This window comes from Ochotona princeps, chromosome 10 (assembly GCF_030435755.1).
Source record: "Ochotona princeps isolate mOchPri1 chromosome 10, mOchPri1.hap1, whole genome shotgun sequence".
Lineage (NCBI taxonomy): Eukaryota > Metazoa > Chordata > Mammalia > Lagomorpha > Ochotonidae > Ochotona > Ochotona princeps.
The window spans coordinates 21,721,221-21,792,193 of record NC_080841.1 but is presented as its reverse complement, the minus strand read 5'-3'; the positions used below and the strand labels follow the sequence as shown (position 1 = coordinate 21,792,193).

Genomic DNA, 70,973 nt, shown 5'->3' with positions numbered 1-70,973 from the left:
ACGGTAGGATCATCGTGCGGGGTTCAGTGTGTGCCATTATTGATTTGAATTGCAAAGTTGAACATGGGAAAGCACAAAGAATAAAATCTAATTTCTTGTGCTCTGAACCATTAAAGGTTTTCCATGTATTTTTGTCAAAAACAGAATTCTCATTTCAAAAGAATCTATTACCACTACTACTACAAACACACAACACACACAAAACCCTGCACCAAACCTAAAGGTTTTTCTGAGACATCCCAGGACCATTGCCAAACCTCAGCGCGATGAGTTCACAGCAGATGAATCACAGACACTCAGTTCTGATCATGCCTTGGAGTCCCGAGAGGGCCACGGGCTGGGGACCAGCAGCTGCTGCCAGCCCCACCCCGCCACTCAACAGGTTAGGGGCTCCCCACACCCGTAGTCCCTCAGCCTCAGGCCTTTCTCATCCTACCACATCCTCACCCAAAAGTGGGTGTTTCCAGGGAGTCCTGCTACAGCTACAGAGAGCAGCCAGGCCCCCCTAAACCCCAGATGTGGTGCCCAACTAGCCCTGGCTCGCACCCCACTCCTTCCCAGTTGCAGGCAGATAGGACTTCTAGGAAAGGGTCAGGCGTGGCGGGGGTGGACTAGCTCTCTGAGGGTGCTGTCTTCCAGGAACCCAGCTTGTTTCCTGAGCCGTGTCACACACTGGAGGGTTCCCGGTGGCCAGAGGGGAACTCTGGAATGACTCAAGTGAGCACCTAAACCAGAAAAGTCAGGGTCATGGTCCAAAACCACATTGTCCTCTCCCCAACTCCCACACCAGGAAGCCTTCCTAGATGAACCAGAGGCACTTTCCACTCCAAGCCACCTTCTTCCTCTCCAGTCTGAGGCCCACATTTGCATGTGTGTTTAGTGCTGGCAGGAGAGCCGAGTGGTGGTGCCAGCTTTAGCAGGGCCCGCTGATGGGGTGGAAGGAACAGCTTCTTTAGGGATCTGATAGATACCCCAGATACTAAAGCACCCCCACCAGAGGCAGGGTGCCTGTCAGGCAGTAACCAATGGTGACACACTTGTTCACCGTGAGTAAGGCCTTCTGTCTGGTCCCAGCGAATGAAAGATGGAAAGTGATGCTAAGGAAAAGCTCTGCTAGAAGGAAAAGTCAAGAAAGACACTCATAAAATCCCAGAAGAATCTCGGACACAGACACCTGTAATCCGGCCGGTTAGAGCCTCACAGAGCTGAGAGTTCCATCCCTGGGTTAAGGTGAAGATCACAGCCAAGTTCTTCCCCTCTGCCTAGCCCAGAGCCTACCATCTCTCCCATCCCAATGCAAACAAAATTAGCTGTGGCATGGTGCCCTCATTCTCCTGCCAGTAGAAGGGCATCCTTGATCAGGGGAGAACCACTCCAAGCTGGGCACCAGCTGCGTTTGGCAGAAAGATGGGAGAGAGGACCACTCAGCAATGAGCCCACAGGTACCTGCCGGGAGCCACCACTTGAGAGCGGAGGAGAGAAAGCTGAGCTGCAGCCTGAGGCATGGTTTGTGGTGGACGCTATGGTCCACTGCAGTTACCACGTGCAGAGCAAGCACCCGCACTGGGCTTTTCTGAGTGTGAAGACAAAGTACCCATAGAAAGGAATGTCCAGCCTTCCAAGCATGCTTGCCGGCAGCCCAGTATTTTACACTTCAAAGACCTGCCCAGACCCTGTAACTTCATAGGTGGTCCCAGCCTTCCCCCACCACAGCCTGAAAACAGCAGGTAGTAAAACCTTGGGAGGGATTTCACCAATTTCTCACCGTGAGTCCATGAAAAGAGAGTGCTGGCAGAAGGAGAAATAGCAGGAAGAAGTGGACCCCAGACTCTTTTTTTTTTAAAGATTTATTTTTCTTGGAAAGGCAGATTTACCAAGTGAAAGAGAGAGAGAGAGAAAGTCCACTGATTCACTCCACTTGGGGATTCACTCCCCAAGTGGCCGCACAGCTGGAGCTGAGCTGATCCGAAACCAGGAGCTTCTTCTGAGTCTCCCACACAAATGCAGGGTCCCAAGGCCCTGCCTGGGCCGTCCTCCACTACTTTCCCAGGCCACAAGCAGGAAGCTGGATGGGAAGTGGGAAATGAACTAGAGTCCACATGGGATGCCAGTGGATGCAAGGTGAGTTTAGCTGCTAGGCTACTGCACCAGGCCAGCCCCATACTCTTCCAACCCTCCTGGTCTGGATGTAGGCTGGGCAGCCTCCCTCTGCCGCTCTGGGGAGGTGGCCATTCGGTCTGCTGGATCAACTACTTCATAATACCTTGCTGCCTTGCTTGTCTGTCTTGCTTCTGAAATTCTTTTCTCAAGAGGGAAGGCAAGAACCTTCATTTCAGCTGTCTCTGCTAACTGGCTCTCCCATAGGAGAAGTCAGCAGAAAATACAAGCTTGCCTGACCCTGAGGCCAGGCGACACAGAGAACTCATCATGGGAACATAGGGGAGCACCTGCTATGTGTCAACGCGTGATTCTAAATAACCTGCATGTTTCTGATTTTTTCTAACGACTCCTGAGGTGAGTATCTGGCTTATTTCCACTGTACACATGGGGAAAATTAGGCTCAAGGTCGTTTAAGAACTTATTCAGTGTCTCACACTTTTTAGTGGTAGATTCACCATCTGAACTTGAAATTCCACCTTGCCAACACACCCCTTACATACGCACACACACTGTGCACGGTTTTCTGAAGTGATGGCAGAGGACTTTGGGAAAGAGAGGTGAAGGGACGTTCACAGGATTGGCTCTGGTCCCTACTTTTAAACTTATTTTAGCTACCAAGAGGCTGAGTTTTCAGGCCAAAGCATGCCTCAGAGCAAAAAGTTCAATGCTGGGGTTGAGTTGTGCAATATTTAAAATCCGCAGATTGAAGCATGCTTATCCTCCCCTGCTGGAGAGGAGCCAAAGGCAAAAAGGAACGGAGGGCAGGGCTCCGCCCTGAGCGTCGGGTCCCAGTTCCTGCTGTGTCCGGTGTCGGTGGTCCTGGGTTTTGGAGCAGGTGTGGGCAGGGCCGGGGAGAGGCCTGTGTTGCAGCGCCATCTCGCGGCCGCTGGAGGTCTCTCCTGAGCTGCTCTCTGAAAGAGCGTCCCTGCCTGGTGCTAGCCTGCCCACCTCCCCGCCTGCCAAGGTGGGGATAGGGGTCTCAGCGGGAGTAGTCCGGTTGGCTTTCTCCTGGGTATCGGGACAAGAATATAGGTGAAGATGGTTACTGGGTCCCAGACCAAGACCAGAGCTGTGGCTCCAAGATCGGCGCTCCCCTAGCTCCCTGGGCGGCATAATGGACAGTAGGAGGGCGGGATTCGAGCCCCGTGGCTTCAGAATTTCTGTCCGTGAGCCTCTCCAGACCTCCTTCGCTAAAGAGCAAAACGAACTCCGGCGGAGGTGTAGCAAAGCCTCTGGGACAACACCTGCAGATACTGGGCACGGGACCTCCCACTGACCGTGTCATGCCCAGCAGGTGTCGATGCGGCTGGCATTTATGCGAAGGTGCCCTGGGCATCCTGCAAACCAGCAGTGACAGCTTACTAGTACTACTTCAAGCGTGGGACAGGCCTAGTGCTGAATATTTTCTTTCTTTTTAAGAGGTTTATTTATTTATTTACTTATTTACTTATTTATTTATCTGAAAGAATTACTGAGAGAGGGGGAGAGATAGAGCGAGCAAGATCTTCCAACCACTGCTTTACTCCCCAAATGGCGTCAATGGTCAGTGCTGGGCCAGGAGGATGCCAGGAACCAAGTTTATTCCAGGTCTCTTATGTGTGTGGCAGGGATATAAGCACTTAGGCCATCTTCTCGTGCTTTCCCAGGTGTGTTAGCAGGGAGATGGATCGGAAATGGAGCAGGCAGGACATGAACCAGCCATATCCATATTGGATGAGGTGTCCCAGGCTTAACTCACTGTGTCACAATGCCGGCTCCTTACCCTGTTCTCATAAATGACAGTCCAGCCCTTCTGTCAAGCCAGCTCTTTCATTCATCAACTTTCTTCATCAGCGGCTCCCATGGAAAGCCTTCTTGGAACAAAACCGCCCCACTCGTGGGAGGCAGCATGTTGAGAGGGCAGCAGGGTGGATTACACAAACCTGAGGTTCTCTTACCAGTGAAACCCTGGGGCAAGCCCCCGACTTGTACAAACCTCACATTCCTCATCTGTAGACCAGGAATGTTAAGTCCTGCCTCCTTTGGCACTTATGGAATTAAGTGGGATTGTTCGGGTAAAACACTTGGCTGTTGAAGTGTGAATCAGCACGGCTGCAGGATTTATTAAATAGTTACTGGGCCCCACCCTGAGTTTCTGAATCTCACGTCTGGGGAAGGTTCAAGAATTTGTATTTCTGTTTTGCATCCCAAGAGGCTGACGCAATCTGTCTAGGGGCCAAGCAGTGAGGACTGATTTAGAACCGATTAGACCTTCAATTAAGGTTCATTGTCATTCCCCAGCCACCTAGGCACAAATCAGAAGGAAAATGAGGAGGTTAATAAGACTGTTAACCCAAGGCCAAACAAGCTTGCAAGCCCAGCTCTAGTTATTCATAAGAATAGTTCCATTGAGCAAAGAGTCACTCGAATGTCTCCTATGCATTTCATTGGGTAGGTCCTACTCACAAGTGCCACCTCATCTGACTACTGATTTATTTGTTTTCTTTGAAAGGCAGAGAAATAGAGACAAAAAGGCAAACAGGGTCTCCCATCTGCTGGGTCAATTCCCCAAATGCTTGCAACAGCCAGGTCTGAGCCAGGCCAAAGCTGGCAGCAGGCATCTCAGTCCGGGTCTCCAAGTGGGTGGCAGGGACCCACGTGCTTGAGCCATCTTCTGCTGCCTCGCAGGCTGTGCAGTATGAAGATGCTGCATCAGAAGTGCAGCCAGCTCTCAACTGCAGGCACTACGATAGAGGATACAGGCATCCCAAACAGCCTTGGCAGCACCGTCTCACCTGATGCCCAGCAACAAGCTTGTGAGGTATGGAACACCTCCACTGAAAACAAGGAGGTAAGTGGTTTGTGCAAGGGTTTGGAACTGAGGGAGATAGAGTACTGGGTTCCTTCCAATGCAGAATCTGCCCGCACCTCCTGTGGGTGGCAAGTGGACCTGGGGCACGAACTCTGGGTGGATTGTGGGACACTGGGGCTTCTGACTCTCATCCTCCCACCCTCAGAGCTGCATGCCTATTACGGCTGGCGGAATGGATACAGTTGTTAGAGCCAATTAAAAAAAAAAAGACCTGATTGGTGCCAAAGCCAGGTCTCTGTTACCAAAACACCGCTTGGCGTCAAAGAAATCTTGTTCTTCTTGCCATTCATTTCTCATCAGGAAAGGTAGACACAGGAGGACCCACTCATGACTGCCATTTAGTGCTGGGCCCTTGGCATTTCTGGCCTAGAGAAAGGCAGACAGTGAGAGGGGAGAGACTGGAGGTATTGTCACCTGCCATCGCAACCTGCTGTCACCCAACTTAAGTTGGAGAAGTGTGGAAAGAGCTTTCCTCTGGGCTCCCCGCTCTTCTCATGGGTTTCAGGGAAGGCCTGTTGAAAAGTTTTGGAGGTAGACTGGGTTGAGCATGGATCCTATAGGGATGTGGGAGAGGGAAAGAGCTGGCATTGTGCCTGGGGACCAAGACCATTGATCGAGTTGATTAGAGGGGAAGAGGGTGAAGCTGACTTTGGTTACATCTTTTCTATTTTTTTTTTTTCTGAGATGAAAGAGAGGCCAGCTGCACAGGGTCAGGGGACTGGCGAACAATAGGGAGGAAGGAGACCGGAAATTCTCCCCGGTTCGTTCCCCTAGGGCCTTCCTTCCTTGTTCTTACGCCTTCCTCTCCGGCCACCCTCTCTCATGTCCCCCAAGTACCTCCCTAACCCACTACATCTGAGGCTCAGTGATCCCCAAACCTGTCCCCTCCTCCCCTGCCCTACCTCTGCATGCACTGCACAGATTTTGCTTCAAAGCTCAGCTCCGTGACTCAAAGCCTGAAAAAGGGTACCGATTAAGGGAAAATATGTCGAAACTTGCACCAGAAGGTGGAAGTAGAAAGTGGCCTCCTGCACACGCAGTGAAGGGCTCCCCAGCGATGGCACAGCTATGCTATTGTATGTGTGTGTGTATGGGGGAGGAGCTGCCAACACCAGCTCTATACTCTGCCCTCGGTCCTGCCAAACAGGGCCACTACTTTTAGGGGCCTGATGGTGGAAACAACAGCTCAGTGATTTGTCTGAGGAATCTCGGTAAACACTACGTCCTCTCTCCTCACCCTTCTCATTCCTCTTCGGGAGGTCTCAGCCAGTCTCAAAACCTCCTTTGTCTTCTCGGTGGCCAGGCCCAGCTTCTGGCCTCTTGCCCCAGTGCCAGAGCATAATGGTGATGCGGAGCTTTGAGGTCGGGGCCTGGGTTCTCACTAAATGGGGGAACCCGGACAAGGACTTCGCTTTATGGAGCCTCAGTCTCTCATCTACAGAAATGGGGATAATAATCCTATTGGCCACTGGGAACATGGTGAGAATCAAATGGAATGATACAGGGAAGGGCTCCAGGTACCCAGCAGACAGTAAGCTCTCAATGTGAGTCAGCCTATAATAATCAAAATCATGACACCTTCACTTGATCACCAACAAGCACCCTACACTCATTATTCCTTTCACTGTATACCAGCTTCCTGATCTTGCTTTTTTGTTTTCTTTAAAGGCGTTAGTTAGCATGCTTCTTATAAATCTTTCTAAAATTTTTCTTATTTTTATTTGAAGCACAGAGACAGGGAAAGACCTTCCAGCAAATGCCTGCAACTGGGGAACAGCTGGGCCAGGCTGAAGCCAGGAGCCCAGAACTTGGTCGAGTTCTCCCATGTGCGTGACAGCGAGCCAAGTACTTAAGCAGAGTATGCCTTTGCAGGAAGGTGAATCTGAAGTAGAGGGAGAACTTAAACCTAGACACCTAACTCCATTAAGGTAGCATTTTAACTGCTGTGCCGAACACCTAGCTCCAGACCTGCACGAACCCAGTCAATCTAGAGATTGAGTCCCCTAGGTTCTACTTGGCTCCCTTCTCACGACTTTTCCGTCATGCCTCTATGTCTGTGCTCAGGGCCTGATCGGGCTCCCTGAAGTCAGTCCCTGCCTCTGACCCTGTCTACATGGCTGCCAGATTTGCCTTTCAGACTGTGTCTCCTTAGGACCCCCAGTGGCCACTACAGAAGTAACCACATGCTGTTCTGCTGTCACAGGTCCTTCCAGACACAGCCCTGACCATCCCGACCACCCTCCTCTGGCCTTCCCAGAAGGGACACAGCTGTCTCCACCACTCTGTTTCTCTCTACCCTGCTTCAGCAGCTGTGCAAACTCACAGGGCCTAATCTCAGTAAAAGGGGGAATTTTCTGCTGCCCTTGTCGACCAATGTGGTCCCTTCTCCACGCTCATTCCTCTCAGTGCAATCTCCTTTGAGTATTCACTCTTCGGAAGCATTTCCGGCCTTTTCACAAGTTCTGTGTGGCCTGGCCACAGCTGCAGGAAAAGCTATAAAGTGGCCTGAAACAAAATCAAGGGCATGAAACCAACCAGAATCTGCCAAAAGCATTCATTGGGAGAGGGAGATGATGCTGTCCCTAGACTTCGGGGGCAGGGGCACCCAGAGGCTCAGGGAGAATCAGAAAGGAACCCTGGACCAAGGCATGTGTGCATGTGTGTGTGCGTGTATGTGCACACACATTTACAGGTACCATGGTAGCCACTTCTACCTCTAGACCTGCATGAGCCCAGCCAAGACCCACTCTGTGCCTGGCAGGATCCAGGCTCTGTCCTGGCTTCTCACAGGTGTCTGCTCCAGGCATTGCATTACCTCAGGTTGTTGGCAAAACTGTCCTTGGATGAGACTCGGGGGCTCTTGGCTCTGCTTCTCCTTATGTCTCAATCTCCTACTCCAAAGAGACACCAAGACCCGCTGGTGGTGTCCCGGCTCCAAGGGCATAAGATTAGTCACTGTGGAAAACACTAAATTTCATCCAAGACTACGCCTGGTTGGTGTATGCAGGAAGGACATTTATTGCAAGGAAGGTATGGGGTGAGTCTGGAGGAAACAGATAGGAAAGCGAGGAAAACACAATGGTGCCTTGTAGCCCGGACAGCCTGGTATGGATTCCTCATCAATGTGGAAGAACTCTAGGGTCTCGTTCAAGATGGTGGCAGACATGGCTCCTAGCGTTCAGGCCTAGGACCTGGCTAGCTGGGTGCAAGAAAGAGGATTTAGCCTTCTGACGTCCAAAGGGGCTACCTAATGAGCTTTTACAATGGGAAATTCCTTCCTCCACAGGAAAGAGGATTTGGTCGATAGCCAAAACAAAGCCAGCCAGCCAGCTAATCTCCAGGAATCTCAACAGCCTTTCTGGTGCTGTGCTTTGGGAGAGCAGTCCTCAGGAGGCCAGTGGTTAGACTTATTTATGTCCACCATGATTAATGACCTGAAATGAAAAGCAAACTAATGACTACGCTTCAAGTCTTATTAACTGTTGGGTAAGTTTAATTGGATTACAACACGGACATCGGTTTATGTCAGCCAAGTTAGCAGTGTGGTTAGCTGTTTACAGCTCTAAGAACTTATAACAGCTGTAAACAAATAAACAAACAAAAACATTAGTAGGGCCAGTGCCTCCAGGGAGCTGGACTGGACAGGGATGTGGCCTGTAGCTGCTTCTCCCACAGTTCTTCCCTTGGATCAAAGAAGTTCCTAGGCACTGGTTCCACCTCCTTGGATCTGGGCACAGCTTGAGCTGGCGATGCAGAGAGAAGCAGGTGGTCATAGGTTTTGCAAGATCTACTGTAATGAGACCAACCCTGTGGTCGCCCACACCAGCTCTGACAAAAATAAGCGACCAAACAACATCAGTTCCACCAGCCCCGACCAGGTTCTGGTGTCCATAGCCCAGGGTCGGGTGACGTGGTGGTCAGCAGCTGGTGAAGCAGCTCCAGTGCAGGCATGGATGCGGGAGAGCCCTTGGGAGGCAGAAGTGCGCAAGTGCACAAGGAATCCCACATGCGCACAAAGCCTAGGCGCATGCGCACACATAAAGCCCGCCTCACGGCGGCGCCCGGAGAGGAAGTGAGGTAAAAGGCAGTCTGGTGTAGAGCCACCGCAGCTGTGGAGCCCAGCGGTCTCCCTGGAGGGTGAGGATGGCCTTCAATCCTTGTGCCTAGGGCCATGCGAGGCCTGCCAGCTTGTGGCGACTTGGAGAACATCCTGAGGGGCAGAGGGACGTCCACTCCACCCTGGGGAAGGAACCCAGCAGGCAGGTCTTTCACTCCGAGCTTGATGTCCAAGCCCAGTCACTGCGTGGTTTTCTTTGTCTTGTTTAAAACAATAGTCTTTCTCCACAGTTTGTTCAGTCCCACTTATTTTCTGAAGCTTTCCCCCGAGGGAATCCCTGGAGCTGCGGCCAGGACCGCCAGGCAGGGCTTCAGCCCACCCTCCCCAGTTTCCCTGGAGAATCTCTTGTCTTGGCTTTTCAGCTGACCCTGCTGTTGCGCCCACACACCTGTGCGCAGATTTCCCACTCACAACTTCCTTTCCCTCCGCCTCAGGCTAGGCCAGGGCCTTCTACAGGTATGTGTGAACCCAGTTCCACAAACCTAGCAGCCCCGCTCTCCCAAACACTCCTTTCTTGAGTCTGAAGCTGTGGCTGGACTTCTCAACCACCCCAGGTCACTCTCCACCCACCAGCATGAAGGCCTGGCTCTCCTTGCCCGCAGTCAAGCTTCTCCCTTGCTCACTTCTGCTTCCTAGCTCAAGGGCTGCCCTTGACGTTGCTTTATGTGGTTTCCCTGCCCTACAGCTGTGGTATGTGTGGCAAACAGAAGGGAGTGGGAAAACAAGGCTGCCTGTACCTTCCTTGCAGATTTCCTCCCCGGTTTATTCATTCATTCATCAAACATATCTTGTTTACTTAGGATTTGTCAGGTACTGTGAAAGTACTGGGTATAAACAGAATGGACAAAACACAGTCCCTCCCTCCCTTTCTAACCCTGAGAAGTTCAGATCCTAACTGGACAGTATTTAGAGAGATTGACAGCAGGTGATTTTAAAAAAAGATTTATTTATATTGGAAAGTCGTATTTACAGAGAGAAGGGGAGACAGGCACATCCTGTTCACAGGTACACTCCCCAACGTGGCCACAACAGCCGGAGCTGAGTCAGTCCAAAGCCAGGAGCTTCTTCCCCACATAGGTACAGGGTCCCAAGGCTTTGGGCTGTTCTCCACCTTTTTCCCAGGCTACATGCAGGGAGCTGGATAGGAAGTGGAGCAGCCAGGACATGAACCAGATCCATATGGGATCCCCATGGTTGCAAGATTAGAATTTAACCCCTAGGCTTATTGCACTGGGCCCCCCACAGCAGGTGATTAAAATATAATGCAGTAAGTGCAGTGATAAAACATTATGGGAGCCACGCTGGGGTGAATTGAAGCTGGGGTGGAATCGGAGGCAAGAGTTAGCTGAATTTTAAAAATTTATTTATTTGAAAGGCAAAGAGACAGGCGTAGAGACACATAGACATCTTCCATCCACGGGTTCTCTCCCCCAAGTGCTCATGACATCTGGGGCTGGGTTAAGTTGAAATAAAGAGGCTGGAATTCAGTCTGGATGTCGCAGGTGGGTGGCAGGGGTCCGAGCACTTGAGCTGTCAGGTGCCGCCACCCAGGACGTGGGTCATCAGGATGCTGGCTCAGAAGCAGAGGTGGGATTCCATCCTAGGCCCTTCCCTATGGGACATGGATATGTCAGCTGGCAACCTGACCCACTAAACCAGAGGGATGATTTAGTCAACAGCCAGGCGGAGGGGAAGGGATAGGGAAGGAAGATCCAGAAACAGTAATATCACATGGGGAGGACTGCATGAGTAAGTCCGGAGGCTCAAAGTCACCATGATGTTTGCTGGGAACAAGAAGTAGTTTTAAGTTGCTGAAACTGAAGTTTGAGACGAGGGGGTGGGGTGAGGGATAGGACTGGAACTGAGGCAATGTCATGGGCTGTCATCCATGCAGTATTCAGTGCTAGACAGAACCCTGCTGTATGTAATACTGTGTGTGAGTGTGTGTGGCGCCTTAGGAGCTGGCTGAGAGATAAGGGTCAGACAGGTAAGGGTTACAATGTGATAAGGGCAGAAGAACTTGAACTTTATCCTCATGATGGCTGAGGCCTCACCATGCCATGTCCTTTCTGGCGCCTACATTCTGATCTTTTCCTTTTCATTCTCCTTCAGATCATCCTGTCAGAAATGGGAAATGCCTAAAATGCCATCAAGGCAATCGCCTTAACAAGCAAAACAAACAAAGCTCCAGAAAAGGAACTGGTTTGCCAGAGGTCACAACCGGTCAACAGCACGGTCAGCCAGTGGCATTGCTGCTTCAGACCAGCTCCCTGTTGGCGAAGGGTGAGTGCATGCATGCCTTCCGTGTTGCTGTAACAGAATGCCACAGACTGGGTAACTTAGCAGTGAGCAGAAATTTATTTCTTACAGAAGGCAGAAGAGGGACAGAGAGAGAGAAAGAGAAAGGGAAGGAGAAGCAGACAAAAGGAAATTCAGTTCATCCTAAGGAAGACCACCCCACTGCAGAGAGAACACAGGATTTATCCGTGAGGGGAGAGCCTGCAGGGCTTCAATCTCTCTTAAAGATTCACTTCAAACATTCATGTAACTTCTTTAAAATAAATGAAAGAGAGAGAGCGAACCCCCAATTCCCAAGTCTTGATCTAGGACACATCTAAACCACAGCAGTGGGCAGTATCCCCAATATCCACACTGGCTGCTAACTTCCATTGGCGTTTCTTTCAGGCATTTAGGTGTGGAGTGTGGTTGAGGTTAATTTGTCTAATCCCCTTCCTGAACCTTCTAATTAATGTTTTGCAGGGTGGTGGGGAGCAGGGGTGGTCCTTGTGGTTGGACACTAAAGCTGTAGATTTAGTGGGGTGCTGTAGCAAATGTACTTGCTTAACCCTTCTGAGAACACTTCAGTCCCTTGGCTTTGCTGGATGTGAGCATCGGAGCCCACAGAGCCATCAGGTACAAACTCACCAGAGGTTTGTAAGGAGGCCCTTGGGAGATAGACTGAAGCAGAAAGCCAAATAGCTCTTGGCTTTAACTTTTTCCATCACTGCTTTGGGGAGGGATTCCAGCTAAACCTGTACAGCTTGATGAGTGGTCTTGTGGTGACCACAGAGGCTGGAGAGTAAAAGGAAAAGAGACTTGAGTCATTGCTACCTGTTTAGTGCTTGCAGGGTTGCAGGGTGGTGGGTAAGCATGCTTGGAATTGCTGGCTGAGATCAGGTCACAGTGACCCACAGCCATCGTGGAGTACTGGAAGGAGCCCAGGATGTCAGAAGGGCTCTGCATAGATGCAGCCACGGGACTGGGTTGCACATGTGTGAATTCTTCCTTACATCAGCAGCAGCTCTTACCTTTGCCTCTGCTCAGCAGGTGTCTTGGCTTCCTCTGCACTCCCTGTCAAGCTTTTCTGTGTCTTACCCGGTGGTATAAGAGTAGCACTAGCAGAAGCTTTTCAATATGCCTGTGCAGTCTGGCTTGGTCCCCTAGTTTCACCTCTGATGGGCAGAGCATATCCTGAATGGTCACTAGGCCCACAACAGAGTCTGCAGCAGAGGTGAAGATGATCCATAAAGAAATGGGATGACTGGCTGATATTTTGGGATTGTTTGACAAGCTGTGTGTTCAGAGCACATCCCAGCATACCATCTTGCTACAGGGTGACATGCCCTTTCCTCAATTTGAAAAAAGGATTCTCAAAATTCTGAAAATAAATGTTTTTCATAAATCATCAGGTGGCAGAATCTGAAGTGTCTATTCCATTGAGATCAACATTTATACATTTGCCACAGAAATATAGTGTTTTGGGGCTGGCATTGTGGGTTAGTGGGTTAAACCACGGTTTGTGACATCCATATCCCGGTGCCTGCAAGGCAAGCACTTTAGCTGCTAGGCTACTGTGCCGGGCCCCTATTCTGATATTTTGAAGTACCTTTCTTTATGCAGGGGTACCATTAGGAAATGCAAAATGTGCATATTTGCGATACATTAGATTCCAGGGTGATGGACAAGTTGGGTTATCATACATCCTAGTTTGTGTCAGCAACTGCTGACTTCTGCTTTAGTCCTAATGAAATGACTGCTGCTACTCTTCCTCCTGTTTCACTTTCAGAATTGCCTAGCTTGGATGCTAAATTATGTAATCCATCCTGGATGAGGGATTGTGAATCTGTACAAAGTCAGCTGTCAGTAAATGGCAGGGGGCTGGTACCGTTCCCAAGCAGAGCTTTTGTGGTACGTAGTTAGGCACAAAGGCACAGGTGACAGCATTGTCAAGTGGCCACTTGGTTTCTGGTAACTAAACATGCCTTCTTCCCCATCCAGTTCCTTTCTTCATGCATTGGCCTCTGAGAAAGCCTGGCCACCAGTTGCATTCCTGCTACCTCCAAGTGACCGCAGGCCTGCAAGCAGTGAGCCTTAAGCCAAGGCTGCTTCATCGCAGCAGGAAAATGACTAGCACAATCGGAATCTTTCTCTTTCCGATGAATTTAAAAATAGTTCTGAGATGACTCTTGAGTGCTGATCCCATGTGCTTAGATCCTGGAGCTATAATTGGCAGATAAGAGGAACACAAGAAATGCTAGCTCCTACCAAGTCTTACATTTTGGTAAGGTAGCAATTGAATAATAAGACTGTTGTGGATTACTTACAGACAGTCGATATTTAAAGTAGAAGGGACAACTATACTTGAGGTTAACAGGAGAGATCTTCCTAGTTCCTGAAAATTATTCTTGCTGTATTTGCTATATCAGTAGAAAAACTGTGGGGCTGGCATTGTGCTATGGCAGGTAAAACTCTATTTGCCATGACTGTATCCTATTTGGGCAGCTGTTCTTGTCTCAGATGCTCCACTTGTGATCCAGCTCGCTGCTAATGGCCAGGGAAAATCAGCAGCAGATGGCCCAGTGTTTGGGCCCTTGGCACCAATGTGGGAGACCTGGAAAAAGCGCCAAGCTCCTGTCTTCAACCAGCTCTGGCATCTGTGGCATCCTGGGACCATCTGAGGACTGAACCAGTGCATCAGTCTCTCTCTGTAGCTCCCCTTCTCTCTCTCTTATTCCAACTTTCAAATAAATAATTAGTTTTCAAAACATAGAAAACTATAGGACATAGGTATTTGGCTTAGTAATCAAGATGCCCACATCCCAAAACAAAGGGCCTGAGACAGAGAACACAAATTTTTCCACCTGCTGGCTCATTTTCCAAATGGCCACAACAGCTGAGGCTATAACTCAGTCTAGGTGTCCTGTGAGCCTCTCAGGAGGACCAGGTACTTGGACAACCTTCTGCTGCCTTCCCAGGCACATTAGTAGGAAGCTGGACCAGAAGAAGAGCAGCTGGGGGTTACTTAAACTGGCATTTACAAAGGTGACGTTGTGGGCCCGCCACATTAGCCTAGTGGCTAAAGTCCTCACCTTGCATGCGCCAGGATCCCATACAGGTGCAGGTTTTAATCCCAGTGGCCCCGTTTTCCATCCAACTCCCTGCTTGTGGCCTGGGAAAGCAGTTGAGCATGGCCCAAAGCCTTGGGACCCTGCACCTGCGTGGGAGACTTAGAGAGGCTTCTGGTTCCTGGCTTCGGATTGGCTCAGCTCTGGCCATTGTGGCCACTTGGGGAGTAAATCAACAGATGGAAGATCTTCCTCTGTGTCTCTCCTCCTCTCTGTATATCTGAATTTCCAATTAAATTAAAATAAATACCTTTTTTTTAAAAAAAGGGTAACATTGCCACTTTTGCCACAACACTGGATCCTTAACTTTTAAAATTGTTTTCAAAAGAAAGTTATGAATGCTTTACTTTTTCCTTCCCTATGATTGTTAGTAGGCCTTTGTGTTCCTTTTTAAAAATCGGATTATGCAGATTCTATCTTGCCTGCAGTGTTGGTAGGTTTTGGTTTCTCTTTGTGGAAGAAAGATTGGTTAAGCAGGTTTCTTTCTTTCTTTCTTTCTTTCTTTCTTTCTTTCTTTCTTTCTTTCTTCTTTCTTCTTTCTTCTTTCTTCTTTCTTCTTTCTTCTTTCTTCTTTCTTTTAAGTCAGTTTCTTTTATCATGATCAGAGTGTGACCCTTGTTATGCCGACTCCTGATTCGGCACTCATTGGCTTGGGGCAGGGATGATAGGCTGCAGTAATGAGATACTGATCATTGACAATGGTTTTGAGAGGCTCTCGTGCCATGTGGTCTCCCGACTCCCACCGGGTGAAGCATCAGGTGCAGGTACTCTTGGAGGTGATGGCAAAGACCCTTCTTGGCACGAGTGTTAAGCGGCTTTCTCCTGATACTCTACTGTGGTAGTCTGTATGTCTTATGCCAGCAACAAATATTTGTCAGTTGCTTGCTTGATTTTATGTTTTCATTTACCCCATTGTTCTAAAATCTTCAGCAATGTAGTTCTTGGCTGTAAAAAAGGCATGGGTGGGGGAAGGAGAGCTGTTAAATTAGATGCTATTTCACTGGTTTCAGAGCCTGCCTCCTCCACGGTGTTAGGATAAAGTGTAAGTGGCTTAAACCAGTGAAGATTGATTTCATCCAAGTCCTAGTCAAATCCAGGTGACAGAGGGTGGGATGAGGAGCGCTGTGTTCCATGTGGTCATTCAGGGACTGCACCTCCTTCCTTCTTCTTCGCCAGGCTTCTTGGTGCTCTAGGTCATCCAGAGAGTGATGTGCAAAGATGGAGTAGAAGACCACTTGCAAGGTTTTTATGGGCCAGACTTGGGTGCAGTAAACATCACTTCTGTCTTTATTTCATTGGCTGGAACTCAGTCCTGTAGCTTATCTAGACTGCAGGAGGGCTAGGAAATGAAGTTTAGTATATACCTAGAAAGAAAAGGAGAAATGGCTACTAACATTAGAAGATTCTACCACATCTGTTCATTAGCTGTGTGAGCTTGGGCAAATGATTTTAACTCCCTTAACCTTAATATCCTAGTGGTTTTGCTTGAGACACAAAGGATGTAGTACACATAACATTCTTGATACAGTATGATCTTTACATTTTTAATACAGGTGCTTCTCATAAGTCCCAGTTAACCCACTGTAAGTTGAAAATATTGCAAACTGAAATGCATTTCATTAAACCTAAGCTGCTCAATCGCTTCTCGGCCTTTTGGCTAAGATCAAGCGTAGTAAACTTAACCTACTCGACCCCATAGCTCGGCAGCACAGCACACTGTATAGATTGTATTCTCCTCGTGGTCAGACTGGGAGCAGCCATGCACTGCCATAGTCCAGCATTGAGACAGAAGAAAATACCGCATATTGCTAGCATAGAAGAAGAGCAAGCTCACAATTCAAAATGCAGTTTCTGTTGAATGCATTGTCACTTTCAAATCATCAGAAAGTGGAAAAAGCATTGAATTGAAGTAGAACCATTGTTGTTCAAGGATCATGTTTATACAAATGAACATTTTTTCCTTCCTTTGTGAAGCATCAAATACTGACCTGTGGGAAGTTGGCTCTCAGCAAGATTTCCATCTGCTTAGGGGATGTGGATCAGCCCACACCACTCCTGTCCACAAGGGGTAGAAGGTTTTGTTTGGGGATCTCCTCTCCAGGAAGCAATGAGGAGGTCTCTGAATCCAGGAGGAGTTTGTTCCAGGTATTTTCATGGTGTATCTTTTTTTTTTTTTTAAGATTTATTTGCTCTTATTACAAAGTCAGATATACAGAGAGGTAGATCTTCTGTCCGATGATTCATTCCCCAAGTGTCCACAACGGCCGGTGCTGCACCTATCCGAAGCCAGGAGCCGGGAACCAGGAGCTCTTCTGGGTCTCCCACACGGGCGCAGGATCCCAAAGCTTTGGGCTGTCCTCGACTGCCTTCCCAGGCCACAAGCAGGGCGCTGGATGGGAAGTGGCGCTGCCGAGATTAGAACTGGTACCCATATGAGATCCTGGCATGTTCAAGGTGAGGACTTTAGCCACTAGACCATCATGCCGGACCCTTCATGGTGTATCTTAATGGTTTGCTGAACACACCTTAATTGCCAAAAAAGCCATTCTCTAATTCCCTGGAGGAAGGTGCCAGAATAAAATGACTCCATAGCTGCACCAAGTATCTATATCAATGTCTAATGAAGTCAGGAGACTGCTGGATGAGTTTTGAAAGAATGTTTTTTTAAAGAGAATATCTAGTTTATTCATTTTTTAAAAAAGATTTATTCATTTTATTACAGCCAGATATACACAGAGGAGGAGAGACAGAGAGGAAGATCTTCCGTCCGATGTTTCACTCCCCAAGTGAGCCGCAACGGGCCGATGCGCACCGATCCCAAGCCGGGAACCTGGAACCTCTTCTGGGTTTCCCACGCGGGTGCAGTATCCCAATGCATTGGGCCGTCCTCAACTGCTTTCCCAGGCCACAAGCAGGGAGCTGGATGGGAAGTGGAGCTGCTGGGATTAGAACCGGCGCCCATATGGGATCCCGGGGCTTTCAAGGTGAGGACTTTAGCCGCTAGGCCACGCCGCCGGGCCCGCGTTTATTCATTTTTTTAAAATATCCTTTTTATTTACTTGAAAAGTGAAATGACAAAAAAAAAAAAAAGAAAAAAAAGAAAAGTGAAATGACACAGAGGTAGGACAGAGAGAAAGAGACCTCCCATCCATTGGTTTACTCCCCAAATGGTCACTAGGATTGGGGCTGGATCAGACCCAAGCCAGGAGCCAAGAGCTCCATCCAGGTCTCCCACATGGGTGCAGGGTCCAAGTATGTGAGCCACCTTCCACTGCTTTCCCAGGTACATTAGTAGGGATCCTGATCAGAAATAGGGTAGCCAGGACTCAAACCATTGCTCTGATATGGGATTCAACATCATAGGCAATGGCTTAATCCACTGTGCCACACCACTAGCCCTAGAATCTTTACTTCTCTTGACATTTTTAAGATAAGATCAATTTGTTCCTTTTACCATCACTTAGCACATCTTTAGGCTCAGAAAAATGGACTGTGGCTTGTGGGGGCCAGCTTCCTTTGCTGCCATTCTGTGGAACGGCCCTTTTCCCTTCTTCAGGAAAGGAGTCATACAGGCCTTGGTGCCTGATTTAGTCTGCTCCAGCCCTGTCCTCTGAGGCCTTCTGTAAAGGAGCATCCTGCGGTCACCCAGTCCTGCTGCCAGCCTACTTCCAGGTCATCCTGTCCTTTTGACAAGACGTACCCGGTGAGGGCCCAGCATAAGGTCAGTGGGAGAGATGCAAGGGGAGAGGAGAAAGGTAGCACGTTGTTGTTGAGAGGCAAATGTTCAAGTAACTAGCCCTTGGTTACGAAGAGGCGGTAACACTCGTTGCTCTGCTCTCCAGTGTGCAACATCAGGGATTTCAACAGGGCAGGGAGTTGAACCAGAGCTGAGAGAAGGAGAAGGGTAGGGGAGCCTTGGTGGTCAGATGCCTTTTCTTCCTCTGTCTTCCAGTGGGTCGTTTATCCTTTTGACAACTTCGAGCTGCATCCCTGCCCAACCCCCAGCCAGCTGAAGCCCACTCTATTTTTGAATTTCCCTCGGGAAGTAGATTCCAAATTTTCCCTAAGTCTTCCCATCAGGGGTGCCTCTGATTTCCAGTAAATCTGGGGACATTTAATTTTCTTCAAATCTACTCATTTGCATTCAGTTTGCGTAAGTTAGTATGGCTCCAAGTCTTGAACTTCAAAGCCAAAGCGAATCAGGGAAGGAATGCAAATGGGCTCAAGCTTTTGTGTCCCTCGGAAATGGCAGAGGAAGGCAGCCTCAGCCTCACAGAACATCACAGCCCTGGGTCAAGACTAGCCTGTAGATCCTCACCGTGAGTCTCCAGTGACAAGTTGACCCGGGAGTCTTTCTTCTCTGTGTCCTGAAGCTTCATCCTCAGTGTGTTGGGAATTAGAATCATGTGGTGACTAAAGGCATTGTGCTTAGTAGGATGGAGTTGGGACAGTGAGGGATCCTCACATCTGTAATGAAGCCAAAAAGAAGCAGGGACAGAACTGGGGTAGAGACAGTGCGAGGAAGACAGCCAGCAAGGGACAGGGCTGGGAAAGCTCTGGCAAGCATGAGGTGGAGACAGCTCCTGGGTAGGGGAGCCCTGAGAAGGAAAAGGAGAGAGAATGAAGGAGCAGGAGCTAAGCAGAGGTAAGCTGGCAGCAAGCACAGCGTGGCTGGTGGAGAGTGGATTGGTGAGCCAGGCAGTTAATGATCCAAGGTAAAGAGGGTGTGGCCAGCCAGTTCCTCAGGGCCCTCTCTGTCCTGTCTGATCAGGCAGGTTATGGCACTGAGGTTTTTTTGCTAGGGGCTGAAAAGTCATCCTTGGGATCTGTGCTGAGACTGGCTGACATGTCACGAGAAGCCTGAAGAATCAGGTTTCACATGTTAAGGTGATTCCAGGTACAACAGGTGACACAAGATGGGACTCAAGAAAGGGGTTACCCCCCACTTAGGGGATGGAATGTGCCACCCTTCTCCCTGCAGCTCCTTCTCCCTGTGATCACTCCTGTGCCTATGCAGAAAACAATGCTTATGGCAGAAATGGTGTAGTCTCCACAACAGGGGAGAGGATGTTACCTTGTATGGTACATGTGGCCCTGAACCATGGAGTTGAATGAGTCTGTATGTCACCTGGCCACTTGCCATGGTGTAGATCAGCTACTAAGACCATGTACTCTGTGGAGTCAGCCCACAGTGAGGGCTCTTGAGATTGAATCTTGGCTCAGTCACTGGGGGCCTTGGTTGAGTTCTTCTAACTCTTCTTTGCCTTGGTTTCCTCATCTATAAAATGAGAATAATGCCTGTTTCATAGAGTTGTGGAGAAAGAATGAGATCTGCTGATCCTCACAGAGTTACTGATATAGTGTCTGGCGGAGGGTAGCCACTGGGTAGGTGCTATGGTCTTACACAATGCAGCCCTCAATAGATTGTGGAGCTTGAAGAGCCACTGGAATGGATGGGTCTTGGCTCCATACCCAGTGTGGCAGTTGCTCTTACAGGTTCAGCTCCAGCTGCCGCAGCCACTGAGGACACACGTTCCTGGCTACTCACAGGTCAGGAAATTACAGTGTTGGCTGAGGAGGACTCTCCCTTTCTAAAGTTAACATTTCCTACCTCCCCCACCTACTCCTCAGCCCCCTTCAGGACAGGAGTATAAGGAAAAGAAATGGTCCCCTTCTTTGTTTGTCTGGAAGGATCACATGGGCTTCAGGAAGGAACCGCAGCAGGAAGAAAGGCATAAAAACCTGCACAGCTTGTTTCTTATCATTCTGTCCAGGAAAGGGGCTGTTAACCTTGAATCTGGGGTGGGGGGAGGGTGGGACTGACAGTCACTGGCAGTGTCTCTCCATAACCTGTGCCATCCATCAGTTAGAGCTAATGGAGGGCTTCCAGAAGGAGGCCAAGAAGTTGGGGACCAGTGGAGGGGTGGAATGTGTGGATGTACAACTAGCAGGTTATTCTAAGGAGCATTTCTGGAGCCCCTGTATGTGCCAAGCTCTGTGCTAGACCTGTTGACTCAACATCTCCCTAAAGGAAGTTGTCGGCTATGTCAGTAATTATTCCAGGGGCTGGTGTTTGGCACAGTGGTTAAAGCTCTGCTTGAGACACCTGCATCCTATATGAGCGTGCCTGGGTTCCAATCCAGTTCCAATCTACTTCCAGTTGCAGAGTCCTGCTAAGGTGTGTCCTGGGAAGCAGCAGGTAGTGACTCAAGTACTTGGTTCTCTGTCATCCACACGGGAAGTCCAGACTGAGTCCAGGGCCTGGCTTCAGTCTGGTCAGGCTGTGGCTATTATAGGCATTTGGAGAGTGAACCACCAAGTGGAAGACTCTGTGTGTGTGTGCGTGTGCACGTGTGTATGTGTCTGTGCACGCATGCGTGCATATGCTGTTCGAACACAGTGAAAATAAGCAAATAAGAATTAAAAAATAATTGCTATTTCAGGGGTGGGCATTTGGTCTAGTAGTTAAGATATCCACATCCCACATCAAAATGTCTAGGTTCAATTACTGGCTCTACTTCTGGAATCCAGGTTTCTATAAACGAGGGCCTAAGAGATAGCAGTAATGGCCCACAGTGTTTGAGTGCCTGCCACTCATGTGAAAAACCAGGATTGAGCCCCTGGCTCCCAGATGTGGCCTCAAACCTACCCTGATCATCACAGGCATTTGGGGAGTGAGTTCACAAATCAGAACTCTCTGTCCCTCGTTGCCTCTCAAATAAACAGAAAATAATTATTTCAGTTTCTTCTTTACATAATCCTCAATGCTGCATTCTCAGCTTATCACTGATTTGCAGGACTGCTATCTGCTGGCTGGAAACCATGAGCTGGTCGATTTTCTAAAGTGCTAAGAGGCCTGTGAGCATGTCGTTCTTCATATGATTAACATTCAGACCTGGGAGCAGTGCGCCAACCCATTTGCTGTGGTCCTTACCCTGCCCAGCCCCTGCTACACTGGGGTATCTGGTGTCAGACCATCTGAGGAGCCCCCTCTGTGGGCCTTCACTTCCTCCAGCTTGCAGTTGTTATCAAAGGAAACAGATTTTAATATAGTAGAAATGATGTGCCTTAGATCTGACCACCCAGTGGCACCTTTTTTGGCCTGTGTCTTCCAGATTTATCCTCAGCCTGACTTCCCTTACTGATAGTAAAATTTGCCATCCCTGGAGGCCCAGAACATTTCAAAACCTGTCTATAAGCAAGCTGGTACATGTTAGAGTTCAGCAAATGCTGACTTTAGGATCAGAAAGGAGCAGTTACTGTTCCTGGGGATTGCTGCGGGGTCTGGCTGCACCAATCCGGGCTTGTTTCATCTTCACCCATTTCCTGGGATATCTGTACCCATGGCTCTGATAGAGCAGGGCCGAGGGCTGGGACAGTTCTCTTTGGGCACAGAAATCTGTCAGTGTGATTTCACTCCTTAACCAAAGGACGTCCGAATGGTGAAACAATGAATATGAAAACAAAAACCTAGTGGCTTTAGTTCTGGGCAGGCAGAAATGGAAGTGAAGCTGCTGACATTCGTTGAGCTCCACTGTAGGCTACATTCTGTGCTGTGTTCGCCAGAACCATGCCCTGGGAAAGTCCCTTCTTGAGGCCTCAACTTCCTCCTATGTAAAGTGCATTTGGGAGTAGTCAAGGCTCTCCCAGACCTAGAGCAAGGATCCAACACTCTGCTAGACCAAGTTACGATCTAGATGTCCCATTATTCCAGAACTTAAGGATTTGAAGATACGTGGAGAGAGACAGCAATGAAGGAGCTAGGTCTTGTCTAGTGAGAATAAGAAATAATATGTAAAAGAAGAAGAGAAGGATGCAAGGAGAGGGAAAGTATGAAAGAAAGAGGTCCACGACAATTGCCTCGATATTCCTCAGGTGCATCCCAGCCAGGCTTGATTAGGGATGGGGGAAGGAGGGGTGACACGCTGTATTTTCCAGAGAGACACATTAATATTGCCATCACACATGATCTCTTATGATGTGCTCTTACCATGTTATCACCAAGAGGAGTATAGCTCAGTTCCTCTCATTTTAAGTCTAAGTTGGCATTAATATTTGAATAACCAGTAAAACATGGTAGAAGTTGTTCCGAGTGACCTCTGAGGCTCCATTGGAAACAGTTTCCACACTATTGCCCTGGAACACTTGTTAGAAGAGGTGCTCATTGGATGACGTGAGAGCACGGCGTTGGAGAAGCTGTGTGATAGGGAGGCATTTCTGTGGCTAGTATCATCTGAGCCCACCTTCTAGCCATTTCCCTCAAGGCGCCAGTTGTAAGTGAAGCTGTCTTGAACCCTGCAGACCAGCCCATGCTCCAGCTAAGAACTATTTATGGACCTCACTTTGTTCCTCAGGAATCACAGTACTCACCCCACTGAGCCCTTCCCAAATTGCTGATGTAGGACTTAGGAGATGTAAGAAAACACTCGTTTAAGTCATGAAGTTTGAGTATTAGCGAAGAACGGCACTGAAACAGGATGGTAAAAGAAGCTAACAAAAAAATTTCTTTCATCACATAGCTTTAAAGCCCTTTCACATGTGTTTAAAAGACCGCAAAATTTCAAGAATATGTGAAATTTCAAAACTAATTTGGAAGCTTGCTGTAAATTGTTCTCTTTTAGGACATTGCAACAAAGCTAGCATATTCTATATCATAATTTTAGAGTATATATGAAAATTTTAGAGTATATATGAAAAAGGGAGAAAAGTCACAGAATTCCACAGAATAACTTAAATGAAAGAAATAAATGTCAAAATGAAATGAAGACAAATTTAACTTTACAAACTGCTATGAAAAGCCTACCGTTTTTACCCATATTTTTGTGATGTCTGCTTGAACCAGTGTAAGCTGCAAAATAGCAGGTTCTGGAGCTCTGACACATCAGTGACATTGTTAGTGTCAACTGAAGCTGGAAGGAGCTGCCCAGCTGCTCCTTGTCCTTGCCCTAACAGTTCACGTGCACTGAATGCATATCTAGAAAGATGCCACCCTGGGTGTGTAGTTGCCCTAGCAGTTAAGACATCTGCATCCTACAGTGGAGCGCCCGGGATCAAGTCCCATCTCTGCGTCTGATTCTGGCTTCTTGCAAATGTACAGCCTGGGAGGCAGCAGGTGACAGCTTGAGTAATTGAAATCCTGCCACCTATGTAGGAGACTCAGATTAAGTTCCTGGCTTCTGGCTTTAGCATGGCTCAGCCTTGGCTGTTGTAGGCATTTGGGGAATAAACCCGTACATGGGAGTTCTCTTATCTCTCTGCCTCTAAGTAAATAAATAGACACAAGAAAACTAGAAATACTAGGAAAATTTTTCACAAATATAAAAGATGCCTCCCAGCAATGCTAGCTGTAGACAGCCAATGCCAGCTGGCCTTATTCCTCCTCTTGACTCCCCAGTTAAGGAGGGTGGGGGCAATACCACACACACCTGTGGAGAGATTCCCAGCAGAGGCCTGAACAACACATCTCCGGTTTCTTGAACTGCCAGAGGGAGATAGGCTGGGGTTCCTTTGCTTGTCATTTCCCGATGAGGTGGGTACCTCTTAGCCTGGATCACAGGTTTTAAGGGAGAGATGCGGCAGCCTGGTTGTCGCCTCTACAAGGTGGCCTTTTCTTGCCTTCTAGCCTTATTTTTCCACCACATCTCATCCTCCCCAATGCTCACATCCCCTCAATCCCCCAAGCTCAACACACATGTGTCTGTTGTCTGTGGACACAACTGTATTTCCCTGGCCCTTTTCCTTATCTTGCTGTTGCCTCTGCCAAGAGTGCTCAGCCTGCCTCTGCTCAGACTTTCCTTCCACTAAGCCTCCTCCCATACCATGCCTGGAGCTACGACCATCATATCTCCTACTGCTGTTCCTGCTGCTACTGGTGTGTGTGTGCACACCCATGTCCACCTACATGATCCCTGATTTTCTCACTTGGTCATTGTAGATAAGAAACAGTCGTTTCTCGGTCAGCTCCCCAACTGCAGAGCGATCCTGATCCTACCTAAATCCACCTCTATCCTTGTTCTTGGTCTTGCATTGTTCTCTTGGACTAGTGTTCCCTGTAGGGACCTATCTTGTGGCCCTTCCACAGTCTGTGGCCCCACTGCCAAGGGACCAGTGCTAGGAAGGCAGCACATTCTCTTAACCTGCTCACACCTCTGGCTGCCACTTGATACAGAGGCGGCTGCCCTCTGAGACACTGGGCTGGCTACCTGTGAATCAGCATTAGGCTCATTATGGTGTGATGGAGAAAGGGCCACTGTTTTTCTACCTCAGGGAGGAGCTCTCCCAAGTCAAGGGCCACCTGCAGTTACACATGTGGCCACAAGGGGCTCTGCTGGACAACTTCTGTGCCCAGGGCAGAAGGGTCCAGTAGGAGAATTTCCAGCTGCAGCCCAGGCAGATGAAGAAGAAAACGCTCAAGGGGTGTCTTCTCTCACAGATCTCCCATGCCGAAGCCCCACAGCCGCTTTGGCTGTCTTAGCCTGTGTTCTACCCTGTGGCCAAATAGAAGTTGTTTATACCTTTCCTCTGCTTTCGCATGAGCCTCTCTTATTCCCATCCAATTTATAGACCAACAGTCAAGTAGGAAGAAGGTGCCCCCACTTCTGTTCATTCCACCTCTGCATGAGCGCCAGACCTCAGCCATGAGCTCCCCATCTTTCCTCTCTTCCACCTCTCCTGAAACTGCTGCCCTTTGTCTCAACCTAGGTTCTGGGGACCCTATCTGTGGTGTGGATTGGTACAGTTGCAGAGGATTCTGTGCCTCTGACAGATCCCAACAGTCTCCTGCTTCAGTTCTCCAGTATGAGACTGGAGAGATCTGAGATCTTACTCAGAGGTTGGGACATTCACATGGTGCCCAGAGCCCTGGAAATGTAGCCATCTGCTCCTCCAGCTGCATGTCCCTCCTCTGCCTTTGCTTTTCCACCAACAGGATGGAAGCAGTCACCCACCACAGCAGGGCATTCTGTTCCAGGACCTCCTGCTCTGCCCTGGCCTTCCCTTGGCACCTCCTATACCCTCCCCTGTGCCTCATTCTTTTACCTGTCTTCCTCCAAAACTTCCAGTTTCTCTCAGAATCCCTGCCTGACCCTCAACTCCTTCTTTCACCCCAAGACCTTGTTTCCCAAAAATGGGTTGTAGTGTGTCTGTCCTTAGGTACTGTGGCTTACATGCCAGCCTGTCTCCTGCACTGGCCCTGCCCCGCTGTGGGGGACCTAGGGCCACCCACCACATGGAAGGCACAGCACACCCACACCTCCCACCTTGAACGATGTCCTGGACCACACTTTGGTGGTGATGCCATTTCAGCATGTATGTTGAAACAGCTATGTTATGCAAATGTTTTGATTGCATTTTCATCTTCCAGACTGGTGTTTACCTACATTTGCCTGTGTGGAAATCATAAAATAAAAGGAATATGATCTTTTTATGATTTTCCCATCTTGAATAGATGGAAAAGCTAGAAGAAGCTAGTCAGAAGTAAACCATTAATTTGTCTCCCTGGACCTCTACTCCCTCTACCCCCACCCCAGATGCCTCTGGAGCTGTGGGTTAATGATTCTGAGGCTGGTTTCCTCACAGAGCCAATTTGTATCTAATCTTTGGCATGCTCCCTCTATTCCTAAGAATAACTTGACTCACTCCAGCAACAGATCATCCTGGGAACAGGGACCTTGCCCAAGATAGGTTTTGGGCCCCCACCCCATGCCCACCATGTATCCACTTTCCAGTAATCTTCCTCATGGGAGGTTTAAGGGATTTGTTGGAAGACTTGATGTGGAGGAGGAGCTGTCTTAAGCCTGGCTTTTAAGAGTTAGCAGCTGGGAAAGATCTGGACTGCAGAGGGATGCAATGCAGGCAGGAGTCCCTGCTGGGGAGTCAAGCCTGGAATTCCAGGCAGGGGTCTGTTTATAGCTGTGGTATGACCACTGCAGAGGCTGGGCATAGAAGCCTGGGAGCCAGACACAGGCTGGGGGTGGTCTGGATGTTCTTCAGATAAGACTTGCTAAAGGGGTGAGAGCTCACTGAAATTGAAAACCCAGCTCACAAGAGTCCTCCTAGCCCCCACCACTCCCTCTCAACCCACTCCATTTGATGCTCATCTTTGGAGAGTTTTGCTAAGTCTTGGGTTCTTGTAGTACCAAGTCTCCTTAGACTTGGTCACTTGTCCTTCCTCATAACTCAGATAGGGCTGGTGGTTTGCTGTTCTTCAGAGATCCCAGCTTATGACCAGGGCAAGTCACCATCTTGGTCCTCAATGTCATCTTTTCCTAGTCACCAACTAAGGCTTCTTACAAATGTCACTTAACACTTTTATAGTAAGCCATTTTTTGTACATGCATAAGAATGAAAACATAAAGGAATGAAATTTAGTGAAGATGGGTCCAGTACCGCAACTTCTTTGTTACTGCCATGGCTGTCAATTTCAGAGATGTAAAAATGTATAAAGTGGCAATAAGCAACTACCCCTGTACCCGCTTAAACAATTCCCAGGCTTGCCAAGTCTTGTGCCCACCTCATTTTCTTTGCTTGTCAGAAAAACACTAAAATTCTTGGTTTTGTTTATGGTTTTATCCAACCTGCATACAGCATAATATTTGATCTTGCGTTTGAACTGCTCTGTAAGTAGAGTTACATCCTGTTCTGTGAATATATTTTTTTTAATTGCTACAAGTTATCTATGCTGATGTGTAGAGCCGCCAATCACCTGTCATTATGGGATCCAACCTGGGGTCTTTCCTGTGTTTTTCCATTGTTTATTGCTAACAACCTTCTCTTAGCTGGCTCTGTGTGTGTGTGTGTGTGTGTGTGTGTGTGTGTGTGTGAGAGAGAGAGAGAGAGAGAGAGAGAAATATCCAGGAGAGGAATCACAAAGTCTACATGGATCCATGCTCCTACTTCGCTGTTTCTCCCCTAAAAGTCTGAGATACAGTCCTGTTCTTGGTTTGTGAAGCGACCTTTAGAGGGAAGGAAAAGGCTCAGACAAAGGGTAGGGTGATAGAGGAGGAGTTTCTGGAACCATCAGCTGCATGCCTGGGCAGCCAGTGCTGGGGCCAACGCAGTCAGAGTAGTTCTGCCCAGCATGGGATGAGTCCCAGTCCCCACCCCGACCAGATCAGGGCTAAGAAGTCAGCACCACTGACACCACAGACTCCACTGTGAGGTCATGAGTGGGCTGTGGGCTTTCCGACAGAAGGCAGCAAGCTACTCACTGATTGTATCGTTCTTTATTTGAACTGCAGGAAAGGAAGCTGGATTAGGCACTCTTGGGGTAGCCCCCTGATGCCTGATCCTCCTCTGCAGTTTCCGGATCTAGGTTCAACTTAACGGGCTTCAAATGTCACTGTCTCCATGATCTCAGATGTCACAGAGCCCACAATTTCCAGTCCTTGGCCACTCTCTCCGGCCTCCACAATGGCCTCCATGTTGGTCCTCTCCACTGTCTTGGCTGTGATGTCCACATCTTGCCCCTGCGGCGAGGCCAGCCCTTTAGTGCTGAGGTTGGCTCTGACGTTCCTCAGGAAGGAGCTGATCCTATGGAGCCGCTTGCTCGCAGAGCCTGAGCTCGCGGTGGATAGGCTCCTCCCGGACTTGTGTGAGGTCCTGGACTCCGTGATGGGTGTGTGGCCGATGCCTTTGTGTGAGGGGCTGTGTCTGCCAGGGCTTCCTCGACTTTTTTCCTTTTTGTCATCTCTGGAGGCTCTATGGCGAGATGATTTTTGGCCTATCTTGTCCCCCGCCTTCTTGTTACGACCTTCTCTCACCCTGTGGTGACGGGAGCTCCTTCTGCGAACTCTGTCCTTCCCCCTCCTCCCCCGTCTCTCTCTCCTTTGCTTGCGGGCTTCAGCCCCAGAGCGGGAGGCTCGTGCGGGCCTACCCTCAGGGCTGTCACCGAGGACTGTTTCACCTTCTGTGGGGTCACTCGTGGTTTCCCCAGCAGCCTTGTTGGTAGGGTTCCCCGCTGCAGTGGTCACACTGGTGCTGCCTCCTGGGGAGAGGCTGGTGGACGTACTGGAAATGTACTCTGAGGACTGGCTGATAGCACCCGCCAGGGCCACCTGAAAGCTCTTGGGGGATATGTTGGCTGTGCCTGCGATGTTCATGTTGCCTTGGTTTCCTCCTGTACCCCCTGCTACGGCTGTGTTCTCCTGCCCAGAGCCTGCAGACTTGGTGGCTGCCACGTTCATAGTGCCTGCTGGTGTCCCGGCTACCGCCCCTGCTTCTGCTGCCTCTGTGGTCCCTGTGACTGAGTCCTTGCCAAGCTTTGGAGATCTTGTTTTGGGGGTGGATACCCCCACCACAGTAGCAGGTTTGTAGGACTCATTTTGGAGTCCCTCCCCACCAGCATAAGCAGCAGAGGAAGTCCCAGACACCTCAGAGACCATGTGGAGGCTCCGAATGCTAACCTGGTCCTGATCCCCTTTTCCTTGGAACTCTGCAGCTGCCAGGCTGGTCCTGTCATTTTCCTCAAACACAGGCATGCATATCATGTCCTCGGCTGGAATGGCATAGGTGCTGCTGTTGCTGTCCATGGGAGGTCGCAGCAGGTAAATCAGCTTTTCCCAATAAGTAAAGAGGTCGTCCCGAGCATCAAGAGGGGGACACAACTGTAGGTAACAAGAACGGCCAGTGGCAAATTTCAGGCGCAGCTGCTGCTTCTCACGGTCATGAACAGAGATCCTCACAAACTTCAAGGGCAGGAGCCTGGTGAGCTCTAAGGTCTTGGAACCCTTGCGTTTTTTCCCCTTGGTGGCCTGGCCACGTCCAGGAAATTCCTCACAGCCAGTGGCTGGCCGGGCCAGCAGCATCACGTCGGGCAGTGGGAGGAGGGGGCTGGTGCACGCAATGCCCACGGTCACCATGCGGACGCGATTGTGCACGTCGATGACTTCTCCCCTCTTGGTAATCTGGATAAAATCACTCTCGAATATGGGTGCATACTTGAATATGTCATACTCTCCCTTGTACAGTTGTCGCTGCAGCTTCCCCATGACGGTGTTGAACATGCCCACTCCAGAGCCGCTCTGGGCCGTGTAATATGGGAGCAGAGACTCGTTGCTCGCAGTCATCTTTTGTCACGGCAGCAGCACTGGTGAGGCACGTAGCTGGGGATTTCTTGGCCTTGTTGGCAGATGAGGGAGCAGCGGTGCTCTTGGATCTCGAGGGTGGCACCGTAGCAGGTGGCTCAACCCTGCTGTACCCACAGGCTCCCCTGCACCTCAGAGCCTCCAGGAGGCTGGAACTGGGGAGTGGGAGTGCAGGTGATTGATGAGGGGAGGCTGTCAGGTGCCTGGATCCCAGACGGAATCTCTCCAAAGAGGTAGAGATGCAGCATGGGCTCCAGAGAGGTTTTCTTCCGGGTCTGACCCTCTTCCCCTCCACCTCTGATTTTTATCTCCCTGAGAGTCTGCAAACTGCAGCCCTTTCCGCTCAGCCATATTTATCCTCCACTGCCCTTTGTGACCTGGCACTGTCACATACCCCTTTGTTCTCGCTCCCACCCCCACCCCCCCTGCTCCTCCCAGAGAGGACAGGGCCACCATGTGAGGGACTCTGGTGAGTGCCAAAATAATTTTTTTTTCCCTCCAAAACATGAATGTTTAGTGAGAAACCTCTTTCTCCTTCTCTTGTAAACCTGAAAGGTTAAACAGTAAGACTGTAGGATAATGGGCTAAGTTTGAACCATTTGTTTATGATTTTAGTTTTATTAAATCACCTAGAGTTGGTGGTCTTGGCACTTAGCCCATCATTCCCTAAAATCTCAGTGAAAGCTGCTAATGGATATCTTTCATTAGAACCTTGACTTTCAGTATGGACATCAATGATTGCTTCTCCTAGTTGCTGTGCTAGGCTTTTCGTATAACACTGTAAGACCCCGCTGTGTTTGGCGCTACCATCACTGTCTTTGTCTTATAGGGAAGGAGACTGAGGCTATGTGGTTTGCCTGTGATCGCAGAACACGTGGTGGAAGTGTATTAGGTTGTTATTACAACTGAAAGAACAGAGAGGAGCAAACATAGAAGGGAAAAGGTTTTTTTCCACTCATGGTTTGGGAGGCCCACAATGCAAGGTCAGGTACCTCCATTGATGTGGTGTCTGATGGGCAGCACATGTGTGGAGGAGATGGTCACCTGGTGAGGCAGGAAGCAGAGAACAGCTGGAATGGAGCCAGGCCTACACACTAGCCCTGTCTTGGGAACTGCTGTTGAGGGCAAAGCCCCAGTGATCCAAAAACCTGCCACTATGCCTACCATACAGACACCATATCAGACCAAGCATCCACCTTTAATTTATCAACCATTGAACATCAGCCCATTAACATATGACTTTGAGGTTTAAATGTCTGTATGGGCTGGGGAGTCAGATCTTGTTCAAACTATAATTGGAGGCATTATTGGAAACCAGTTCTGGCTGACACTGAAGTCTTTCTTCTGAACCTACAGGACTTTGCATCACAAAGAAGGGTTGGGCTGGCCATGTTTTTCAAATTGGACTGGCTTCATTGTCTTTTAACACCAATTTGGTGCATTATGGGAAGTTCCATAATAGACTCTGTTTATGTATGTATGTATGTGTATAAAGGGATCTTCAAAAAGCTCAGGTAAAATGAAGAAGCTATGCCCAGATTTAAAAATTGTGTATTCCCAAATTATCTATTAACACATTTCCCACAAGCTTTTTGAACCCCCACCCCACCGCAATGCTATAAGGAACATGGGACAGTTCCTTCTGACAGTGGCCAGGCTGACTTGGGGATTAGAATATGCTAGGGACCTCCCCATCACTGAGCTTTTAAAAACAGCTCATGCAAGGGAATCCCATTATTCTCTGCAAGTCCCTCTCTCTTTCCTCCTCACCTTTCCACTACCTGCCCAGTGAAATGCTGGGTGCAGGTGCAGGGTGCATGAGTAGATGTGTACGTTTCCCTTTCCAGGAGCCTGTCAAAACCCTCCTGCACTAACTTCTGTCCTCCCAGGCCCAGGTAGTTTGGTAGTTGTGTATACCTATGGGGAGCACATGGCATTGTGTCTCCTTGCTTGTCACCATTCCTGTACAGCCAGCCACAGAACAAGTGATCTCTGTCAATGGGGAGTTCTGAAGACCCCCTGCCCCTGACTCTCCCACTCTGTGATGTGCCAGGAACTATGACTGGAAGCATTGTTGGAAGCTACTCTCTAAAATGTATCTGCTCATCAACACACAGATGAACAAAATGCATCCTGACAATAGGGTAGTATTCAGCCGTAAAAAGGAACAAAGTGCTGACACTAGCTACCAGATGGGTGAACCTTGCTAAAACTATGCAAAGTCAAAGAAGCTAGATACTGAAAGACTACATATGGTGTGAGTCTATTTATATGAGTTATTATTGGCTGTCAAGGACTAACAGGAGAGGTTGGGGAGTGACTGCTTCACTGGGCCCAGGATTTCCTATGGGATATTAAAAAGGTCTGGAATAACATGATGGTGGTTATTTAGTATTATATACTTAGTGTCACTCAGTGGTACATATTAAAGTGGCTACAGTGTGAAATTTTATAGTTTCATCACAACCACACACATAACACAAGTACATATTCGTGTTCAGAAGCGTTATAGTTAAAGACGCAGGCTTCAGTTTTCAAAAGGTTAACTGTGTGACCTTGAGCAAGTGGCTGGGCGTTCCACTGCCCTGTAAACGGGGACAATGATGGTGATGAGGATTAAATGGAATAATGCACAGGAAGAGTTTAGCATGCCGTCCTGCTCAGTCAATGGCAGCTGCTATTCACATTAGTCCTCAGTGGTTTACTCCTCCCCGAGAGCGATTTATGCTATGAGATCTATAAAATCTGGAACCAAGCACTCTGGGTACAGAAAGAAGCTCAATGGCAGACCTATACCTGAGTCCCAGAGGATAGGGAATCAGGAAGAGTAGGCAAGCCTTCCTACTGGTTTGGCTCAATGTCCATGAGGAGAAATTAAGAATACAGATGGGAAATCAGTGACATTTTAATTCTTGAAAGCGAAAGGATTTAATTCCAGAATCCCTGCCTTGAACCAGCATCCTAACTCTTTAGTCTGGAACAAGTATCCACCAGATCTCAGGGTACGGCAAGAGGACAGGAGGAAGGCAGGAGGTGGGGAAGAGTGGCTTTCCATGCCCTCCAAGTGTGATGTCAGCACACAGAGCAGAATACAGCCCAAGGCAGACTTTGTCAAACTGATACTGGAATCAGCTGGTAACGCCATCTGAGTTTGTTCTCTCAAACCTCAATGATCTCCCCTCCTCTTTTCTAAATGTGAAAAAAGATGAGCTAAACAACTTATTGGTAAATGCATATTTGGTTTTTTTTCTTTATTAAAGTATCAAAACATAGACTTGGGCACAGAAAACAGAACTTCTTAATGAATTTGTTTAACGACCTTCCGGTTCTACTAACCATATATGGTGCATCTTTTGGGCCCCCTCTCCATGCATGGTCAGCTCCTTTCCTTCCTCTGGTATGTTCTCATGGCAGTTTATAAACTGTCTTGAGTTTCATAGCATTGTTGGGGAGCACCTTTACCCATATTCAGAGGGTAAACCCAAGGGATCTGTCACCCTTCCACCGAAGATGAGAAACAGATTATCTCCTCAAAGAAATGTGAGTGATACCAACACCAGATGGCTCTTCACAGATTAGAAACCCACCTGTGATGTGCACTAAAAGCAGCGAAATCAGGCTGCCTGTATCACAAGTGATGGTTTAAAGGAACCATCCTCTTACATTGTGTTCAAAGAAGCAGTGTCCACCCTTTATATGGATGAATCTAATATTTGATGCAGCTGCTGTTTCTTTAAAGAATTACATTTATAGCAGAGTAGTCAATTTTTATTTTTAGCCTGAAGGTGTAACATATGTGCACAGGCAAAGAGCAAGGAAGCCATGTTTTTTCCAGACCTAATGGAATCTTCACATTTATGCTAAAATGACTCTTCCTGCCTCCCCAACCATCTTCCCATTCTTTGCTGATATTTGGAATATATATTTACAGTAGCAAGACACATTTCCACAATAAAGCAGACCTAATTCAAGCGCATCCTTCTCTGAGTAGTTCTGGGGCAGAAGTGAAGGCGTTAAAGGCTAAGGTTAATACCAGGTATATGTTGGGCATCTGTACATTCAGAGAGGCGGACAGTTGAGGTATACAATTCAGACTTTAGATCAGAGTTCCATCTTAACACCGCCAAACAGTTGCTCTGAGGGATTTATACTTGGTTCTGTGCAGCAGGGATTGTCTGGAAGAAAATAAGGAGTGGGACTAATGGCCAGCTGTCTTTGTCATCTGGTAGTGGTCCACAAAACAAAGGTCGACAGCCCAGAGACCATTTAAAGCCAGTCACTCCCCATCAAGGAGGGAGGAGGGCAGAGAAGGAGCAGATCCAGTTACCCACCCACAGATTTAAAAGAACAGAAACCAGCACAACACTTACGTTCACCATGTCTTGGTTCCAATATTTATTATATTGACAGGTCAGGAAGACTAAGATAAATAAGTAATAGTTTCTCTTACAGAAAACTGTAATGGTACTACTGAGTAGGATTAAACACTCTGAGAATTTCATGGAAGCATCAGAATTTCAACAGATAGTAACCAGAGTCCAGCATGAGTGACTCTCACAGTGGCAGATACTCTGGGTTTATTTCTGGAAACAGCTACGTGACAAAAACAATGCCATTAACATCTAATAATGAGAAAGCCTAGACATCACCTGGCTTCAAACAGTCCTCCACTCACTGTGCCTGTTGACCACAGAGAGAGGAAAATGGAATATTCCTGGGCTTTTCTGGCCTAGAACTAACTCCTGACCTACATCACTGGGCGGAGAGGCCTCACCTTTTGGAAGCTGGACTCCTCAATTTGCTCCTGCATCAGGGGCCCTGCCGTCATGCCCCAGTGCTAAAGGAAAGGAGGTCTCCTTGGTTAGCACAAAGCTACCCTGCCGGCCAGCAGGAGGACTGTGCCTTCCAGGGGCCCACATGCTCTCATGGCCACTGGCATACATTGTGAGACACTGCTAGTGGCGACAGACCTGAGGAGAAGCATGTAAAAGTCACACAGGTGATGCGGCAAACATGAGAAGAGCACAAAGCCTAGTTCTGAAACAAATGCCTCCTGCATGGTCATTCTTGGACAAAACAGCATGTTTGCTAGGAAGCACAGCCCTGGCCATCGTACAAGTTCACTAAATGATGCCACTCCACTCCACTCCTATAAGGGACAGCAGCCCCTGCTGTGGAGATCGCATCCTCTCATCCACTCCAAGGTACAGACACTTCTGCATGAATCCCAGGGGTGGGCATCCTGGTGTTCATAGAATCCAGATGAAAAGTAGGCAGGAGCCTAACCAGGGACCATCCGGAATATCTAAAGATGGCCAGTAAGTAAAGGCCTAAATCCTGGAGCTGAGGCAAAAGATGTGCTTGCCCTGGTCCAAAGTTCACTCTGGGGCACGATGGGAAGGCCCAGTGTGTCTCCAAGGGCCCTTCGCACCATGATGGTTCTCTGCTGCTGGGATTCTAGAGGTGCACAGGAAGTCAGCTCTCCAATGGCGTCAGGGTTTTTGGTGTAAAAGGAGGATTCAATGAGGACTCCCCAGTTGCCCCATGCCACGGCTGCTTAGCTCTGCAATGTTCCTTCTTTTATCTGTTGAATAAAGAGGTTTCTCTCATCTTCTGGAGTCCGCCCATTCTGAGCTCGGACGATGCACGTGGGTCGGTGGAGGTTGAGCATGTAGATCAAGTGCTGCTTCTCGTTCTTGAGCTCCTCAATCTGGGCCTTCAGTTCAGCATTTACACTCTCCAGCTTCTCCGACTCCTGGGGCACAAGCAGTGGACGCATAAGGAAGGAAGTACAGGGCCCAGGTGCAGCAGGGGACACTGGGGACACCCAGGCTTATCAAGGTAGGATAGACCTACACAGAGAGAATGCCACCACTTGCTGTGATAATATTGTCTCCACAAACATGTGAGACCAGTGTTAAGCCTAGGATAATCCAGACCCTGGGGAAGCCTTTGCATTTGGGGGGTTGGGAGGGGTTGCTTTAGGAAGAGCCTGGAGATGCCACAGCAGGCAGTTCTGACTCCTCTAGGACTGAAGCTGCTGTAGAACCAGTGGTTTAGAGATCTCCTTTGCAGGACCCAGCACTCAGAGGTGCTGGGGGAAACCTAGAGCTGGGGTGCTTAGTTTTCCAAGAATCACTGTTGTCATTGATGTCAAGCTCGTTTCCCCAGAAACAAATGGACAAGGCTGCACCCCAAACTTTTCTCATTTCCATAATTGCTTTCCTAAAGGAATTAACAGAACTCCTGGGGACCTAGGGTCCCTGGGAGGAGGCTTTTCCTTGGCCTGTCCACACTTTAGGCAGTGGAAGCTGCCCTGCCCACCCACCAATGATGTTCCCTCGGTGTTTCTCTATGGTGGGGGGTGGGGGCAGCTGAATGCAGCCAAGAGCTCAGTTTGCTGGGTGATCCAGGGTTCGAAGGGCTGCCGACTCATGAAGTAGACAGGAAAGCAAAGACCATGTAAGCACTGCTTATGGAAACAACTTGTTTGAAGAGATTAATTAAAGGTTTTTCATAGTGAGCCAAATGAGAGCTGGCAGCTTCCTTTTCTTGGGAAATCAAGCAAGTGAAGCCTCCTTAACCAGCCTGCACATTCTGCAGCTGCGGAGCTGGGGATGTGTACGGACCAGCTAAGGCTGCTTGGAATCTGGACATCCCAGAGCCTGTGGTTGTGAGTTCACACACCTGCTCTATCTCTAGCCAGTCACACTTAGTGTGCTAACAGCTTTGCTACCTCCTCATGCTGCTATTGGCATGTTTACAATCAAGACAAGACCCTTCTTAGAAATTTGACTGGGTAACAGCTTTTTAACTCCCCTTCTGATGGTGATATGAGGCTGGCAGGGTATAGGCCTAAGCTAGAGGCGGGATGGCTGGAAGGCACTTACCTTCTGTAGGCATTCTGTCTTCTCTTTCTTCTTGTTCCGGCACTTGGCAGCTGCAATCTTGTTTCTTTCCCGTCGCCTCTTCTTCCTTTCATCTTCTTCAGGAGCTACCTATAAAACCCAAAGGTTGCATGTTTAATGATGCTACCCATCCCAGACACACTGAGCATAAACTGGCAAACTGAGGCAGTCCCAATACTACCCAGACTTTTACCAGAAACTCCTTTCCCACACACATACATACTTAAGAATACATAATGCAAACCAGTAAAACCAGTACCATTTATATTGGCAATATGTTCCCCAACTATGGATTCAAGCTACTGCAGATTGAAAATACTTTTGAATAGCATTTGTCCTAAAGATGGACAATCCCCTGCCTTGTCATATACTATACCATAAAGTGTAACAGCTAGTTCCAGCAGATTGATATTGTCTTAGCTTTCAGAAGTAATCTTGAGCTGATTAAAGCATACAGGAAGATGCATGTAGGTTCTGCACAAACACTAGGCCATTTTATAAGAGGGCTTTAAACATCTGGATCTTGGTATCTGCAGAGAATCCTGAAGCCTAACTCCCGCAAACAACCAAGGGATACTGTGAGCAAATTAAAATGTAACTTCCTTTAAAAACTTGTTTAGATTTTCAAGTAAGAGTTTGATATTTAAATTGATAACCATTAATAGGAATTGTAATCGTTTGTAGCAGGAATCAGATTTTGTTTGATAAATTCATATTCACCCCTAGAAGTAGGCATTGACCTTAGGATCATCACCCATCTACCTCTCTCTCCTCCAGGCTCTTCTATTCAAGACCCTAGGCCACTCATTCATCTGTCTTTCCCTGGAGCCTCACTGTACCACCGCCCTGAATGCTAGAGCATCCCAGAGAGTTCCTGGAAAAGAGGAATTGGAGTTCCTTTCCAGCCAAAGGGACATGAATTAGATTAGTGGCTTGAGAGTCACCTGTGTGTGTTGAACTAGGAAAACAGACACAGAATCAGAGCAGGTGACTTGGGCAGCCTTCGGGAGCCTTTCAGTGAAGGAGCCTGTCTGCTTCTTACTGAGTCAGCAAAGAAATATCACCGCCTTTCCCTAGGTCTCTCCCTGTGCCAGCTCTACAGACCTTTGGAGACCAAGACCCCATCCTACTTTGGGTTTGGTTCTCAATGGAAATTCTCTCAGATCCTGGCTTCGTCTGTGCGTGGCCATTTGGGAAGAAAATTAGCAGATGGAAGATGTGTGTGAGTGTTTGTAACTTCACCTTTCAAATAAATCTTGAAGAAAAAGAAACAAAGACCAAGAGGGAAATATAGTGAGGGTGACCTCTACCTTTTACATCTTGGACCCCAGAACCACACAGGCACATATTTAGACTTGAGAACAAACTGAATCCCAGTATCATCCCTAATTAGCTGTGAGTCCCTGAGCAAGTTTCTGTCCTCCTCTGAGCCTCAGCCTCCTCATCTGTAACATCACCTACCTGCTAGATTGTTATGGGATGAAATGAGCTCACATGTGAACTACTCTGCACAAACTGAACTTACATTAAGTGTTGTGTGAGCTATTGTTACTATGACTGGCTTCACAATCAGACCTCAGCAACTTCAGTCTTTCCTGTGCAGCCCAAATATCTGAGATAGGCGTGGGGAGAATTCAGCTTGGCTCATAAGAGGAAGTACTTGAAAATGAAGCAAATCTCAGAGTGCGATTGCTCCATATGGGGCTTTCTAAAGACCACAGAGTTCATCTCCTTCATCTTCCTGATGAGGAAATGGAGACAGAGAGTAGCACAGTGTGCCCAGGGAGACCCTAGGAGTCACCAGTTCATGGTCACTAGATCAGCAGTCTATCCCTGTTAATCAGCTTTCCTTTAAGTCACATCCAGAAACCAATCACTTCTCTGCACCTGCACTGCTCTCATCCTGAACTACACCCTGCTTCACTGACATGGGTGTCTGTTACCGTCTCATCTGTATGCAGGGCTCTACTACCTGCTGCAGCACCCTTGCCCCTCCTGCCCTTCTCAACATGACAGCCAGTGTGATTGTTTGAAAATACAAGTTAGACTGCGAAGCTCCTCTGCTCAGAAATCCCCCGGGGTCTCTCACTTCACTTGAGAGCACATGCCCACTTCTGTAGTCTAAGATCCAACATGATCTACCCCTTGTTCACTCCACCTCACACACATTACTGACTGTCTTCTCGTCTTGGCGTTCAAAGGTCACTCTCAGGGAAGCCTGCCTGACTTACTAATTCAACAACAACCCCACCCCCAGCCACTCTTCCTGTCTCCCTTTCCTTCTGTATGATTCTGCTCGCACCTGTCCCTCAAAGTGTATATACTCACACTGTGCACTGTCTGCAGCCAGCAGAAGGCCAGCTCAGGCAGAAGGTGAGCATCCTGATGCCTGCTCTTTGGTTTCTTGGATTCCCAACTGCAGCTCCCTGCTTAAGACGACCTGGCTCATCATGGCAGATATATGACAGAGGCGTGCTGCAAAGACTAAACACCTGTGGGAGAACCCACCTCAACTTTCGTGACAGACATTTCCAGAGGTCTGTCACTGACAGTGACTGACTCCAATGCAGAAGACATCCGGTGGCACAGGTGCTTGTTCTGGATGGCAAACCTCAGCTCTTCCTTGACAAATGGCGTCAGGTTAGCAAAATCCTCAAACACCAGCGACCCAGGAGGGGACAGACAGGGAACGATGGCTGAGGCACTGACTTCCGAAGCAGAGACCTGGCCTGGGTGTTGAAGCATCATTTTGCTGAAAGACACATGGAAACCCACTCTGCTTCAGGGGCTCTGGACCATGGGTTCCAGGCTTTCCCCATTTTCTCCCACCCCCACCCAATCACCACCAAAATCCTCCACCAGCACAGCCCCAGCCCCAGAGGAAAAGTCCCATCAGCTTTCAGATTTCTTAGCCTGGTTTCATGCTGTCCTTATCTTGAGTCAAAGAAAATCTTACAAAACCTAGCACAGTGATACCTAAGTTTAAAGGGTTGACATTTCAGATAATATAGATATATGCATCAGCTTTGGAAGATGGAGGGCATTTTTAAAAAAGCAGTTTCAAAAAGAAACCTGGAAGGCACCTGAAGTCAAGTTGACTGTATCAGCAAGTAAAAGTAAAAGCTAGTGAGAGAGGCCTGGAATTTAGCAAGCGCATGGCTGAAGCTTCTCCCCAGGGAAATTGCAGCCACAGACCAGGACTGTGGCTCAGTGTATTTGTGTACTCCAGTCCTTTGGCAGGAGATCCAGTTGGTGGGGAGACAAGAAGCCCCTCTTAAGGTTAAGGGTGGTGGAGCATAAGGCTTCAGAATAAGGAAGATTGTGGGGCTAAGATGAGAACTTGTAGAGACAGGCTAGGGCTGGAATAGAGTAGGGTTTGGGCATTCAAAAACAGGTGGCTCGGGCCTGGCGCCGTGGCCTAGTGGCTAAAGTCTTCACCTGGAACGCCCCGGGATCCCATATGGGCACCAGTTCTAATCCCGGCAGCTCCACTTCCTGTCCAGCAACCTGCTTGTAGCCTGGGAAAGCAGTCGAGGACAGCCCAAAGCCTTGGGCCCTGCACCCATGTGGGAGACCCGGAAGAGCTCCTGGTTCCCGGCTTCGGACTGGCTCAGCTCTGGCCGTTGCGGTCACTTGGGGAGTGAATCATCAGATGGAAAATCTTCCTCTCTGTCTCTCCTCCTCTCTGTATATCTAACTTTGTAATAAAAATAAAACAATTCTAAAAACAAAAAAACAGGTGGCTTGGGTCAATTCAGTTCTGTTTCTTCCTCTGCTATCCCTTGATCCCAGAGCCTGGCTCAGCACCTGGTCACTACACTTGCCCACCTAAATGAATGAGAGGAGGATGGAAAATCAAATCATGTGGCTCTGAAGTCCTGTCTCCCTTTATTACGCCATAGTTCAGGGAACCAATAAAGACAAGAGGAAAATGGTGGAAGTAGTAACAGCTCCCTGGTTCTGAGAGCAACCCCTTTAAGTTTCTCACTGCTGTGACCTCCCTCCAGCTACAACTCTTCTGCTCACCCATGCAGTTTGGGCACTGTCCCAGCCAGCAGTCCCCTGCATGTTGCTCTCAGTCAGGGATCTGTGGTCATCAACCAAGTCCAGGCCAGACAGGAAGCCCTCCAGCAAATCTCTAACATGTAAGGAATGCCTCCTTCATACCAGAAACTTACATGCATTATCTCACTTAATCCTCATAAGAACCCTAGTGAGGTCCTAGCCCTATTTTAAACACAAGTTAACAGAGTTTTAGACAAAGTAAGCAGTCTGCCTCAAAGTGTCAGGATTTGGAATTTGGCTCAGAACTCACACCTTTTCATTTGTACATGACGAAAGCAGACAAAACCTGGAGAATTTGGGCAGGAGCAGGCATGGGGAACAGGATAGACTATTACAAGGTTCACAAGGAATGAGCCCTGCTGGCCACATGCACAGAAGCATATGCAAGGGGATTTTACACCTGCTCTATTTCCCCACAAAACTTGTTCAAGGAGTTGATGCTGTAACACATGAACATGTGTCAGAAAACATTTTGTACAGCTGGGAGCTGGGTTACGAGATGCAGCTTCCCAGGGACCTTTACAGCCAGAGCTGGCTCTCTGACATAGGCCTCGCAGGGGGTCCAAATGGGAGGGTGGCTGGTCACCCTCTTTGATCTTTAAACATTCTTGAATTCTCTGATCACTGCTTCCCGTTGGAGATTGGAATTCCAGACCATGGAATGCTGCCTCTGACTAGTGGAGGAAACCCAGGGACATCAAAAACTGTGGGAACATGGAGTCGGGCCTTTGGCATAGCAGTTAAGCTCCTGCGTCCAGGTCTAGGCTCCTGGTTTAAGCTTGGCCCAGCCCCAAACTGGTTGTAAACACTTGGGGAGTGAACCAGGGCATGACAGATCTGTCTGCTTATGCCTGTCTTCTTGCCTTTCAAATAAAAGTTTATGCAAAAAATCGAATTAAAAGATAGTTTGTTTTGGTGCCAAAAAGTGAAATCCGTACATCATTTTTTAGTAATATGCTTTCTCCCATAAACTTTTTTTGATGACCCCTTCATATATACGATTTTTTTTTGCACCAAAATAAGCTTACCTTTTAATCCAATTTTCTGTATTTGAAATATCTTTGTATGTCCTTTCCTTCCCAAGGCCATGTGTCATGAGTCAGAGCTGAAGTTCTCTCTACTTCATGCCATAATCTTAGGATGCTGCGAAGACAGTAGTGTCAGGCATGGATTGTGAAGAACTTGCCTTCTTCAGCCAGGAGCTTCAGGGCCTCGGGTATGTCTGCATTTTTCTTCCCTTCTGACTATTACAAACCCAATAGCTCGGAAGTAGAATTGAGAGGTTTCACTGGAGTGCTTTTTGGGGGACTGCATGGCTCCCCTTGCTGCAGGGATTTGAATTTCACTGCAATGTAGTTCCATTTTGCCCCCAACAATGTCTTTTCATTAGCTCTGTGGGCTTGAGGTCTGCCTGCCCCCTCTTAAAGTCAGCAGTCCTGGATGAAATAAACTATAGAATGTCCATGGTACAGAATGTTTTTCCTTTATGAAAACCATTGGGTGGCGCAACTTGGGGGCAGAAAGAGGCTGTAAAAACATTAAAAACCTTTTTTTTTTTTTTCAAAAATAGAACAGTTGTACGTGTAGAGGTTTTGGCTTTCTCCGCACTTAGAACACTTTTCTAGTTACTGCTGCCCCTCAGTCTCTGATGGGATGGTTCAGCCTAAATGTTAACATTTCCCACAAGGAAAGTGTGGGGGAATCTTGAATTGTTCAGCAATTGAGACACTCCAACATTCTATTCATTGAAGAAAAAATAGCTGGGACAGGGGGCTTAGGTTATATGATGTGACTTTCTATATGGATTGTAATATTACCCAGACCTGCTTACAAAGCTTTTACTTTTGGTTTTTGCTTCATTATTTCCAATCAGAAACAATGTCATCTCATTGGCAGTTTCATCATTCCTTTAACTGGAAATTCAATTCCCAGATTTTTCTTTCTCAATGGCTATTACTGCTTTGGATTTTCACTTTCAACTTCAGGTGCTTCTACCAAGCACTGCCCACTAACTGATGGCACCAGGAAGTCCACACTGGTCTCTCACCAGCTCATCAGAGCCAGACCCTCATCCCAGCCTGCCTGAAGACTGGTGTAAGCCTGGGCTTCCGGGTTAGGGGCTCCCAGGCCTGTCGGTGTCACTCACAAGCTGAGCGGCCACCATCAGGCCACAGGGCACTTCTAGGCTCAGTCTCCTGTAGAACAAGTGAAGGTGGCCTTCCCTACCTCCCTCTCAGGGCTGCTAGGAGGGACACAGGTGACTGACACATACACACTGAGCAACCCTCACTCATTACCGTGCCTCCCCTTTTCCTCCTTTCAATGAGAATTCATGCTCTGGTCAACTCAGTTTAGCTGTATTTGTCAGCAATGTGCTGAAACCCTCAAGGAAACAGGTCAGCCTCAGAGTCTTCTGCACTTTGATTAAGCCCTGGGTTCCTAGCACACCTGGTAAATTCCAGCCAGCTCTTTGTAGATAGCAGCAGTTGAGAAATAGTTCTAATACACACCAGAGAAGTTTCTCTAAAAACTTTTCTCCCTTGAGAAGTTTCTGTAGTGTCCTTCCTGTGTCTTTCCTCCTCCCTGGCAGTCACACTTGAAGCACTGACTCTGTTCCACGCCTGGACAGATTTTTTGTGTTTTTTTGAAAGGCAAAGTTACAAGAGGAGAGATAGAGAATCTTCCATCCCAGGTTCACTCCCAAAGTGATCACAATGAGGGGTTGAGCTGGGCCAAAGCCAGGAACCTGGAGCTTCTTCCAGGACTCCCACATGGGTGCAGGGGCCCAAGCACTTGCGCTAGCTATCTTTCCCTGCTCTCCCAGGCATATTAGCAGAGAACTGGATGGAAGAGGAGCAGCTGGGACTTGACACAGCTGGGTGTCAGTGTCGCAGGCAGAAGCTTAACCTCCTAACCCTCAACCCGAGTCCCCCAGCAATTCCTCAAAAGGAAGGAATCATGAGTCCTATCTAGTGAGAAGCCATGGAAGACTCAATTATTAGAGTCCTCCAGGTCGGATCACATTTTGTAATTGATGAAACTAAGGTCCAGGAAGTAAAGATGAATCGCCCAAGGTCCTATAGCTGGCAAGTGGCCCTTCCCAGGTCAGCCCACCCATTGCTCACTCAGCTCCTCCTGCCCATGGGGATCTGTCCCCTGGAGAGGAGTCAACCAACAGGGCAAGGCAATGGAAACCAGTCATTTGTCAGGGGTCTGCAATCCTAGTACCTGGTACCTATGACAGGACTGTGCCAGAAAAAGGCTGTAAAAGAAGGAGCCCATGCGGAGAAAGGGACTAGCACATAGTGAGAGGGCAAGGAGGGGAGTAGGAGAGGTGAGGACGAAAGGGTTTCAGGGCCCCCAGGTGCTGTGTCTCACTGTCCCCTTGGCTGTCTGAATCCCTCAGGACACTAACCACCATAGCCCCCAAGGCACCTGTTGCTGCCCCAGGATGCTCTCAGAGCAAGTGTTCCTATGTGGGAGCGTCATTCTTCAATAGGTGCCAGATGCGAAGCAAGCAGGCAGTAATACCCACATCTCTTTATTTTCTGTTAGGGATACAGATGCCCCCACAAAAACTGTGACTGTCACCCACACCCGTGGTGCTCCCCTAAGAACAGCTCCCACTTGTGTTTCCTGGCTCCAACAAGGACTTATCAGCTCCTTTGTTTGTAAGAAAGCAAATGTGATCTATAACGAAGGAAGGGAAAGAAACCGATTAGAGGGAAGGAAGTAAATAGGAGATGGAAATGAGAGGGAGGGAGGACGGGAAGGTGAGCAGAGAAATCCCCTTTTCACCATAGTCTCAAACAGTGACAACTGAGCGATCCCGCCCCGTTCAAGTTCTCTCGCCGGTCCCTTTCTTTTCCAATCACACTACTCTGATATCGGAATACTTTCAGACAGGAAAGCCTTTGTAGTTGTCAAATAGGCACAGATGGTTGGCAGTGCCCACCGCCCATTTTCCCCAGCTGGGAACACTGAGGCTTCAAGCTCCCTGACACCCGGCACAGACCCGCAAAGCCACTCAACAATCTACACGCGGCTTCAATTCCCCACCACGGTGAGTCCCCACGGGCGCCAAGAAGAGAAATCTCGAAAGGAAAAGTCAGAGTCGCGACGAAGAGAAAAAAGTGAGTGCGAGGTTGGGACACAAAGTCCCGGGCGCCGTAGCCCACCCCCAGCCCACTCCGCCTTCCGCCAGTGACAGCGCGACAAGGGCGCTTGCCGCCTCCCTAGGTCTCCCAGCGAACTCTCGCTCGCTCGCGGGTCGCGGTCCGGCGGGCGAGGCTGGCGAGGTCTCCGAGGTGCGCAGAGCGACCTCCAGCGGCTGTGCCCAAGACCCCGGCTCGCCCGTCCCTTCCCCATTCATTCCGCTCGACGCCTGCGGCAGCGTTTTCAGGAACCCCGGGCCGCCGTGCCCCTCTGTCCAGCCTGGGGAAGATGGGCTCCGACGTGGCGGTGACGAGACCCCGAGTGAAGGCCGGTACGGGTCGGTGGGCTCACGGCCTGGGACACCCCAGCCGCCTCCCGCTCCGCCGAGCGCCGGGGGCTCGGAGGTTCGTGGCTGAACTCCCGACGCCCGACCTCCTCCGCGAGACGCAGGAACCGCGCGCCCAGAGTCAAAAGAGAAAGTTCCTTCGCTTTGCGGCAAACTTTCTGACGCACCGGGAAGCAGCCGTGGCCGGGAAAAGTTTAATCCGAGATATTCTCAGGACCGAGGCCGGGGCACGAGAGTGGTGGGGTCTGCTCAGGGGTCCAGGTTCGGCTCCCAGACGAGCGCAATGGGGAATGAAAGCGAGCGACCCCGCCGCGCTCCCTCCCTGGGCGCCCACCGCTCACCTCCAGGCTCCGCTCGTGGCGGCGGGGGTCCGCGCGGCGGGCAGGGTCGGGTCGGTAGGGGAGCGCTGCGGGCTTACAGGCGACGCACGAGCTGGCGGCACGGCTCTGGGACGGCGCGGGCTGCTAGCTGCGCTCAGGGAAGTGTGCGCCTCGCCGAGTGCAACTGTGGCTCAGAGCTCGTTGCATCACCCCTTTTATAGCGCTCGTTTACTCCGGTTACCAGTCCCAGGCTGACGTAATGCTATTAATAGCTCCCGGGAGAACCGGCCAAACAGAGCGGGGCGGGGTGGAGAGGTGTGGAGGAGGGGCCGGGGCGGGGCGAGGGGGGCAGTGATGCAAGCCCGGGGAGGAGCCGGCAGCCGCGCGTCTCCGGCCGCAAACGCCCGGAGCTCATCGCCCGCCCTCGCTGTCCATATCAGGCTCGGAGCCGCCCGGGCTTGCCGCCAGAGGTGCGCGTTGGCCGCTGCGTGTCCCAGGCATGAGCCAATGGTGCCCAAGCCAGCGGCATGACTCCACTGCGCTGGCATCTCTCCCTTAGCTGGGTCGGCGGCGGGGAAGGCAGGGAGGCGGGCCCTGGCCACTGGCCAGACTAGGTGAGGCTGGGAAGCGGACACGACCTTTCTCTAAAAATAAGTGGTCATTTTCTGGAGTTTCAGCAACATGCCTCTTTTCCCACCGGCCGCCTCCTTCTTGAACAGGGGCCAGAGTCCAGGCGGAAGGCAGAGGTAGACCGCGGGGAAGCCGACCCATTAGTCTAAGGGGAACACCTGCCTGCCCGGCAGAATCCCAGCTGTGAAGCTGGCGAGCGGCTGGACCCGTGTCGTTGTAGGTTTCTTCAAATAACCACAACGCATTGGACCACGACAGATTGCCAGTGGAAGCACCCAGCCCGTGGACGGATTGGAGGCTCGGAGGGGATCTGGGTGGGAAGTTGAGACCGAGCGGCCGGGGAAAGGGAGACAGAGAAAGAAAGCGTTTGGGTCTCTGCAGCTCGGACCCGTCTGGTGGCCGATTTCTCCGATGATATTTGGGGCAGGGGACCCATCTTCGGCTTTCACGTGCTTCCCTGCGCCCAGAGTGGACCGCGGTGGGACGTTCCTACTGCCTCCCTGGGGGCCAGAGAAATCTCCCAGCTCTTAAACCCAGCTGGCAGGAGGACAGGGTCCCACTAGCTGACTTGGAGTCTCAGCCTCGGCTGAAAGGTTTTGTACCTCAACAACTATTTTGCATTTGTGATTCTCTGGTCCACACCGTCCCGTCCCGCCCCCCTGCTCGGACTGTTACAGACGGACGCGATCACAGATGGGACTTTGGTACCTGCCAGGAAGAGAGAACGCTTGCGCTAGCGGGGATGGGGGGCGGCGGCAGAGGACAGGCGCCTGCATCCACCTGCTGTGTGTGTGTGTGTGTGTGTGTGTGTGTGTGTGTGTGTGTGTGTGTGTGTGTGTGTGTGTGTTTGGAGGGCGGTGGGCGTGAGAATCAAAAACCATAGTTTGGTAAGTTGGAGGACGAACTAGAGGCAGTTCGGCGGCCGGGTCTTCCCCGGTGCTCCGCCTTCCCCCAGCACCTGCAGCCCAGGCTGTTGAGATTACGGGGGAGGGCCAACTTCCTTAGAGCTGTCAACGAAATCAAACCTCCTCGACTTCGGGTTCTTTGTCCCCAAGTCCGACAGTCGCCGAGAATCCCTGACCTGGTCCTATCCAGCTTCGGGAGCAAACCGAAGTCCCAGCCCCCACCCCTCTCTATGCACCTCCCCCTCAGTCCCAGCGCCTTGGGGAACCCATCCGCCCCAGGGCTGAGCGGATTTGCAACGGCGCTGCGCTGCAAGCGCGGGGCGGGTGTTTTGCTTTACTTTTCTCCCTGGTAACGGCGCTGGCGGCCCCGCCCTCGGTACCCACACCCACTCTGCCGCCGCGCAGCGGCCCCATGCCTTCTGCCGGCGCAGGGCAACGTGCACGCAGGTAAGGCACGGCACGGACCCTGCCACGCCTAGATTAGAGAGTGTGCATTTAAAGGGAAGTTGTCGGAGATGTGCACTTGCCTACTGTGTCTACTTGCAAGCTGCTGCAACAAGTGGCACTGTTACTACCGGAAACCAGGCGATAAAAAATCACAGGGACACTTTCCGCCTTTTTCATTTAAGTTCTTACAATTTTCTCTGTGAGCAGTTCGCAGCACTGTTTAGCCAGTTTCCGGGGGAGGGGGAAGGAATGTTCCATATATACACCCCAGGAACAACTGATATTTGTACGTTCCATAAAGGGGAATCTTAGCTTGAGGCGTTGAGTGAACAGAGCAGCGCCCACCGTACAGGACAAGGGAAGGGCGGTGACGACGCGAGAGGTGTCCGCAGCGCGTTGCCTGCTTAACTTTGTAACTTCTGTGCCCGCCTTTCCGTTTCTGCCCGTCCATCCTGTTTGCTTTACAAAAATTCCTAGGTTTGCATCTCCGAGGAGGACGGGGCTGGAGGTAGTGTGGGTTGTGGACAGGAGTCCTAGCCAGGCATTTGCCTGTGTGCTCGCTCTTCTGCTGCAACCCCAAGAGCAGGGACAGTCTTGCAAGAAAAATCAACCCACCCCCACTTGAGTGAAACTGTTATCCAAGGAAAACAGAAATGGCTTCTGCTTGCTTAGCTCTCCCTCAGTCCCCAGGAGAAGTGTGAAATAAATGCCCACTGACTTGGACAGACTGGGAGGGGAGAGTAGAACCCCCCATGCCCTTGCACCCACCCTCGAGGTGCCCCAGGAGGACGTGGGTCTCTGAGTTGCCTGCGTCCTAGTAACACGCTGGTTCAAGCTGACTCCGCCAATGTCCAAGGATTCACTCCCTCAGCGCTCACACAGGCAGTGCCCTGTGCCCCTTCCTCCCCCACAAAGGCGAGCCCCCGCCTGTCTCAAGTCTGATAAGTCCTGCCTGAGGGTGATTTTAGGGGTTAATTCTTCTAGAAAGACAGTTAAGCGGAGCCTTGAACCTACTGAGTTTTTTCCTGCAGTGAGATTTGCCTGGGGAATCCACTTTCAGAGCAGCTTCGTTTTGTTTTGCTGAGTGAGATAAGAACTAGGCTTCATGCTGGGGCTTGTGCGAAAGGAAGGGGGAGTGGGAAGGAGTGGAGGAGCTAAAAACAGCCCACTCGTGGCAACCAAATCTAAACACAAAAACACTGCAGGGAACCAAAAGCAAAAAAAGAAAGAAAAAGAGAAAGTGCAAGATATATTTAAAGGTCTTAGTAGTTTTTTGATTCAGGGCACACTCCCTTCCCACACTTTTCTCCTTCATTACTCCATCCTGCAGCCGTCAAGCCCCAGTTTGTTACCAGCACTCTAGAAGCATGAGTTAAATGTGGTCTCACATCTGCCCAGTCAGCAGCAGGGCCAATGGCAGTCCCATCTACCTGGTTCAGCCACTTCACCCCACCTTGGTGTGGGTTTGTTCTCTTTTCTCTGGTACTTCTCAGAGCCCAGACTTTCCCCCAAATTCAGTTTGAATTCCAGGGTCTTTTAATGTCAGAGTCTGCAGCGTGGCACCCTCAGGAAGCGGGGCAGGGGATTGCAGCAGAGTGAGCCCTGAAGGTTGGCAGGTGTTTGGGTTCTGGCCACGGCACCTTTGCTAAGCCCGCTCACGAAACTGAACAATGCGTCTGCTCTTCCCCCACCCCCATTTCCATTAGCACAAGATGGTTGTGAGGATCCAGAGGATGGGGCAGAGCCGGCCCTCAGTAGAGATCTCAGTCACTATTAATCAGGTGGGCTTTCTGGACTAGCCCCTCAATCTCCCCTACAGCTCGCTCTGTCCCCTCCCTGTCAGGTGAGGTCATTGCAGGTGCAGTCAAGCCGTGTCTAAGAATGACCACCAAGAAAGAAGCCGGGAGAAGACCCCAGGGACAGAACTGTGAGAGTGGTTTCCATTTTCCACCCCTAGCAACTCAGAAGCTCCAACACACCCCTGGGGCTCCTGGAGTTGGCTGGTGGCCCTGCTGAGTACCCTGGACTTGAAGCCGAGCAGGGTTCTTGTCTTGCCCTGTCTTTGGCATTCTTGAGCAAGACCCTCATTTTCTGTGATCCCCACTTCTGAAGTGAAGGTCCCTGGGCTAAGCTCTGGTGGTCCCTCATGCAGACACTCCCCACCCTACCCAGCCTTGCCAAAGCCACTTTGGAGCCAGTGGTGACTTGTGTGAAGACACTGAAGGGAGAAAGGAGGTATATGAGAGAAGGTGGGAAGCTGGACAATTCCCGTAATCTCCTCTCCCCTCCAAAACTCAGAATCAGAAATGTTGTCTGACCTGATTCTCAAACACAGCCTTGTTCCCGCCCCCCCCCCCAACAGTTCCAAGAATTTTTACACTTGCGGGGACTTGGTGCCTTGCCAGAGAGGAGGGTGGCAGTGTCCCCTGGGCAGGGATTGAATCTTTGGTGACAGCTAGTGTGTGTAGCCCACTGTCAACAACAATGGGCACCTGCCCTGGTCTACACTCAGACAGCAGCAGTTATATATGAGGATGGATCCTACAGCCTCTAGAGGGTTAGCTGGACGTGGGAGCCTTGGGCCAACCCCCAGGCTTACCGTGTGCCATCCGAGTGACTTGGTGTAGATCATAAACTTTTGTCTCAGTTTTCCAGTGTGTAAAATGAGGCTGTTAAAGATTGACTCCTCCCAAAGGGTTATTAAAAGGATCAAATGAGATGGCACCAGGGCTCTCCAAAAGTTCTATGGATGTGCATGGATTTCAAATTTTTTCTACTACACAATGAAGTTACCTTTTAATTCCATCACTCATGCCCCTCAAAAGCTTTTTGAAAGATTTGTAAATAGGAAAGTGACTTGAATATAATTTTTAAATAACCTTTTAAATTTTTATTTAAACGAAATTTTCATTTTAAAAACATGTACTTTCTTTATCTTTTTTAAGATTTATTTATTTTATTACAAAGTCAGATATACAGAGAGGAGGAGAGACAGAGAGGAAGATCTTCCATCCGATGATTCACTCCCCAAGTGGCTGCAATGGCCGGTGCTGCGCCATTCCGAAGCTGGGAACCAGGAACTTCTGCCAGGTCTCCCACGCGGGTGCAGGGTCCCAAGGCTTTGGGCCGTCCTGCTTTCCCAGGCCACAAGCAGGGAGCTGGATGGGAAGTGGAGCTGCCAGGATTAGAACTGGTGCCCATATGGGATCCCGGGGCACGTTCCAGGCGAGGACTTTAGCCACTAGGCCACGGCGCCGGGCCCTACTTTATCTTTAAAAAATACATCAACAGAGAGGTTTTTCATCCACTGGCTCACCCACCAAATGCCCACAGTAGCTTGAAACCAGGAGCTGGTAACTCCATCCAGATTTTCCACATGGGCAGCACAAATCCAAGCACCCAAGTCATTACTGCTGTCTCTGGGGTGTGCACCAACAGGAAGCTGAATCTGAAGTGGAGCAGTCAGGACTTGAACCAGGCACTCTGATATGGGATGTGGGCATCTCAAGTGTGGGACTGACTGCTGGGCCACAGTACTTGCCCCTTCAGTATTTTACCAATGTGAAAATTTAGGGAACAGGCTGGAGAAAACAATTACCCATAATCTCTTAGCATTTTGATGTGCTTCCCCTCAATTTTTTTCTTCATATTTTAGATACAGTTCTGATTATAAATCTCATAGGACTTTGAAGTTTGCACTCTTATTACTAGGAACAGACTGTGCCTTTATTAAATATGTGATGTTCATCTTGCGAAGGGTAGATTCAGACAGAGGATTCCACAGAGCAAATGTATAGATACCTGAGTTATAAAAGACATGCTGAGGGGCCCGGCGGCATGGCCTAGTGGCTAAAGTCCTTGCTTTGAACGCCCCGGGATCCCATATGGGCGCCGGTTCTAATCCCGGCAGCTCCACTTTCCATCCAGCTCCCTGCTTGTGGCCTGGGAAGGCAGGCGAGGACGGCCCAAAGCTTTGGGACCCTGCACCCGCGTGGGAGACCCAGAAGAGGTTCCTGGTTCCAGGCATTGGATCGGCGCGCACTGGCCCATTGCGGCTCACTTGGGGAGTGCAACATCGGATGGAAGATCTTTCTCTCTGTCTCTCCTCTCTGTATATCCAGCTTTCCAACAATAATAAATCTTAAAAAAAAAAAAAGACATGCTGACATGCTGAGAGCTCACCTCCCAAGTCCCCTGTAGCCTGCAGTGCCTGGAAGCTCCCTGTGTCCCATTCCCAACCACATATCTTCCTATGTCTCACAACCCTAATTGGTAATGGCTAGAGGATCTTGCATGGTTTGCTCAGACATCTCCCTGTTTTTCATGTTTAGGGTGATGGCAACATGTTGCCAGAGTGCTATACACATTTCAACCTTTATGTTATGGGAAAAGGATGTATCAAACATTATGCTTGCCCAAGTTACCTTTATGGGGTTAGAGAAGGGGTCTGGATTTCTGTCTCCAAATGCTACACAGTGGATAGTGAAAGATGGTAGGATTCTGCCAATAACGAATGTCCATACCTTTGCCTTGTTTCCTGACATCCAAAGAAAAACCCTGAAGTCGCTTTCCCCTGGATAGCAGCTTCTTGAGTCCCTTCTCCCTGTCCTTTCATACCCGCCTTTGTTTTCTGTTTGTCCACCTCGGGACAGGAAATCACTACCGTGTGAGTGAGAAGTGAGAGACAGAACAAGTTGGCTGGGTCACAGGCAGTGTCTCAACTCTGCTGCCTGTGTGCCAGCTCGGTGGCCTTGGTGGCTTCAGGCAGGTGGTTACCCCAGTGTACACCCAAGCAGGTGCAGGAGTCGATGGCGCTGATTTTCAGAGCCAAAAAACCCTGAAGCTCTCCTGCTTCCATCTTTCCCCAATGGAGCATGAGCATGCTCATGGGGTCTCTCCTATGTACCAGAGCCATGAGATAAATACACATAGGGGGGGGGGTCTTGCTGGGGTGTCTGCCTTAAATACTAAGTGCTTAAAACTTGTCTTTAATTTTTACAATATGGTTATGTTAAATACAAATCCTACAGCTTTTTAAGGTACCAATACATTCTGGGCTGTGGTACCCATTGTATTCGAGGCAACATGCTAGGTCTGCTACACAGAATGTTTTTCATTTTCCTGACAACGCATTCCATGGATGGAGAAACCGAGGTGCAGAGAGGAAAATAACCTACCAGAAGTTTCTGAGAGGGAAGAACACCCAGGAAATCTGGCTCCTGACTCCCACAACACATCCTGCCTCTTGCCAAGTGCTCACAGGAGAACTTGGAGTGCTCCAATGGGGCTTTGGTGGTTTCATCCGATGAATGTGGGAATTGTGCCCAGAGAAAAAAGCAGCTATCCATGGCCTCCAAATGCTAAATTCTCATGCTGACGGGAACCTTAGCAAACTTCCAGACTACCCAGTTCCTATTTTGCCCTCTGCCAGGGGACATGCTCTATTTGCCAAGGCTAGGACTCAGATGAAGAAGGGCAATTTTGAGAAGATCCCTTCCACCATCTCAGGGGTATCCTTGGCTAGGGGCTGGCCATACAGGCCGTCCCTAGGGGAGAGAGAGAGAGTAAAAGAATGTGGAGGGGTGGAAACGGGGTGGCAGGAAGGACCTGCATTCAGAGAGAGCAAGGAGGTGGTACCACCTCCTTGGCAGCTTTGAGTGGGTCCTAGAGCTGTCTCTCCTGTGGGGCAAGAGCTCTCTTTCCTGGGACAATGTTGCACATTAAGGACCTCCATCTCTGAGGTGTCTACACAGGAGGCATTCACTATGTTCACTACGTTTTGCTTTCCCCCATTTTTATGCCACCTTGGAGCTACTTTGTCACCTAGAGCCCTAGGATAATAAGAATGTTCAGACCTCAATGGAAAGTTCCATCTCTTAGGCTGACTTACCACCTGATATGAAGCAAATTAAAAAATTTTTTTTCAATCTTCATCCAGGCCATATTTAGTGATTGTTATTTGCTGAACACATTACATGTCATATACCAGTTTTTAAAATACCCAGTATCTTCTTTTCTTCCCATAATCACCCTTCAAGGCAGGTGTGATTATCTCAATCTTATAGAAGAAGAAACCAATGTTCAGAAAGCTTAGGAAAGATGCACAGGACGCTTGATTCAAACACAGATCTGATGTTAAAACCATCGCATCCTCCAAATCTTACAGAACCATCCCCATGTCCATTTTCTTTAGATTTGCCTTCCCTGTTGGCAACAAGCACCCCATCTCACCAAAGCCCTGCAAAAGGTGCCAAGGTTTCTAGAGCTGACTGCACTGGAACATTCTCACTCCCAAAGTCCCAGGTGATTCATGCTTGACAAATTCAAGGTCCTTGTATCCTTTGTGATACTGTTGTCTCTGCCAAATTTGCAATTATTCCGTAATTTGTTTTAACCACAAACATAAGCCCTGATATTGACTGAGTAAACTGAGTAGGACTTTTTCAACTTTTATTCTGTTTCCCAAAATATGATAAACTGAAAGCATCTGATGATGAACTTGATGGATTTGAAACAAGTGGCTGAGAGTGGAGTCAGTCACTTTGGTGAGTTTGTACACCGGTCAGTCAACTTCTCAAATCATGCCTTGTCCCAGACACTGATCCCAGCAATGTAGTTAGGACACTTTAGAATTACAAGGGCAATAGAAGGACATTTCTTCACCTTGAGAATTTTACAATGTTTAGGTGACAAATTAACATGCATGAAATAACGTCCCATAGATAGTAAAAATTCATGGAAATGCTTATTATGAAAAAAACTACATACAGATTTCTAATGTTTTGCACCAAAATGACCTTATCTTTAATTTTTTGTAATACCATGAATCTTTGAAGGATATGTGTGTGTGGACAGGAAATATTTTCATGGGAACCTACTCTGTACTGGCTGTTGCAGGTCAGGAGCTGCAATAACGTGTGCCCGCCCTCCAGGTACTCACAGCTCAGGGAGAGCTAGACTTGACCTCATGCAGTAAGGTTTAAAGTGGGGACAGGAAGACCCTGTCTGCCCTGCTCATCTCCATGCTTATTCCCTACATCTTCCCAGTGCCAGGCGTGCACAGGGTCCATGGTCAGTGCATGCAGTGAAGGGAGGTTTGGAATTAGGAGAACACAGAGCACACTTGGAGAATGGCAAGGCAGGAGGGTGCATGGAAAGGAAGGAGACTGGAGGAAGAGTAGAGAAGGCACAGACCGTGAGAGGTCTCCAGGGAAGTAACACCCAGTGTGTACTGTGTCCACAGGGACCAAGGGGTGGGGAAGGCAGGGTCCTACAGTGACAGACACAAGCAGATGCTTTTTCGGAAGCTTGCTGGGGCGGAGCTGAGGGTGGACTGGGCAGAAGCTGCAACACCAGTCAGGTGAGGTGATCTAGGTCTAGGTGAACCAAGGGGACATTAGTATCCCCAGTGTCACATGGTGTTTGTTCAAAATCAAAATGACCCACAAAGTGCAATGCTCTTCTGTAAGCTGAAATGATTAACAGTGCTTTCTCCTCAGACATTTTCATTGCCAAATTCAGTATTCCTTGAAGCAATAAGAGCTTCACTCAGTATTGGTGTGGGAGTGGGATCCCAGCAACTATACCAGTGTTTTGAGCATGAACTTGGCTGGCCCAGAGAGTGAAGCAAGGTTGCTGGGACTAAAGCAGAAGAGGTAGGTAAAGTAGATAGGAGAGGGTGGCTTGGGGAACTTCCCGGTGCATATTTTAAGATTAAAAAAAAAAACTTATTTATTTTTGTTAGAAAATCAGATTTATAGAGCAAAGGAGAGACAGAAAGATCCTCCAACCACTGATTCACTCCTCAAGTGCCCGCAATGGTCGAAGCTGAGTTGATCCAAAGCCAAGAGTCAGGAACCTTCTCCAGGCCTCTCATGTGGTTGCAGGGTCCCAAGGCTTTGGGCCATCCTCTACTACTTTCCCAGGCTACCAGCAAGCAGCTAGATGGGAAGTGGAACAGCTGGGGCATGAATTGTCCTTATGGGATCCTGGCCCATGCAAGCTGAGAACCCTAATCACTGGGCTACTATCCCAGGCCCCAAGGTCCACGTTTTAAGATTTTTTTTTTTAAAGATTTACTCATTTTATTACAGCCAGATATACACAGAGGAGGAGAGACAGAGAGGAAGATCTTCCGTCCGATGATTCACTCCCCAAGTGAGCCGCAACGGGCCGATGCGCGCCGATCCGATGCCGGGAACCTGGAACCTCTTCCGGGTCTCTCACGCGGGTACAGGGTCCCAATGCATTGGGCCGTCCTCGACTGCCTTCCCAGGCCACAAGCAGGGAGCTGGATGGAAAGTGGAGCTGCCGGGATTAGAACCGGCATCCATATGGGATCCCGGAGCTTTCAAGGTGAGGACTTTAGCCGCTAGGCCACGCCGCCGGGCCCGTGTTTTAGGATTTTGACACCAACTTCTTGTTAGGACAACCAGGGAAGGGAGTTATGGAGTGTGGTGGCAAGAGGAGCGGAGCTGATTGGGAGCTGTAGGGAGTGGGAATGTCAGAGAGGGACACACCTCTGGGGCTAATCATACTGGGGACATCAAACTGAGTTAGGAGGGAGACAAGAAGACAGAAGAGAGCCAGATTGGGTTCTAGAGCTCAAGATAGCCCTCTCACAGGTTATTAGAAATTTACTGTCAATTACCAAGTGCCTTCTCATCATTAGTTCACTTGCCTAATGGCCACAGCAGGCTGAAACCAGGAACTTGGAACTCTGCCTTGGTCTCCCAAGTGGGTACAAGGACCCAACGCTGGGACCATCATCTGTTGCTTTCCTAAGCCTATGAACAGAGCTGGATCAGAAGTGGAGCAACAGGGACTCCACCCAATCCTGGGGTAATACTGGTTTAACTCTCTGGTGGCCCCTGGAATCTGTTTTTCCCTCAGGATTCTGACAATAACATTGACTTTCATCTAACTTTCTGATAAAGTAAGCAATGAGCAGTCACTGGAGTACCAGGTAAAGCCAGTGATCTGATATAATTGGATGCTGACAGAGGAGACACTTATTTAAAACAGAGCCTCTTTTCTCAATGCTATGTCACTACGTAAAAGACATTTACAGTTTAGGACCTAAGAAAGCTATAGAGGTAACCTAAGTCTTAAAAGGCAAGACACATATATGGTAAACTGAATGCAATCACAACTCAACAGAAAGCTACAAACAAAAAAATGCTGGGCCTGCTGTAATGGCTCAGTGGCTAAATCCTCCCCTTGCAAATGCCGGGATCCATCTGGGCTCTGGTTCATGTCCTGACTGCTCCACTTCCCATTTAACTCCCTGCTTGTGGCTTAGGACAGTTTGGGAGGATGGTCCAAAGCCTTGAGACCCTGCATCCCATGTGGGAGACCTAGAGGAAACTCCCAACTCCTAGCTTTGGATGTGTTCAGCTCTGACCGTTATGAACACTTAGACAGTAACTTGCAGATGGATGATCCTTGCAATTCTTCCTTTCCAATAAAAATAAATAAATCTTTCCAGGATCCCATATGGGTGCCCCACTTTCCATCCAGCTCCCTGCTTGTGATCTGCAAAAGCAGTCAAAAACGGCCCGAAGCCTTGGGACCCTGCACCCATGTGGATGACCCGGAAGAGACTCCTGGCTCCTAGCTTTGGATTGGCTCAGCACCAGCCATTGCAACCACTTGGAAAATGAACCATCAGACGGAAGATCTTCCTCTCTGTCTCTCTTCCTCTCTGTGTATCTGACTTTGCAGTAAAAATAAAAAAATCTTGAAAAAAATCTTTAAAACAACAACAAAAACCCCCACCAAAATACAGAATAGAATGAAAGAAAAAATTACCACAAAATACTGTGAATGTTTATATGGCAGAAAGATAGGTAACTGACTAGTTTTCCCTCTTCTTGTACATTTCTGAATGTTCTAATTGTTCCATAGTTGGGACATGCTAATCCTTAAGCAAAAAAAAAAAATTATACTTTATTTTGTACTGAAAGAAAAAAACTATTATCCTGTGCTTATCTAAGGGTGGCTTTCCGCTTCAGTTCTGCTACTAAAGGATATCAAAGGGTGACATTCCATCCAAGTCATGGCCTGCCTGAATAAGAAGTACCAAACCTTTAGTGCCTACAGTTTCTGTTGGGGAGTGGGGGGTGGAATGATTAATTAGTCCTTAATAGACTTGGTATTTGCCCTGCTAAACCCAGCAGTGACAGACATAAACAACAGAAAAAAACAAATCCCAAGCATGTTGCTCTAGGCTGAGAATAGCATGGAAATAGCATAGGACTAAGGTTCAAGTCTTGGTTCTGGTACCCCTAACTGAATAATCTCCAGTATCTCTCCGGGCATCAGATTCCTCCCACGTTCATCAAGGCGGCTGTGGTAAGGGAATAGCTCCAGGGACAGCAACAGTTCCAAGCCCCTTACTGGTCACTGGGACATTGAAAAGGGAGCCAGGCAGACCTGCTTTCACAGGATTGGTATTGTAGCTACCCACATGTGTATGTACATAGAGACAGACACACACATTTCAAACAACTCATGGAAAAATGGAAGTGAAAATAGTTTATTTTGGTACAAATATTTTTTTCAGAGTATATGAAAAATATTACTAAAAAGCTATACCTGGACTTCACATTTTTTTTGCATGAAAATAAACTCATTTTTTTCTTTTCTGGATGTTTCAGAGGCAGAGAGAACAAGAGTGAGAGAGAAAAAGAAAGAGAAAAAGAGAGAGATTGACAAAGTTTCTGTTCACTGGTTTGCTTCCTAAATGTCTGCAATGGAAAGCCAGGGCTGGGCCAGGTCAAAGCTGGGAGCTGAAACTCAATCCAGGTCTCAGAAGTAAATGGCAGGAGCTCAGTAAGTGAAGCCATCACCACGGCCTGTTAGCGGGAAGCTGGAAACAGGAGTTGGAAGTGGGATTGATTCCGGGTATTCTGAGATGGGAGGTAGTCATTTAACTGCTAGGCCAGGTGTCCAACCACATAACTTTTCTTGAAGTACCCGTGTGTGTGTGCATGTGTGTGTAGAAAAAGAAATAATAACTCAGTATCTGGAATACAATCTTTCACAAATGAGAACTTCTGCTACTGTGCATTTTGAAATTACTAACAACCCTATGATTTTCAAGCTCAATTTGAATAGTCAGTGATGATCCTAATGGCAGTGCTATACTTTGAGAGACCCCCTTCTTTTGCCATTCTTCCTGGTTGGACAAGGGTTTTACAGAAGATATGCATACTTTCTCACCTAACAGTCCTCAGGAAGGTCTACACTGTCTTAGGCAGGACCCCCATGGCTGGACACACCATCTCTTTCCCTTAATTTTCAACCCTCAGTCTCTGTTTCTTGGCTTGAAAAATTGTCACAGCCACATGAGATTGCTGTTAGGAATAAATTCATCCACTTCTTCATTAAATACATATCAAGTGCCTGCTATGTGCTGGCTTAATTCATGGTATTGCTAAGACAAGAATGAATAAAGCAGGCAAGTGCAGTGCACCTGGTGTACTTAGCCACCTGAATGTCAGTGTATGCTCTGACACTTAAATCGACAGGCTGCAGGGAAAACTCAAAGAGATTCTCAATTCAGAAGAACTGGTGTTGTCCCCTCAATATTTCTTGAAAGAATATGGGAACAAACTATTGACCATTACTAAGTCATGGTTTGTGTGCTGCAGAGAAGCCACTGCCTCCCGTCCCCACCCTCTTTTCATGTTAGCCTTAAAAATTGAGAACCTGAATAAGAAGAGGGTTTGTACTTTCTCCCTGACAGGTAAAGCCTCAATTTGTAGCTTTCACGTTGCCTACAGCACATTTTCTGCACCAGCCCTATGACATGCCCTGACATGCTGAACCAAAGGAAACACAAAATGAAAATGAAACAGATGTTCCACCTGAGTCACTGTCTGTGTTTCTCTTTTATCACCAAAGCAATGCACACCCACACAATGGAACCTTGTTCTATTTAGGCTCTAAAACGTCATCTTTGTAATTGCAGCACACTATTATTGTTATAAAGTAAACAATTGGAAAACACATTCTTAGAAACATCTCTCTGATTCATAAATGCTTGCAGGGTGAAATCACAGAGGTAGAACGTTAACTTTGCTAACATCCTGGTGATAAAGATCATTGGACACTCAGATTACACAGGGAGAAGTTTGCCTTCATCTGCAGTGGGAACCGGAGGTAGAGAATCCAGTCATTATAATGATCTCTAGGAGTCGCCGAAACTTACTATACATAGCTCCTCTTTTTCTAACATTGAACTTCCTCTAGGAAGTATTTACTGATCACTTCTTAGTCCCTGTCCTCCCAGCTGGGCACCCAGGGCCCTGCCGCCTGAGGTGCTGGTGGCCTCAGTATCTCACCAAATGTTTCCTGGCCCTTTTTTTTTTTTCCCCAAACCTATGTAGATCACTGTGCTTGGAATTCCCTCCATATCTTACCCCTCCCCCTCACCATTCAACATCTCTACAATTTTTTTCCACTTGGAAATTGCTATGCTTGTTTGCTCTTCCAAAGTTCAGTTCCAAAGTCATTTCCTCCATCAGGTAGTGTAATGTTAGCCACATCCAGGATCAGCTAGGTGAAAACATGGAAAAACAATAAGACTGTTAAGCTAATGACAGCAGAGCAATTAAGCCAAGTGCGGGTCCTATCTCAGGGCAAGACCACACACTCACAAAGCCAGCCCTGCTCATGCCTGTTCTATGTTCCCATAGTTCTTAGTGGATAGTGTCACTTTTCAGCGGTTTGGCTTCTTCTGCTCCAATTTAAACCTCTGTCCCAGTTCTCCAAGAAAGCCAGGGCCCTCAAATGCCTGATCCAAGTTAAAACCAAATGCCTGATCCACACCATGCGAGTGGCCAGTCAGAATAGACCACTGTTGGCCCAGGAAAAGGCTCAGGACCCAATCAGGGCCCATGAGATGCTGGTAGCTGCTGGAGGGGTTTGGAGTGTTTCTTGCTCATGCATTTTCCTGGTGGACTTGGACTTAGAGGGATGAGAACATGGGATGGCTAGGGTTACAGCTCCTAGGTGGGGAGGGGAGCTGAGGGAAGGGAAGAGAAGGTATGGTGGGGGGTTGGATCCAAGTGATGAGAGACAGTGCGCCAGTCACAGTTACTTGAGCATGTTCAATTATATGCACTGTTAAAGCCATTTTGAACTGATTCTTCAGATCCTTGCAAAAGAGTCCTGCACATCTATTTGGTCAGTACAAACACATGTTATTAGGCATGTTCTCCCACTGTTCTGTGAGCCCTTGAGGATAACAACCTGTTTTGTTCCTCTTACCATGTCCAGTACTTTGCACATTATTACAATATCTGTTGATAGACATGGGCCTAATATCCAGAATATCCAAAGAGCTCCAGAAAAACCATAACAACAAAACAAACAAACCAGTTAAGAAATGGACAAAGGAAATGAGCAGGCACTTTTCAAAGGAACAAATCCAAATGGCTAGCAGACATATGAAAAAATGCTCAAACTTCCTAGCAATAACGGATTCAAATAAAAACAACACTAAGGTTCCACTTAACTCCAGTGAGAATGGCCCACATACAGAAAACTACCAACAATACCTGCCAGTGAGAATGTGGGGAATAAGAAACCTTACTCCACTGCTGGTGGGATTGCAGCCTGGTGCAGCCACTGTGGAAGTTGGTATGGAAAATACTCAGGCAACTAAAAATTCACCTACCCTATGACCCAGCAATCCCACTCTTGGGAATGTATCCAAAAGATCTGATACATACACATGAGAAAGCAGCTTGTACCCCTATATTCAATGTAACACAATCAACAATTGCAAAAACATGGAAACAACCTAGATGCCCACTGAAAGAGGACTGGCTAAAGAAATTGTGGCACATCTACTCTATGGGATACTTAGGGAGGAGGAGGGGAAATCCCAGAGCCCTATGGAACTGTACTATAAAAACAATAGTAATTCAAAAAATCTGTTCATTTTTCAAATAAATAGAGTGACTGTAATAAGAGTGTTTCATGGGCCAAGCACAGTAGCCTAGCAGCTGAATTCTTTACCTTGCATGGGCCAGCATCCAATATGGGCACCGATTCGTGTCCCAGCAGCCCCACTTCCCATCCAGCTCCCTACCTGTGGCCTGGGAAGGCTGTCGAGGATGGTCCAAGGCCTTGGGACCTTGTACCCATGTGGGAGATTTGGAAGAGACTCCTGACTCCTGGCTTCAGATCGGTTCAGCACTGGCCATTGAGGCCACCTGGGGAGTGAATCAACAGAGGCTCTTCCTCCCTGTCTCTCCTCCTCCTCTCTGTGTATCTGATTTTCCAATAAAAAATGAGTTTTTCATAATAGTTGTAGGAAGTAGAATTAAAACATGAGTTAAATTTGATGCCAGTAATTTTTTTAAATCCCCATTTTTTTTCATAATATGTGTTTTCCATGACAGCTCCTTTCACTTTTTTTGTTGCCAACATAAACTTACCTTCTAAATTCCATTTTAAACAACTTTTTAAAAACCCTAGTAGTAAATGGCAAAACAATGTTGCACAACCTCATCTCCACTGTCCCAATTTTTGTCATAAAATTTAACTGGCTGGTGAGCTCCTGCCACACTCACTGCCATCAATGCATGCTGTGGCCATGCAATCAGGACTATGAATGGGTGACTTCTGCTCACAGGTGCTGCCCAACATTTGCTTCTTTCCCCAGGTGGGAACTTGCAGCGAGCTCATTAATACCAGCCACTGAAGCATATTTGCATTGGTTACTATACATCTCCATGACCTTAGAGAGGGATCAGGATGGGAAGGGTTCACCTCCACTTCATCTCCAGAAAACTGGGGTGCATGTGGTGGGGGTGTTTCCACAAACTCTAAAACAGAGACAGATGGCCACTCGACTCAGGTGCCATTGAGCACCTGTATTGTGCTTCATCCCAAACGCAGATGCACCTTCAGTGGGAAACACACAGTGCATCTTGGAGACTCAATGTGAAAAAAGGCAGATTGTGTGCCTCTGAGCAGGCCTCCATTTGTAGGCAGTTCAAGCAATGTGAGCAAATACAGAGCATAACAGGAAGCATGAGAAGAATCCAGGAGAATCTCTTCATCATCCCAAATTGAGGAAAGACTTGGGATTTTTGAAGAGCCATAGAACAAATCATAGTGATGCACAGGAATTCGTATCCAAAGAGTTACAGCATAATGGCACAAATGCCTTCCTTTGAGGATAAACCAATACAAAAGGTCTTCAAGAGTTCGTGGAATATGCATATTTTTAAAAGCCTGTTCATGGATTTCAGAATTTTTGAACCAGGGTAAACTTTGTCTTTTAATTCTGCTTTCCATGAGCATTGGACATGGACAACATTAGCATGACATAACAGAGCCCAACAAACTGGCCCAACACACACAGTGGACCAGGGGTAGGGTTGTGGAAAACATTCCCCATGATTAACCCATTGCTCATTGATGTCTAAAAGCATACTTACTTTTTCAAAACTGTATCTCACTCTCTGCCTTTGTGGGAAAACCCAATGCACTCCTCAACTAAGTTGATGAAATTCTGGACCAGGTGTTTCCCACACACATAAGCCAAGAGGTCTGTTTAAGTCCTCCCTCCTCCCCAACACCTAACAAGAGGGCCTGGGCGGCAATTGTGGAATATAGAGCAGGAACTTCTGTCAAGCAACAGGAGACCTCTGTCTAAGGAACAGGGGGCACTGCGCTGCAGTTGGCTTCTTTAAAAAAGATGGGTCTTGAAGACATTTCCTTAAGAAGGCAAGAGTATGCGAAGGGATAGAAGCACAGAGGATTTTGTTTCCTTCATGCACATAAGGGAAGTTGAAGCTAGGGAAGTCAGTTGGGGTCAGATTTGGGGTAGTCCGGTATGTCCTGCCATGACGTTCATTCATTTCACAATCTGGGAGCATGCTAAGGGGTACCATCTTTGCAGAAATAGACATGGTGCCTTTCCCTCCTAAGATGTTTGAGAATAAGGATGATGAAAGGGAAACTGTTACCCACTGCATAACCCAGGCCATCTGGCTCTGGGTTCAAAGCTGTGTGTTGCACTCTGAACCTGTAATGCTCTGGCAAGTCCAGTATTACAGATGTGGATAGCACCAGGGAAAGTCCAAGAAACCAATCCCTTAATCAAAGAGAATTCCAGACTCAGAGGAAGGTTTGGTGCAAAAACCTAGATCCTTGTGTCTCAGTAGGTTTAAGAAATCAGATCCATCTGAAAGGAATAGATTTCACTTCAGTTCAGTCTCTCCAACATTATCAAAATGGTCAGCACACTTAGCTTATAGCCACAAGTAACAACAACAACAACAACAACAAACACACACACACACAAAACCCATTATCTTACTTCTGCAATGTTGCCCTCACCCAGTACTAGCTTTGTAAGACTCAGGAAGAGGACCACTAAGCTTGTGCCACCATTTACAGAAGTGCCCAGGAAATGTGCCATTTCTGAGGGAGTGATGTGGATTGAGATCATGACATGTCCTTCTGCAGTTATGGCTGCTGTGTTCATAGAAAATTCAACTCTTAATGAAGCTTTCTCCTACTACATTTATAAAATGAAAGTGACCTATGTACAAGATGATAAGAATAAAAATAGTTTTATAGTGAAAAGTAACAGTACTCACCCACCTACATCATGAGTGCTTCCAGATACTGTTACCTTCAACTGCTCTTTTAAACATTAGCTGGAAATTGAGCCTCCTAACTCTGAACAGTGTACTTATTATTCCTTAGTCAGTTTAAGACCTCTGTGTGGACTCAGCTTTGTGAAACTGGGATATTTAGCTTCCTCCTCCCAGCTTTTTAAATTTAGTCCTTTGCTTTGTTTTTCTGCACCTGTACATGATACACTTGACCGTCAATCTACATACTTCTTTTGAGGCCCTGCTGTAGAGTAAAGGCCATTAGCACAGTTCCATTCTTTCCATCTCTCTTGCTCTCCCATTATCTGCTATTTGTAGCTTTAATTTCACACATTGAGATGCTCTCGACCTATATCAGAGTGTATGGTTATGAGTCCTAGCTCTCCTCCCATTTGAGCTTTCTGTTAATGTAGACCCTGGAAAGGAGCAGGTGATGGTTCAAGTACCGTGGTCTTTGCTACACACGTGGGAGACCTGGAAAGAGTTCTGGGCTCCCAGCTTCAGCCCAGGCCAATTCTGGCCATTGCAGGCAATTGGGGAATGAACCAATGGATGGGAGCTTGTGTTCGTTCTCTGCTCCTCAAGTGTATTTAAAAAATTACATTTTAGAAGACAATGAGAATATTTACAACCAGCTCTGTCACTCTAGTTAAGTTGTCCTTACTTTGTGTACAGATTGAAGAGTGAATATGAATAGAGTTTACATATTACAGAACTATAAACTTGAACTAAACTTTCTTCGTGACGTAGCCAATGTTTCCTTCTCTAGAAAGACTCATTCTAGAGAAAACAGTCCAACAGATTATTTTTTTAAAAAAAAACATATTTGATTTTTATTGAAAGAAGTTAAAGAGAGGGAGGAAGAGACAGAGAGGGAGAAGCTTTCTATTCACTGGTTCATTCGCCAAAAGCCAGAACAACCAGGAGTGGGCCAGATGGAAGCCAGGAGCTGAAAACTTACTCCTGGTCTTCCATGTGGGTACAGGAGCCCAAGCACTTAGGCTGTTTTGCACGGCTTTTCTAGGCACATGAGCAGGGAGGAGGATCAAAAGTGGAGTAGCTGGGACTTGAAACAGTGCACATATGGCATGCCAGTGTTACAAGCTGTAGCTTAACCCTCTCTGCCACAATGCCAGTCCCATGAACTCTTTCTTATAACACAGCTTCAAACACTCAAAACAATGCTGCATTTTACTTGGTTTTAAATAAGGATGATAATTTTTATAAAAATTAATTTTTATTGGAAAGACAGATTTACAGAGAGAAGGAGAGACAGAAAGATCTTCTGTCTGCCGGTTCACTCCCCAAGTGGCTGCAATGGCCAGAGCTGAGCCAACCTGAAGCCAGAAGCCCAGAGCTTCTTCCTGGTCTCCCACACGGGTACAGGGTCTCAAGGCATTGAGCCATCCTCTACTTTCCCAAGACACAAGCAGAAAGCTGGATGGGAAGTGGAGCAGCAACTGGAACACAAACTGGCTCCCATATGAGATCTTGGCTCTTGCAAGGTAATGATTTAGCCACTGGACCATAGCGTTGGGCCTGATAATTTTCTTTTTAAAAAACACAAATATGTCTACTTATTCACAGGAAAAAAAATCATATACATGTGTTGCTTATATTTCCTGAAAGGGAAACTGTTGCCCAAATGTGAAAATACCTCAAGTCTGACATAATTTTGAACATTTTGAAGGGAGGACTATATGGATAGCAAAGAAGAGAATAAAATCCAACATTCCCTAAGTTGGAAATTGAGAGACAATGTTCAAAATTAGGTCACTAGGAATCTGACAGCACATGCAACATTATGTGTAAATACAGAAAAGACTAAGTTAAAAGAATTGAAAGTTGTTGCCTCCTGGGAGTGGGAATTGGATGGGGTTGCATGAACTGATTGTTGTTTTTAGTCATAGGTCTTGCATAGGTCTTGTAGTAGTGTTGTTTTCATTTGTTTTATTTTTGTTTATGTAATTTTTTTTTTTTACAATCTATTACAAAGGTTAAGGGGTTGCTGACCCATGTGGGTTACAGATTGGGATGGAGTGGAGAGGGGGAGGTGAGTGGGAGAAATGTTTATACTTTCCCTCCTGTGTCTGCAGGGGTGGGGCGAGGGTGTGCTGCTTAGTGCTATCAGACTATGATAGTACCAGGTAATGGGGGAGGGGAGTTGACATGCAGGTGTGTGACATCCAGTTTGTGGTCCTGAGATAGCTGCTTAGTTGTCCTGATTCTGACCTATATCTAGAGATCCTTATCCCTGGCTGGAGGCTTTCCCTTTGGTGGCTATGGCTGTGTCCTCCCTCCACCCCCTTCACCTTGATTACTTTGAGAAGCTGTCAGCTTCCTTGAACAAAAGGTGACACATTACACACACACACACACGCACACTCTGCTCTTCTCTGTTCACTGTGAATGAGTTCTAAGGCCTGCTGGCTGGCTATGTCTCCCTCAGAGTTCCACAGACTTGGGTGCTTGCTGTAGAACTTAACCTGAAGTGTTGTTCAACTTTTCTTCCTACTCCTTGAAGAGGTTCTTGAGGTCTTCCATTGGATTAGAACAGCCAGCTGTCTTTTTTTTTTAAGTGCATCTGGGAATGCTCTTCATACTTGCACTGAAGTTGGCAACAGAGGTGGCCTGGTCCTGCAACATGTGCTCTAAGGCCAAACCACACATCTACGGGATGTTCCTTGAGATGGGGGATCCTGTTGGCCTAAAGCACTCATGCCATTCAGGGAGCCCATTCCTGACTAAGCCACCCTCCCAGCCCGCCCTTAGCCCCAGCTCTTACACTTCATCTTGTGTATCATCGGGACTGGCAGTCTGGCTCAGCCTGCCGCAGCCCTGGTTTTTGTGTACACAGGTGGGTAGGTTGGCCTGGTTGGGGAGACCCTCCAGAACCCGTCAGGCCAGCCCCAAGACCCGGCTGTTACATGCACCAGTAGAAGAAACAGGCCCTCCTATATGATCTACCTCCAGCCCTGCTCCTCTCACTCAGCAGTGTCCTGGCCCCAGGAAACTTTTACAGGCTTTCTACAAATACTCAAGTAAGCCCTCAGTGGTCTCCACTCTGTTTAGTCCCTAACTTGGTATATTGCACAAGCTTTGCACTTACCTGGGGTGAAAGGTGGTGTAGGGGCAGATGTGCTGACCCCCAGGAATCCTTGCACAGCATTCCCCTAGCACCCCCAACACTGTTGTGCAGGGTATGTGCCTATATTGTTTAACTTTTAGATATTTTTTGAAAGGCACAGCGAAGGAGAGATCTTCCGATTGCTGATTCATTTTTCAAGTGCCTAGAACAAGGGCCTGCCTTATGGCATAGTGGGTGAAAGCAATTCCTGGGATGTTTGAATTTTAAAACTTGTGACGGGTATTACTTTGACACAAATTAAATTTAAAATTTGGAAGAGTAAATGTGACTCTCATGTGACTTGCCAAATGATCCCTGTTGATCCAGTGTGACTGACAAACAAGAACAAGGTACTGAAAGTAGGAGGCAGACCACTTGCATGGGACAAGTCTTGTTGCCTAGTGGCAACCCTTGGGATGATGACATGTGAATCTTCCTTGGTAGACCTCACAAGCCAAATGTTAGCAATCCAAGTCTAGGCTGTGGGACTGGTCCTTAACTTCCCTCTAGTGACACTGAATGTGACATGCATGGTCAGGGACTTGAGCAAGGAGAGATGCATGCTGGGGATCCTCCAATTCAGTATGTGATTGCTACTCAAACCCCTCTTTTCATTTTCTTAAAAAAAGATTTATTTATTTCAAAGGTCAAGTGATAGGGAAGAGGAGGAGAGACATTGGCTGATTCACTGCCAGAACAGCCAGAACTGGCCAGGCCAAAGCCAGGAGCCAGAAACGCCACATCTGGGTCTCCCTCGTGGGTGGCAGGGACCTAAGCTCTTGGATCATCATCTGCTGCCTCCCAATCAGGCAGGCACATCAGCAGGAAGTTGAGTCAGAAGTGAAATAGCTGGGATTCCAACTGGCACTCTAATATGGGATGTGGGCATCTCAAACAGTAGCTTAAGCCGCTCTGGCATGGCCCCAGCCCCTCACTCTCTTTTTCATCCATATCCACACCCTACCTGGATTCTTTTCATCTCAGCTTCTTTGGGATTTCAACTTGTCCTTCAAAGAAGCTTCTTAAGGTGATGGGGCAGACAGCTGGCTGTGAGGTAAAGGGAGGTACTGAGGCAGTCACGCGTCTTGATTCAGACTTAGAAATAATTTTCTTGGTTTCAGGCTTCCCACTCAATTCACCTCCTGCAGGCACTAGGGCCCTTCTGAAGTATTGAGTGAACTGCAAGTGCCCCACGTCATACTTCCTTGTCTCAGGAAGTATGCTGATTTGTGCTGATCTTATCTCTTGTCCATCAACTGTGCTTTCTGTCCTGAAAAGGGAACACATTTTGTCTATTCCTTCAGTGTTATTTTTCAAGACTTAAGGAGAAACAAGATTTGCATGGACTCACGAATGAGTGACTGAGTGGTCAATGTTTCATTTGAACTGAACTGGCACCTAACTTTAAATGGAAAGGCTAGATTGATCAAGTTCCTCAGCTCTGTTGTAAGTTCACATTCCAGGATATTTCCCTGTTAGTGACACTGTTCCCTGGCCAATGGCTGCTTCTCTGAGTCCAGCCTTTGGACTTCTCAACATGTGAGTGGGTCACAAGAATTCCATGCCAGAAGCTGTGGTTTATGTCACATATCCAACTCCCACGGCGGCAACCTCAACTTCTGCATGTTTGCTTGAAGCCACTTGTTTGCAGTTCAAAGCTTATTTTCCCACAGAAACATTATGATAAAGGAATATTTTCACATCCAGGCTAGCTGTTGAAAATCTATTTAACTCAGATAAACATCATAGGTGCCGATATACTTTATTTGTTACTGCACTAATTCTCACTTATTAAATGCCAACTGTATGTAATTCAACCATTATGCCATGATCATGTGTTTTAAATATATCACTTTTCATTTTTTTAAAGATTTTTTTTTTTTTTTTATTGTGAAAGATATACAGAGAGGAGGAGAGACAGAGAGGAAGATCTGCCTGATTTACTCCCGGCCTCAATGGCCGGAGCTGAGCCAATCCGAAGCCAGGAGCCCGGAGTGTCTTTGGGGTTTTCCCCGTGGGTGCAGGGTCCTAAGGTTTTGAGCCATTCTTGACTGCTTTCACAAGCCACAATCAGGGAGCTGGATGGGAAGTAGGGCTTTCAGGATTAGAACCAGTGACCATATGGGATCCCGGTATGTGCAAAGCGAGGACTTTAGCTGTTAGACTACCACACCGGGCCCTTTTCATTGTTTTTAATATCCAAAAGGCTCTCAATTTCTTAAATTAAAATTTCTTGCTGTGTCTCTTTTTCCCTAACTCCATCATCCCACCCTCAGGGGAAAAAGGAAAGTTGATGTTAGAGGGCTTAAACCTGTTCATTTGTTAGAGGCAGTAAGCCCCTGGTGAGTGCCCTGCTGCACCCTGAGGACCCCTCAGCCCTCAGGAGGATCCAGCTCAGGGACACCAGGAGAAGTCGCTCACTGTGTTTTCCTTGGGTGCTCCAATGACTTGGGTGAAAGTGGGAATCATGGCCTAGCCACTGTAGTGAAGCGGGTTAAGTCACCACATCCCTTATGGGTGTCTGTTCAAGTCCCTGCTGCTCTACTTCCCATCCAGATCCCTGTTAACAGGCCTGGAAAAACAGTGGAAAATAGCTCAAACCCTAGTCCACCTGCACCCATGTGGAAGACTTGGGTTGCAACTCCAGGCTCCTGGCTTTGGCCTGGGCCAGCTCTGGCCACTCTGGCTGTCTGCAGGGTGAACGCAGCAGAAGAACTGGAACTGGAGCCTGGAACTCCCATGTGGGCGTCAGAGACTCAGGTACTGGAGCAGTCACCTGCTGCCTCCCCAGAGCATCGGGAGAAGCCGAATCACCAGCAGAGTGGCTGGCACAGACAATGCAGGAATCCCAAGCAGTAGCTTACTCCATTGTGTTACAACACCCAGCCTCAGGCTGTAATATTTTTGTCTGTCTTGCAAAAGACACTTCTGTGCTTCGTGATAGATATTTTAAACTCTCATCAAGTTGAATTTGTGAACACTTTCTCCAAGATTATTCTGGCCAGGATTATCCATCCAAAATGGCTAACTCAAACAGATCATTCATACATTCTTTCATTCCCCTCCACCCACCCCCTCAGGTTTAAGTCTCCTGGGCAAAGTCTGCATACCCGCCCTAAATCACTCAGTCTCAGGTTAAAGAGTGCTGCTGGATGTCTGTGCAGGGAGAGATGTCAGGGATTTTGATTGCTGAATGGAGGGGTTTTCACCCAGATTTATTCCAGGCGGAAGCTTGCAGAGTTCCCAGCTAAGGAACATGTCTCTTCTTCTGACGCTTCCTCCAGGCATTCAGATTTAGTGACTCTCTTGTGACATGGCAAAAGTTGGATCTCATGACCAGCGTGCTTTTCCTCCAGTGCTAATGACTGTGACTAAAATAGGGCTTTGGAGGAGGGGGGCCTACATGGCCCTCCCCTTGGGCAAGTTCCAAAAGCCACAGCGCCGTGCAAGGGTGGGGTGGCTTTGAGAGCCACTAGTTGGTAGACCTCTTCTCTCACTAAGCTCCATAGTGACTACACCTTCACATGAGTTCTCTTCATACAGAATTTATGCGGATTGGGCCAGGTTGGCCAACTTCCCTAAAGGTGTTATAAAATGCAGGGTAACATGTTAGATGTGATTACCAGATAAAGTACAGGCAGCCCAGGTAAATATGAGTTTCACATAAATAACTGAAAATATTTAGTGTACATATGTCCAATGCAACCTGTAGGTGTAATTTTGCTAAAAATCTTTCTTTTTCTTACCCCAAATTCACATTTATTTGGACATTATATCATTATTTGCCAAAACTGGCACTTGTAGATGGGAG

General features: G+C 48.1%; 2 protein-coding genes across 2 annotated transcripts; both read right to left on the bottom strand.

Moving 5' to 3' along the window:
- Nucleotides 1-27,741: 27,741 nt before the first annotated feature.
- On the bottom strand, nucleotides 27,742-29,954 carry GARIN4 (golgi associated RAB2 interactor family member 4). Its single transcript, XM_058669738.1, has one exon. The coding sequence runs from the start codon at nucleotides 29,596-29,598 to the stop codon at nucleotides 27,853-27,855; it is 1,746 nt and encodes a 581-aa protein (XP_058525721.1). The 5' UTR covers nucleotides 29,599-29,954; the 3' UTR covers nucleotides 27,742-27,852.
- Nucleotides 29,955-34,160: 4,206 nt separating this feature from the next.
- ATF3 (activating transcription factor 3) lies at nucleotides 34,161-45,649 on the bottom strand. The gene is made up of 4 exons (XM_004578659.4): nucleotides 45,432-45,649; nucleotides 39,033-39,276; nucleotides 36,507-36,614; nucleotides 34,161-35,371 (listed from the first exon to the last, which is right to left on the bottom strand). The coding sequence occupies exons 2-4, from the start codon at nucleotides 39,270-39,272 to the stop codon at nucleotides 35,174-35,176; spliced, it is 546 nt and encodes a 181-aa protein (XP_004578716.1). The 5' UTR covers nucleotides 39,273-39,276; nucleotides 45,432-45,649; the 3' UTR covers nucleotides 34,161-35,173.
- Between the last annotated feature and the right edge of the window lie 25,324 nt (nucleotides 45,650-70,973).

What these genes read in the sequence shown, in the direction of transcription:
- ATF3 (XM_004578659.4), bottom strand. Translation starts at nt 39,272, where the DNA reads ATGATGCTTCAACACCCAGGCCAGGTCTCTGCTTCGGAAGTCAGTGCC. An exon ending in TGTCTGTCACGAAAGTTGAG is followed by an intron (nt 36,615 to 39,032) that starts GTGGGTTCTCCC and finishes TGGGTTTTATAG; the next exon opens with GTAGCTCCTGAAGAAGATGA. An exon ending in AGACAGAATGCCTACAGAAG is followed by an intron (nt 35,372 to 36,506) that starts GTAAGTGCCTTC and finishes CTTGTGCCCCAG; the next exon opens with GAGTCGGAGAAGCTGGAGAG.
- GARIN4 (XM_058669738.1), bottom strand. Translation starts at nt 29,598, where the DNA reads ATGACTGCGAGCAACGAGTCTCTGCTCCCATATTACACGGCCCAGAGC.